Here is a 72089-nt window from a genome sequence, read left to right on the forward strand (position 1 = left end):
TTGTCACTAGTGTCCTACTACTGCCTTATATCTGTGGTGTCTTCTGTTCTGCAAACATAGCCGGATCTCAGACACCCAACATGAAGCCTGGAAGGCCCTCCTGGAGGAAGCTTCAACCTGCAGGTATTATTAAGCTTGGAAATTATTAATAGAGGGCTGCTGAGCTGGTTCCACAAATCCAATATTACCATACGGTCTTGGAGGAACCGATTGATTTGTGACGATTTATAGAACGCCATTATCTCCTGGTGTCCTGTACAAAAATGATACAGAAAAAAAAAAGAATGATAAAACAGAAGCATATAGTAAAAATGATTATTACATTATACAATAGAAAAGTCCTTTGTGTACAAGGCTTGCGTCTAGATCAGCCTTTCTCAAACTTTTTAAAGCAGAGGATTCTTTGAAATGCTTTTCTGGTCTCGGGAACCCCTGATAAAAATTACTATATCTACAGCTCACGCATAATGGTTAGTGGGAAAAATGCTCCTTACTGGTGGTCAGTGGGAAGAATGGTCCTTGCATTGGTGGTCAGTGGGACAATGGTCCTTACATTGGTGGTTGATGGGAAGAATGCCCCTTTCATTGGTGGTTGGTGGTCAGTGGGAAGAATGCCCCTTACACTGGTGGTCAGTGGGACAATGGTCCTTACACTGGTGGTCAGTGAGAAGAATGGTACTTACATTGGTGGTCAGTGGGACAATGGTCTTTACATTGATGGTCGGTGGGAAGAATGCCCCTTTCATTGGTGGTTGGTGGTCAGTGGGAAGAATGGTCCTTGCATTGGTGGTCAGTGGGACAATGGTCCTTACATTGGTGGTTGATGGGAAGAATGCCCCTTTCATTGGTGGTTGGTGGTCAGTGGGAAGAATGCCCCTTACACTGGTGGTCAGTGGGACAATGGTCCTTACACTGGTGGTCAGTGAGAAGAATGGTACTTACATTGGTGGTCAGTGGGACAATGGTCTTTACATTGATGGTCGGTGGGAAGAATGCCCCTTTCATTGGTGGTTGGTGGTCAGTGGGAAGAATGCCCCTTTCGTTGGTGGTCAGTGGGAAGAATGCCCCTTTCGTTGGTGGTCAGTGGGAAGAATGCCCCTTTCGTTGGTGGTCAGTGGGAAGAATGCTCCTTACATTGGTATGCTGTGGGAAGAATGCTCCTTACTGGTGGTCAGTGAGAAGAATGGTACTTACATTGGTGGTCAGTGGGAAGAATTATCCTTACATTGGTGGTCAGTGGGAAGAATGCTCCTTACATTGGTATGCTGTGGGAAGAATGCTCCTTACTGGTGGTCAGTGAGAAGAATGCTCCTTACATTGGTGGTCAGTGGGAGGAATGGTCCTTATATTGGTAGTCATTTGGAAGAATGCCCCTTACTGGTGGTCAGTGAGAAGAATGGTACTTACATTGGTGGTCATTGGGTAGAATCCTCCCTCACAGATAGCCTAAAAGATCAATGTTGTCAGTTGTTATATATCTGAGAGGCAGAAATTGCTCACTGCCTAAGGAACCCATCCTCTTGTAACTTCTGGAGGAATCGTTGGGATCCATGGAACATGGATTGATAAAGACTGCTCTACAGGATAGAACGGTCCCCAAAAAATAAAGAAGGTATTCAATTTCTTTGCATTTTCTTGTTTTAATATATTTTGTACTTTGAACACACATTCTTATCAAAGAACTGAAGCAGCGGAGCAGAAATAGGTATATTTTATTATACACTTGCCTGGTTTTTAAGACCTTGGTGGCAAAATTTGTGTCCCACAGCCAACAAATATGCCAAATTATTTATTTAGTGTGTATTTTTAAGTAGTGTCTGTCATTTTATTGTAATATTATCTCACGAGTGTTGTGAAAAAGTAGGCTTTTTTGTGACCAGTATAAATTTTATTGTAGTATTCATAAACTCATATAGTTTGATATTAGAATAAAATTTGAAAAAAAATTATTTTTATTTTGTCTGTGCAAATTAAATATGTATTTTACTAGCCAATTTACTGTAGTATTTACACACATATATAATTTAATATTAGAATAACAAATAAAAAAAATATATTTTTTAAATTTAGTTTGGGCATTTTAAACATATATTTTACCAGATGTTTTTAGGTAGTCAACAGTTCTGAAAATGTGTTACTATTAATGTTTAGGTAATATTTTAGTATTAAAACTATTATACCGATATTAGGAGGGATAGTAATAATAATAATATAATGATACTACTATTGCTACTATTACTAATAACACTAATATGTTATTAATACTTTAATAATATCTTGATACTACTAATACTATTAGTACTACTACTTATAATAATAATGATAATAATAATAATAATAATAATAATATTAATAATAATAATATCATGATACTACTATTGCTACCATTACTACTAATAATAATAATATAATAATAATACTATAGTAATATCATGACAATACGACTACGAATTATTATTATTATTATTATTATAAATTAGTAATACTATAATAATATTTTGTTACTTCTACTACTGATAACAATAATAATAATATATCACCAGTACTATAATAATAATAATAGTATATAATAATCTAATAAGCTTTAAGAGATGTTTGTAAGACAAACGAGAATTGAATTTGCATTTCATAATAACACTAATAATAATAATAATACTATTAATAATAATAATATCATGATACTACTATTGCTACCATTACTACTACTAATAATATAATAATAGTACTATAGTAATATGATACTACTACTACTATTACTACTACTACTACTAATTATTATAATAAATTGGTAATACTATAAAAATATTTTGTTACTACTACTACTGATAACAATAATAATAATTTATCACCAGTACTATAATAATATATTAATAATAGTATATAATAATCTAATAAGCTTTAAGGCTCGGTTCACATATATGCGATGCGGGAAGGCTGCGAATTCGCAGCCTGTTCCCGCATCGCACACGCACCCCCGGCAGTTCACACTGCCATATGCGATACGCTGGGGGTGTCAATGTAATCTTAACGACACCCCCAGTTTGATCGCATATCGCAGTGCGATCGTGCAGCTCGCACAGGATCGGATCGCACAAGTGTGAACCGCTGTGCGATCCGATCCTGATGCGGCTAGAAAAAAGGGTCCTGTGCGTGTTTGGTGCGGCTGCGGTGCGAATTTAGCCATACAAACTGTATGGCTAAACTCGCACCGCACAGCCGATCGCAGGTAATGTCGGAGCAGTGCGCTCCGATATTACATGCGAACCCCGCACACGCACAAGTGTGAACCGGGGCTAAGAGATGTTTGTTATAAACGAGAATTACATTTGCATTTAGTAATCAGTTCAGCATGGAGAGGAATAAAAATAAATTCCAAAGTTAAAGAGTGGTCAGGCAGCAGTTTGATCATTAGATAAAGTAATACTTTTGATGGAATAGATGTTTTGGATTAGTTAGAATGGAACAATAAGTTCAGCTTGGGTTCCATATTGTGACTTACAACACTGATCTGACTGCAGTTATGATGGATAAATGCGCTGAATGTATGAATGAATAAATGAATGAATAAATGTGTGACAGCTTTAGACGTTAGCAAACATGTATGTTGTGATTGGAAAAAAATAGGTATGTTTATTCTACAGTTCCATCCAAGCTTATCCAGAAGTGACGTCAATTAGCAGAAGAGGACAAAGGTCTTGGCTTATCATGCAGCAATAGCTCTTACTGGGTACTAAAATAGCTTGGGAGGCCACTTTAGCATGCCCTAAGTGTTATCGCAAGTTGATAACTCAGACCAAAAATCTGTATTTTAGAGTTTTATATAAGGAAGAATAATGAAAGAAATAATAGTAAATCTAGGTCTGTTTTTAGACTTTTTTCTGCTGCCATGGAGCTCCATTGTTTTCTTCCTTTTGACATGAAAACATTTGGCTTTTCTCGCCATTTCCTGTGGAGCTCCAAATCTTCAAAGCTTTTAGGCTTTTAAGACCAAAAGCATAACAAGAGAAAAACACTCCACAAACCCCCAGATGCAGGAAAGAGATTAAAAAATCTTTTTTGTTCTCTTTTTTATATACGAGTCCTGAAATCGGACACCAATTATATAGTGTCTTTAGTATGGTGACTATAGCCGTTTTAATATATTCATTCAATAAATCTTTCGATGTGACTAAACTGATCAAATCTACTGGATTGATCTGGCAGAATTTTGTTGATCATTCAAACAAATAAAACATAATAGAGATCAATCACATGACCAGTTTTAATCAATCCTTTACATTTTTGACTGATCGATTGGATTTTTGACCAATAATTTCAGTCAATTCCAAACCTGGAACAATAGCGTACTGTTTAAAATTTTACGACACGATTGAATGTTTGTTTGTGATTGCTTGTAGCTGGACCAATCACAAACCACGGGGGTTTGCCCAAATTAAGATTTGCTTTGTCACCCAAACTCACCACAGTCATCATTATGTAAAGTGAAGTAATATTGCAGTAGGAGCTTAAAGGGAACTTGTATAGACAGAGATATAGGCCCTGCCATTACTAACATTTAAAGCCACAGGCTCCAGGGGGGTGGGGCTTAACAGGCTTAATGAGTGACAGTTGGGGTGCTGCTTTTAAGTGCTACATCATTAAAACTCTAGGGAATGCTCATGCCAAAAAGTGACCTTGAAAGGACACATAGTTCTGATAGTTTTTGTCACATTGACTTGTTTAGCCCTAAAAATGTCAGCCTCCTAGGTGGGGTAGGGTACATCCTAAATATCCTATGTAGCTGTGCAATAACCTGGAAACTTGGTGTCTATTAAGAACAGAATTTTATATGTCTGTGGGCTCACAGAAGATCCAAAATATTCAGGAAAATTGAGTGAGGTTTTCTAAAACAGTGTCTGTTTTCATGTTTATGTGGACTGCAAACCAACCACATATAGGTTCCTTTTACATTAGCGTTCCAGTAGTCTGTTTCTGACCTGTGATCAGTGATCACATGGATCAAAAATCAACTGCAAGTCATTGCTATAGGCAGCCGGATGTAAGCAGATCTGCGTCCACCTATATCCAATCAAATTCAGGTTCATTGGACCAAACAGAACGAGTTTGCTTAGAGGTCCACTTTTACTGACCTAAACCCATGTGGGCAGGTATAGAGGACCCAAGTCCACTTACATCCAGACAGGATAGGTATTGCATGGATTAATTTGTCTTTAAATACAAGATCCATTCAGGTTGGTTTGACTAAATGGAAAGTTTATGTCCAGGTCCATTTTTGCTGACCTGACCCCATGTCTGCAGGTGTAGGAGGAAACAAGTCTGCTTACATTTGGACAGGATAGGGATTGCGTGGGTCTATTCTTCTTCCATGACTAGATCCATTCAGGTTCATTTGACCAAATGGAGAGAGTTTATGTCCAGGTCCATTTTTACTGACCTGACCCCATGTGGGCAGGTGTAGGAGGACACAAGTCCGCTTACATTGGAACGGGATAGGGATTACATTGGTCCATTCTTCTTCCATGGCTAGATCCATTCAGGTTCATTTGACCAAATGGAGAGAGTTTATGTCCAGGTCCATTTTTACTGACCTAACCCCATGTAGGCGCAAGTCCACTTACAATCAGACAGGATGGGGATTGCATGGGTCCGTTCTTCAATACAAAATGGAGGATAAATCAGACATGGAAGTCACAGATGTGAAATCAATCTCCAGTTCTGATCTGACTCAGTAAAGGATTAGTCTTGGATCTCCTGCTGAGACAGAAAGGAAGGCATCTGCGCGAAAGGGGCCATAATATCTTCTTTAAGGCAATATTTCTTAAAGAAGTTATTTTCTTTTTTTTTTGTACATTTAGACTGCGGTCATCTTAAAATTAAGATTTTTCAGTTTTTTAATTGATGGGAAATAACTTCCATATTTAAAAAATGCAGTCAAATGTTTATATAACATTCACCGTCATAGGCACGGTGATACTAGCACAACTGTATGTTGGTCAAACCTTAATAATCTTACAACTATTTTGGCTGAGCTGAAGAATTTCAGGTAGAGACACATCAGACATGAATCTAGGTCAGCAATTAAAATTAGGATAAGTAGGTCAGGAAGCCATCTTGTTGATCAAGTTTCAATGGGTGGTTTATTTATGCAGGCAACTGAGTCATCTCCAATTTTGTTAGGAGGAATCCAAAAGGCTTAGGAGGAACGAAGAGTTAGTAGGTCATCTTGGCTCATCACATCCAACTTTTTTTAAACTATTGCAAAAGAAAGAGCTGCATTTCGCATAACAAACAAAATCCAGACGTTTTCTTTAGAAAATGGAAGGTAACCCTAGTTATTAGGTTATTATGACATAATAAAATTGTAGGTGCTCTATTGCTCTATAGTAGATCACCTTTGGAAAAAAAACACCAGAAAAGGGGTCCCCCCTTTGGAAGACTTTACCATGCATACTAGTCAAACTTTAAATTTTTGGGTATCCCACCACTTTCTCTCCAGTGACTGAAAACAGATTCTGGCCCTTCCACACTCTATCCAAGGCCACAGAGAAGCCCTAGCTGAAGTTCTACTTTGAAATTGCTCTTAAATTAACATCACATTACTAAATTAACCAAAATGATCATTTTTTTGTTTTAGAAATAAGCCCTAATGTGTTTTTATTAACCTCTAGCTTCCATGAAGTAAAATACCTACTTTTTTTCTCTCAACAGAGAAGGAAATTGTGGCCGAAGTGGCCAAGCAGTTGCGCTTGATGGGCGATAAATACAATATGAAGCAGAAAATCCTGAATATTGTAACCAAGATTCTCTCACCAGGAACCTGATGAACGCTTATGATGAATAATAATAATACAAATTATAAAAAAAAAAAAATGAATACGCATCTTCGAGTACCACAATGGTGTGGGGAAGAAAACACCGGGTTACAGCGGCTGTGGTTTCAGTCTCGGAATTATTGTTCCATTGTGGGATACCGACCGTACCTGGAGAGGAAGAACTGTATTTTATTTACAAGCTGAAGATGAGTTGTCAAGGCTCAACAATACTGGAGAGTTTACAGAATGACCGTACAAGTAAGACCAGAAGTCACCTTTGTACATAAACATTACGCAAGGATGCCTAGCAACGTCAAGTCTGTTGACTCTACAGCGAAGTATCGGGCTATTTTTACATGGAAAACCCTTCTGGACTTTAACCTGGAGATCATCGTTTTTATCTTAACTTTTTTTTCAGTTGTAGCACATTTCAATCTTTGAAATGATTGTTTAAAACGTACAGTAAAAGACAAATATAAAAGTGACAAAAACCTTTAGCACTTGTCAGAAAAAAATAAAGTCTAATCACTGTATATCTAATAATATTATAAAACATATTTATATCTAAGATTAATTATTAATTTGCTTTCAATATGGTAAATACCGGTAGATCATTTCTGTGTTATGATCTGGGTGTTTTTGTACTTCATTATTATTTATTTTTTTTATAAATGTTAATATTCAAAATCTTTTCATTTCTTGTGGCATTCTGTTAAGCACTTAAGTCAAAAAAATACAGGAAACGTTAAAAAAATGTAAAAATTGCACATTTTGGTTTTGTGATGGGTTTGGATTATAGCACAAACATCATAAAGATATATTATGTTACCTAGGTTTGGTTACTGTCTTTAGGTTTATAAATTGAAGGAATAATCTATATTATATATTTAATAGTCCTGATTCTTTATGATAAAGTCCTAAAGAACATCCAAGAGTCACAAATCTTTCTAATACATTTTTTATTAAAAATACATGAATCTCGAGTGAAAGTTGTGTGAGTACTAGGTGAAAATATTTTTTAAACATAATAAATAGACCTTAATGTGTAATACAGAGGAGATTTGCCACTTTATGACGGGTATGAAGGGTATGTGCGCCTTCCCTTCCTAAGAAGGCCTTGGGCTTTTTTTTCTTGGAAGGCTACAAAGTGCACCCCCACAATGTAGCGTGCTGTCTCCTTTCTAACCCCTGAGAATACGGGGTAAATGAAGATAGGTTTAGAAGGCAAAGCACTGGTTGCAACGCTATAATTTGCTGGATGTTCAATGGTAAATAACAGCAATCACTGGCTAGGAGTCAAGTATATGAGCTTCCCACCACTTCACTGTGGACATGTGGGAACTTCACTATTCATTAGAGCACATTGACAGCAGGATGTTTGAAATGCTTCCCCCATGATGGCATAGATCTACTACTACTTCGGTTGATTTACTAAAACTGGAGAGTGCAAAATTGGGTGCAGATGTGCATGGTAGCCAATCAGCTTCTGCACTTAGCTTATTCAATTAACAAAAAAGAAAAAACCTGGAAGCTGATTGGTTTCTGTGCAGAGCTGCACCAAATTTTTCACTCTCCAGTTTTAGTAAATCAACTCCATTGTGCCTTAAGGGGTTTAGACATTTTATATAAAAGTGAATGTTCTACAATACGCATACGTATTTTTCTCATTTCATTTTTATATTTCACTGTAATAGCAATAATGCATTTTCATCAAATAAAGCAACAGAAAGCTTTACGTTTTCTTTTATCTGATTTCATTATTACGAAGCATTGCGGTATGCAAAATGTCTGTATATTGTTTAACACTGAGTAATTGGTTAAACATTGGTAAGAATTGGTAATTGGTTAGAAATTGGTTATTTTATTTATCAAGAAGAGCTCTATTAAAGTGCATGTAAACCTAATACAAAAAAAAATCACTTTAATAAATTGTAAACTGCTTTTAAATCTTATGTATGTCTGCTTTTTTGTGCTGCCAAATAACCCCAAATACAAAGTGATCCTGCCAGTCTCTTTTGCACCCGCCAGTATTCTGCTTTATTCTGTCAATGCTGACCATAAGTTCAGACCTGCAGGCAATATTTGAAAGGGAAGAACAACAAGACACCATACAAAAAGCCTAGTGGGGTCACACCAGTCTCATTTGCACTTGCCAACTTTCATTGCAATCTATAGGATCAGACCAACACTCTTTGAACAGACCAGCAGGATGTCATGCAAGAGCACCGCGAGCCTGCATTTCTGTTGTCACACTGTGACATCACATGCTGACACAGTCCAGCTCTCCCCGCAGTGATTGACAGTGGCCCCCATTCAGAGCCATGTTATCTAGTGGTAGACAAGCAGTCTGTATCCCTACCCTTCAGAGCCCATGGATAGTGTACTGAATAACACGCGACTGCTTTACAAATCTCTTAAAAAGGTTTGTAGTAAGTTTTTTTAAATTTATAGTATTGACATGAATGGCATTAAAAAAAAAAAAAAAAAAAAAACGTTATTTAGCCACTTGCGCTACAGAAAATTTTACCTCATTCATGACCAGGCCATTTTTTTTCTATTCGGCACTCTGCTACTTTAACTGGTAATTGCGCAGTCATGCAACGCTGTACCCAAACAATATATATATATATACCGTATTTTCCGGCTTATAAGATGACTGGGCGTATAAGACGACCCCCCATTACATGATCTACCGGTAATACTTATACTTAGGTTACCTTGGAGATATTATACTCGGCGTATAAGACGACCCCCCATTTTTGAGGGATTTTTTTGAGGTTCAAAAGTAGTCTTATACGCCAGAAAATACAGTATATGTTTTACTTTCTACTCTAAAACATATCCAATAAAAAATAAAATCTAGTTTCTTCATAAATTTTGGCCAAAATATATTCTGGTACATGTTTTTGCTAAGAAAAAAAAAAAAAAAAACCCAAAGAGTGCATAGTGATTGGTTTGCGTGAAAGTTATAGCGCCTACAAACTATGTTATATACTGTATACTATATACTGTATACTGGCGGTGATCAGCAACTTATAAAGGGACTGTGATAGTGCAGAGGTCAATCTGATACTGATGCTCGGGGGGAAGGATTAACTGCCACTGACATCACCAGTGACATTATTAGAGTAATCAGTGATAATACTTTACAGTGTCACTGTACTAATGACACTGGCTGAGAAGGGGTTAACATCTAGGGCAATCAAGGGCTTAAAAGTGTGCCTAACAAAGTAAAACTTGTGCTTCTTTTTACTAAGGATCTCTCAGTTTCTCATCCCTGTTATGTAGGGATGAGAAACTAACAGAACGCACCCTCTGTACAGAGCTCTGTGTTGTTTACCAACACAGAGCTCTTAGCTGCAGGGCCGGACTGGCCTAGCGGGAAACCGGGAAGTTTCCCGGTGGGCTGCCGGTCCTGGGGCCGCTTTAAGATGGGGCCGCTTTAAAGATGCGGACGCTTTAAGCATCTACCACGCCGTGGCCGCTTTAAGCATCTGACCGAGCCGCGGCTGTGCTGTGATGGCCGCTGCAGCCCAGGCCCGGCCCCCGCTGCGCTCCAGTGACGGTGACTGATGTTTCCTACGTCAGTCGCTATGAGCGCCATGACGTCACATCCGGCGGGAGCGGCTGTGCAAGTGTGTGGCTGTGGTCGTTCATCTGACTGACTGAAAGTAACTCTGCAAGATGAATGGTCATGGCGCCGATCCCTCCCAGAGCACACAGACGCCAGCAGCAGCATGATCGCAGGAGACTGAGAGTGACTGGAGGAGCGGAGGCGGAGCAGAGCCTGAGACAGCCAGCTGAGCCAGGTAAGAGTAAATGGGCTGGGGGACCTGGACCTCTTGCATTTGGGGGGTGTCAGCATATTTTAGGTCCCCTACTAGTACTACAATGCTACCCCCTCCCCCTAATACAATGCTGACCTACTATGCCATCCCCCCTGGGCCCCCTCCCCCCTAATACAATGTTGATCCCCCCTCCCCCTAATACAATGCTGTTCCCCTCCTCCTAATACAATTCTAACCCCCCTCCCCCTAATAAAATGATGACCTCCCCCTAATACAATGCTGATCCCCCCCCCCCAAATTTAGGAGGAGGGGGGGGAAACAGCATTGTATTAGGGGGAGGTCATCATTTTATTAGGGGGAGGGGGGTTAGCATTGTATTAGGAGGAGGGGAACATAATTGTATTAGGTTGAGGGGGGATCAGCATTGTATTAGGGCCCCTAATAATTCTGACATCTCCTGTACCATGTCCGCACAGCCCTTGACATCTCCTGTACCATGTCCGCACAGCCCCTGACATCTCCTGTACCATGTCCACACAGCCCCTGACATCTCCTGTACTATGTCCTCACAGCCTATGACTTCTCCTGTACTATGTCCGCACAGCCTCTGACATCTCCTGTACCATGTCCACACAGCCTCTGACATCTCCTGTACCATGTCCACACAGCCTATGACTTCTCCTGTACTATGTCCGCACAGCCCCTGACATGTCCTGTACCATGTCCGCACAGCCTCTGACATGTCCTGTACCATGTCCGCACAGCCTCTGACATGTCCTGTACCATGTCTGCACAGCCTCTGACATCTCCTGTACCATGTCCACACAGCCTATGACATCTCCTGTACCATGTCCACACAACCTCTGACATCTCCTGCACCATGTCCGCACAGCCCCTGACATCTCCTGTACCATGTCCGCACAACCTCTGACATCTCCTGTACCATGTCCACATGACATCCCCTGTACTATGTCCACACAACCTCTGACATCTCCTGTACTATGTCCGCACAGCCCCTGACATCTCTTGTACCATGTCCGCACAGCCCCTGACATCTCTTGTACCATGTCCACACAGCCTATGACATCTCCTGTACTATGTCCGCACAGCCTCTGACATCTCCTGTACCATGCCTGCACAGCCCCTGACATCTCCTGTACTATGTCCGCACAGCCCCTGACATGTCCTGTACCATGTCCGCACAGCCCCTGACATGTCCTGTACCATGTCCACACAGCCCCTGACATCTCCTGTACTATGTCCGCACAGCCTCTGACATCTCCTGTACTATGTCCGCACAGCCTATGACATCTACTGTACCATGTCCGCACAACCTCTGACATCTCCTGTACCATGTCTGCACAACCCCTGACATCTCCTGTACCATGTCCGCACAGCCTCTGACATCTCCTGTACCATGTCCACACAACCTCTGACATCTCCTGCACCATGTCCGCACAGCCCCTGACATCTCTTGTACCATGTCCGCACAGCCCCTGACATCTCTTGTACCATGTCCACACAGCCTATGACATCTCCTGTACTATAATAGAATATAGCATTCTGGAAATACAAAGAAATACAAAAAAACTATCAGCGCAAACCTATTATATGTGATAAAATAACTCAACACCAATTCACTGTGCATAAATCAGGTGTGTGAACTTATAAATCAATAGTGGTGTCCGGCAGCATGCACCAATCGTGTTTCACAAATCACAATAAACTATAAATCATACAAAAATGTGATGCGCCAGAAATATAAAATCAAAAAGTGATGACAATAAATCATATCCAGTTCATAAGGCACATAGCAATGTGTGTGCTTCCAATAAAATGATATAAAGAGTGTCCCGTGTTCAGATGAAGAAAATCCAGTGATGAAAACAACTTGTAATCACCAATATAGTGAATCCCTCCACCAGGTGAATCAGCCTCTCACCTTTCTGAAGGACCCAAACGGGCCAGCAATCACATGTATCATTGATCAGACTTCCAGGAAAGAGCCACACTATATTGCACCTCGAGGGATCCCGGGACATATAGAAAACAGATGAAGAAATCTAGTGCTCTCCGCTTACTAATGAGGGTATGCTTTATTAGAGAAAGGCAGATCAACTCACATTTGTCGGGCACTCAGCTGTGCCTGCTGTATAATCGATGTCAGCGATCTGTTACCAGAGAGAGACTCTGCGTCGGCCACGCACGCTCCGCCCCCCTATACGCGTTACGTCGAGCGTAATGCTCCTTTGACTTCCTCGGTAGGGGTGGCTAGTGCGTGCCAAGCCTCACTTTAAATACATCAACTCTCAGGTGGATTGGCCAGCAGATCTCAGTCCCTCCCCCCGCTCATAGCTCAGTACAGGACACTGGAACCTCCGAACCAGGCATGTTTACGGCGGTGTCACTGGCTCATATCGCTATTCTAAGACATTCCAGCAGATCTTTCTGATGCCCCTGTTTGGGTATACATTATTATACCCATTTAGATATATATTTTCTATTCTTTCTCCTTTTTTTTGGAGTACAAATAACCTTTTATTATTACTATGCAACATGATGAACACACGGGCATTCATGATTACAATTATATCTATATACAAACAATTATTGCTATCTTTCTAGATCGATCTGGTCATGAATCTTTCTCCATTACCACCGAATTCTGGGATGTACCGTCCGCTCTCCTTGTGGGACACTTCCATGTCTTCCCTTCATCTCCTCCTCCCCATGTACCGACCTCGGCCCATTTATCCGCCTCAGCCCCGGGTTAGACCTTTGCTGGGTTTAGCTGACCTCCTTGTTGGTTGGAATTATTCTATTTTGGATCTGGCTACCTTAGTAAGTGGCTGTTCTCTTTATTTTACATTGGAGCAATGGATATATTATGCCTAATCATATATGCTATATCTCACTGTTAATTTATATTAACAGACCCAGATTTTCAATACTAGCTCCTGATGAGTGGATATTGCACCACGAAACGCGTAGAGCCTATAAGATATGAAGAAAACCTAACAATTGAAGACTGAGTTACATGGTGTTATTTTATTTATACAGCGTACTGATGGATTATGTAGTTCTTGATGGACTATTATATATGTATTTTATGTATTTAAATATTTCATGTTCAGTTCTCTATGTTTAGCATTTCATTTATTCACAATGTAATTTTATGCATTATGTAATAAATTTATCTTTTCTGAGATTGCATATTACCCTCAATATCTACTAGCAACTGTCCTCATTTAAAGTCCCACAAATCTTGCTCTTTGTTTTATGTATAATAGGGATGGAGGTTCAGTTATTTAGTTAGACCTCAGATCATGTTCCCCCTTTCCCTTTCTATTATTGATTAATTGGGTGGAAGACACCCACTTTGTTCATGATCTATAAGGTTATATTTTAGGCATATACAATACCTTGCTCCCACACTAGAACATGACATGAACAACCTTTGTCTGTTCTGCCAATTTTTCTATTTTTTATTAATCATTTTTTGTCCTTTTTCAACCAACTCCTTGTTCATATTTGGGACAATTGTCATATATTGCTTTATGTTTGGGGGGTTCCTTTTCTCCAGCCTGCCTATCCCCGGGGTTGCGATGTGTCATTCTGCCGCTCCCTCCCCTGCTCCGTCTCTGTCAGCATCGGGGGTATGTGTGGGGCGCGTCATAGCACACATCGGCGCCATGTACGGCTGCTCCACCCCCTTCCCCTTGTGGCATCGGGTTGTTGGGGCAACCGGTTTCTTCCACTCTGACGCCTGATTGGGTGGGCGTGTCCCGTCTCCGGCGCTGAGCGCCGGATATGAGGTCATACCTCCCGACCATAATAAGGCGTCCCCACATGGCGTTGGCGGTTATCTTTGCCGCTGTCGGAGGGGGTCTTAGCTGAGGAGCAGGGATGAGCCAGGACGTTTTTCTGTTTTGTTCTATATGGGCTTTAACTTCTAGGCTGTGTTTATTTACACTATACTTCACTTTTCACTACCGCACCAAGATCGAGGTAATATGTTTGATGACACCTCTCACGTTTGTCTTTGGCTTTTTCACTGATTGACTACCGATGTTTGGTGCACTATATATCTCAATTTCTCTTTTCTTCTCCACTTTTCATAGGGTGCATATGTCTTTGCACCCTCCATTCATCAGTCACATTATGGGTTTCTTGGGTTTCACTCCCCTAATTTTTACTAATATTCCATTTTGGTATTCTGGTTTCACCTTATCTCCACCTTTACACACTGTGGTATCTTTGACATTCCAGCAGATCTTTCTGATGCCCCTGTTTGGGTATACATTATTATACCCATTTAGATATATATTTTCTATTCTTTCTCCTTTTTTTGGAGTACAAATAACCTTTTATTATTACTATGCAACATGATGAACACACCGGCATTCATGATTACAATTATATCTATATACAAACAATTATTGCTATCTTTCTAGATCGATCTGGTCATGAATCTTTCTCCATTACCACCGAATTCTGGGATGTACCGTCCGCTCTCCTTGTGGGACACTTCCATGTCTTCCCTTCATCTCCTCCTCCCCATGTACCGACCTCGGCCCATTTATCCGCCTCAGCCCCGGGTTAGACCTTTGCTGGGTTTAGCTGACCTCCTTGTTGGTTGGAATTATTCTATTTTGGATCTGGCTACCTTAGTAAGTGGCTGTTCTCTTTATTTTACATTGGAGCAATGGATATATTATGCCTAATCATATATGCTATATCTCACTGTTAATTTATATTAACAGACCCAGATTTTCAATACTAGCTCCTGATGAGTGGATATTGCACCACGAAACGCGTAGAGCCTATAAGATATGAAGAAAACCTAACAATTGAAGACTGAGTTACATGGTGTTATTTTATTTATACAGCGTACTGATGTATTATGTAGTTCTTGATGGACTATTATATATGTATTTTATGTATTTAAATATTTCATGTTCAGTTCTCTATGTTTAGCATTTCATTTATTCACAATGTAATTTTATGCATTATGTAATAAATTTATCTTTTCTGAGATTGCATATTACCCTCAATATCTACTAGCAACTGTCCTCATTTAAAGTCCCACAAATCTTGCTCTTTGTTTTATCTCCTGTACTATGTCCGCACAGCCTCTGACATCTCCTGTACCATGCCCGCACAGCCCCTGACATCTCCTGTACTATGTCCGCACAGCCCCTGACATGTCCTGTACCATGTCCGCACAGCCCCTGACATGTCCTGTACCATGTCCACACAGTCCCTGACATCTCCTGTACTATGTCCGCACAGCCTCTGACATCTCCTGTACTATGTCCACACAGCCTATGACATCTACTGTACCATGTCCGCACAACCTCTGACATCTCCTGTACCATGTCTGCACAACCCCTGACATCTCCTGTACCATGTCCGCACAGCCTCTGACATCACCTGTACCATGTCCGCACAACCTCTGACATCTCCTGTACCATGTCTGCACAACCCCTGACATCTCCTGTACCATGTCCGCACAGCCTCTGACATCTCCTGTACCATGTCCGCACAGTCTCTGACATCTCCTGTACCATGTCCGCACAGCCTCTGACATCTCCTGTACCATGTCCCCAGCCTCTGACATGTCCTGTACTATGTCCGCACAACCTCTGACATCTCTTGTACCATGTCCGCACAGCCCCTGACATCTCTTGTACCATGTCCACACAGCCCCTGATGTCCTGTACCATGTCCTCACAGCCCCTGATGTCCTGTACCATGTCCTCACAGCCCCTGACATTTCCTTTACCATGTCCGCACTTTTACCACTTTTAACTAGAATTTGCTCTTTTTATATATAAAGCCCTATATGCTTTCATATCTATCTTATCTGTATATAATACACTCTTCAAATTTGCTTTAAAATGCATGGTTTTCCTTTATGAACAAGAAAATAATGGCGTTATTCTGTTGGGCCGGTATAATAATGCTATGGGGCTGGTATGAAATTTTTTCCAGGGCTGAATTTTATTCCCAGTCCGGCCCTGCTTAGCTGTGATTGCACACAGCTGATCAGCAGGTTCCAGGCATGAATCATTAGCTGGGATTGGCTGACCGGCACTTGATTGTGAATGTGATTGTACACAGTGGGAGCTGGGCAGGGAGCGCATGTGCATGCACCTTAAACCCGGAATTATTGTAGGCAGCGACATAAGGTGCTTTGACTACAGCCGCTGCAATGTACTGCAGGTCAGTGATTAAAGGGTAAGTAAAGGCAAAATAAAACAAAAATATATTTAGCACATCTCTGGAAAACATGCACATTGCCCCATGTTTTATCCCTTCAAACACACTGCAAATACAGAAAAATAGGTGTTGATTTGCCAGAAATAGGGGGGGGGGGGGAATTTACTAAAAATGGAACACTCAGAATCTGGTGCAGCTGTGCATGATAGCCAATCAGCTTCTAACTTAAAAAGGAAGTAAAGTAAAAAAAAAAAACCGAGAAAAAAAAAGCCCTGTAAAGAGAAAGGCATAATGAGCTAGTATGCATCGCATACTAGCTCATTATGTAGTACTTACCTTAAAACCAAGCCCCCGCCGTGCCGCCACCTCAGCGACAGGACGGCGACATGTCCTGCCGTCCCGCTTCCGGGTTCGCGTCCTCCGGCCATCTGATTGGCCGGAGGCGCGATTACATCACTCCCGCGCATGCGCGCGGGAGCCGCCGTTCACGGCACTGAGCTCTGAAGGAACGGCACGGGTGGGCGTTCCCTCAGAGCGCCTGCGCCGATGACGTCATCGGCAGTTTGCGCTGTAAATATCTCCTAAACGGTGCAAGTTTGGGAGATATTTATAGCACCTATAGGTAAGCCTTAATATAGGCTTACCTATAGGTAAAAGTTATACAAGAGGGTTTACAACCTCTTTAAGCTTGTTCATTTGAACTTTGACAATAAAACCTGGAACCGGATTGGTTTTCTATGCACAGCTGCATCAGATTTTGCATTCTCCAGTTTTAGTAAATCCCCCACATAGTGTGCTCTAGGGATGGACTCAGGCGTGCTCGGATCGTACCCGCTACAAAGCCGTCACGCACCCTGCCAATCATAGGCAGTAAGGCATTTCCCAGCCCACAGCTGCACATACACAAGCTGCCTATGATTGGTGGTGTGCAGTGACGGATTCCTGGCGGGTATGATCTGAACACGCTTGAGCCCATCATTAGTGTGCTCCTACCTTCCTTTTTGACAGCTCTGATTTCCTAAGCACATGGTGTCAGCCCTGCCTCCTAATTTCTGATGGATTCCAAACAACACAGACCTATCCTCATCTATTGCCCTTTTCATTTCCATAACCCCTTCTCCCCTTCCTCATCTTAAAGCTGAACTAAACTGTGTCTGAGCACCACAAACTTAAAACGCTATGTCATTTATTTGTAATATTTAAAGCAAAACATACCCATCCATCTACAGTATCTCACAAAAGTGAGTACACCCCTCACATTTTTGTAAATATTTTATTCTATCTTTTCATGTGACAACACTGAAGAAATGACACTTTGCTACAATGTAAAGTAGTGAGTGTACAGCTTGTATAACAGTGTACATTTGCTGTCCCCTAAAAATAACTCAACACACAGCCATTAATGTCTAAACCGCTGGCAACAAAAGTGAGTACACCCCTAAGTGAAAATGTCCAAATTGGGCCCAATTAGCCATTTTCCCTCCCCGGTGTCATGTGACTCGTTAGTGTTACAAAGTTTCAGGTGTGAATGGGGAGCAGGTGTGTTAAATTTGGTGTTATCGCTCTCACTCTCTCATACTGGTCACTGGAAGTTCAACATGGCACCTCTAGGCAAAGACCTCTCTGAGGATCTGAAAAAAAGAATTGTTGCTCTCCATAAAGATGACCTAGGCTATGAGAAGATTGCCTGGACCCTGAAACTGAGCTGCAGCACGGTGGCCAACACCATACAGTGGTTTAACAGGACAGATTCCACTCAGAACAGGCCTCGCCATGGTCGACCAAAGAAGTTGAGTGCACGTGCTCAGCCTCATATTCCAAAGGTTGTCTTTGGGAAATAGACGTATGAGTGCTGCCAGCATTGCTGCAGAGGTTGAAGGGGTGGGGGGTCAGCCTGTCAGTGCTCAGACCATACGCCGCACACTGCATCAAATTGGTCTGCATGGCTGTCGTCCCAGAAGGAAGCCTCTTCTACAGATGATGCACAAGAATGACATTTTAAAACCAGGAACCAACTGAAAAAATGTAGGAAAAAAATAAAAAAGTTTAAAACAAGTAAATTTAATAAACCTTCTTGTATTTACTAATGCTAGCAGAATAAGAATTAAAAACAGTTGCTGTTGATTGAGTTTAGCTTCACTTTAATACAAGAGTACTTTAAGGCTGCATTCATATCTGAGCGATGTGGGAGTGGCAATTTTTGGTGCGGGTGTTTGGTGGAACATGTAGGGCAGCCCATTCACTTGAATGGGCTGCCCTACCCTCCAAAAATGTGCCAAGGTAGCTCATGTACCCTTTTTTGGAGCCAACTTTGGCGTGCTTTTTATGTGACAAACCACCACTTTCTTTAGCACATCTGGGGTTCTGATATTCTCAGATGTGAACAGTCTTAAACATTTGTATTGTTTAGTACAAATAGTCACACGGATGTGTTTATATATTGGCTAGGTTCATACAATGTTTTTAGACCGATTTACAACTCTCTGATTGTATCCAAAAGGACGCTTGGAATCTCTGCATGCAGGTTTACAGCCATCTGCAATTTTCTGTTTTTTTCCTATGGGTTGTACAAAGTTTGTAACTTTCTTTTTCCAAAATCCAAATATTCAAAATGAATCTGCACAAAACGTATCAGAGGTTTGATGGTTCCTGCTAAGGTACCTGGATTTACAAATCCATTATTCAGATGTTCATGTCTGAGCTGCAAACTGGTTGAAGTTGCACTTACCTAGCTCATTGGCATTGTAGGAGATGGAGTAGCTCCAGATGGGATGTCTATTGGATACGCCTTGAAGAGTAAAACAAAAAGGTGAAAGGTGAAAAAATGAGGAAGGATACATTATTCTGTAGTCATGTTTGGGAGCCTGATGTCATGCGGTCAGTTGCTCTTTATGTGCCCTTGGTAGATGCTTTGGGTACAGGGCCATGGTTAAAGGGGTACCATTGGTCCTCCTATGGTGAGCCCAGGCAGCAGGGGGAATTGAATGTGGGCAGGGAGGGTGATTGGCACGGTGTGGGGGCAATTACTAGAACCAATCTCCTGTATGGCTCTCTCTGCAGCAGCTGAAAGCTGGCTTCTTCTCCTCTCCCTCCCATTGACTTCCAGCTGCTGCAAAGAGCAAAGAGCAATATAGGGGATCGGTTCAGTAATTGACCACTTGCCTGACAATGGGGCCCTGCGTGGCTCCGAAACATTGCCGTATGTACCGTGTGACCATGTGCATAAAGCTTTGGACCCTTCTGAGGAATCCTTGGTGTGGTGATGATATTTTTTCATTCAGGCTATCTGTATGGGGCACTGTGGTTTCCACAAGGGTTCTTCAAAAAGTTTCTGCACTTTTTTTTAACTCTATTAAATTTTTAACCTTATTTTTATTATTTATTTTTTTGCGTTTTTAGATTTTTAGGCTATATTGTTAGTGTTATCTGCACCGGGGGTCTAAGAGTAACGTAATTTCGATTCTCTGTATGTATGTATTGTACATGGGGAAGAATTGACAATAAAGTATATTTGACTTGACTTTGACTTGACTTTGACTATAAAAAAGTGTGGAAACTTTTTGACGACACCTCGTAACAGCAGCCCTGGTTGGGAAGTGTAGCTCAGATGTTATCACCTGTTGTTAGATCCTTAGGACTCTTGAGACCGTCCTTCTGCTGGGATTCACCATAGGGAAAGTAACTGACTATGTGCATATTTCAGCATGGGGGATTTTGTAATGACTCATGACTTCATCGTCACTTCCACTGTGCAATAAATGGTTCCTTTGTTTACAGTGTGGAGATCTATAAATACCCACTACATATATTTTATTACACTAAGCTTGGGTCTTCAGAAACTGCAGCTGTCATGCTGATTTATACCAAAAAGATTTTTTTCTAAAATGACTCACAGAACCAATAGATTGTTCGTTGGTCTTGGTAGAAAACCCCAAACTTTACAAACATCTCAGCAGGTTTAGACATGTCCCTGCTCTTCTTGTACAGCACTAATACACTATATTACCAAAAGTATTGGGACGCCTGCCTTTACATGCACATGAACTTTAATGGCATCCCAGTCTTAGTCTGTAGGGTTCAATATTGAGTTGGCCCACCCTTTGCAGCTATAAGAGCTTCAACTCTTTTGGGAAGGCTTTCCACAAGGTTTAAGAGTGTGTCATGGGAATGTTTGACCATTCCTCCAGAAACGCATCTGTGAGGTCAGGAACTGATGTGGACGAGAAGGCCTGGCTCGCAGTCTCTGCTCTAATTCATCCCAAAGGTGTTCTATTAGATTGAGGTCAGGACTCTGTGCAGGCCAATCAAGTTCCCCCACCCCAAACTCTCTCACCCATGTCTTATGGACCTTGCTTTGTGCACTGGTACGCAGTCATGTTGGAACAGGAAGGGGCCATCCCCAAACTGTTCCCACAAAGTTATTGTCCAAAATGTCTTGGTATGTTGACGCCTTAAGATTTGTTTTCACTGGAACTAAGGGGCCAAGGCCAACCCCTGAAAAACAACCCCACACCATAATCCCCCCCTCCACCAAATGATTTGGACCAGTGCACAAAGCAAGATCCATAAAGACATGGATGATCGAGTTTGGAAAGGGTGGGCCAACGCAATACTGAACCCTACAGACTAAGACTGGGATGCCATAAAAGTTTATGTGCATGTAAAGGCAGGCGTCCCAATACTTTTGGTAATATAATGTACAGTATATGAATTTAGATATAAACTACATTATACAATTTAATTTCATTATACACTATAGTTGTTGCTATAACTATCGATACTTACCATATTCAATATATACCCTCCTCTTCCAGATTGCTTCTACAGCGGCCTTGTATTTAAGTGACACCAGGGGCGTAACTACAGGGGTTTCAGGGGTTGCAATCGCTACCGGACCCCATGCTCCAGGGGGCCCAGTAGCAAACCAGTGGGTGAACTTCTAGGATCTCAAAGGTCACACTTGCGACCGGGCCCTGGCATTTCACCACTGTGGGGAGGCCCCAAGATTGCAGGAAGGGGGCCCACTGCAGAACTTGTGAAAGGATCCTGATGCGGGACCATAATAAAAGGCCATGCAATTAGATTAAAGAGCCCCAGGATTAGTGGGAAGAGCCCGGGGCTTGAAGGGAAGGGCCCCGGCCAGGGGTCTGGGGGGCCCTTCATGGTTTCTTGCATCGGGGCCCTGAAGGTTCTAGTTACGCCTCTGAGTGACACTAACTGATATCCTGATCCTGATTCTCCAAAAACACTCCACACATATCCACTATTTAAAGTGGTTGAAAATACTGAAGGTTGCTGTCAATCACAGCCAGTGAGCCAATGAGGAGAGAGCAGGGGGCAGGGCCAAGCCGCAGCTCTATGTGTCTTATGGGCGCAGAGAGCAGGGCTCGGGAGCGAGCACGCACTAGTCCCCCCATAGCAAGAGGCTTGCTATTGGGGCCACTGGTCAAGGGGGATGGGGCCTGGAGCACCAGTGGGGGACCGGCGAAGAGGAGGATCGGGGCTGCTCTGTGCAAAACCATTGCACAGAGCAGGTAAGTATAACATGTTTGTTATTTTTTTTTAAAACAGCCTAACCTTTAGTACCATTTTATTGGCCATGTAAAGGAAGATTTAGAGATTTGGAGGAGGCTGAGAGCTCTGGAGTTTAGAGTCCAAGGCTGCTGTTAGAAATCACGGGGCCCCATACAGCCTACCTGACAGGGCCCCCTTTCTCCGGCTGAAAGGGACTGAGGACATAGATTTATCAGTCCATTTCTCTGTAGCCTCAGCTGCACAGATGAATGAATAGGAAGCGCTCTGAAACTTCCTGCTCATTCACAAACAGAATCATAGTAAGCACAATATACTATGCTTCAGAAACAGACACAGTAGTGATTGGCACTGATCGCTTACTTTGTTCATTCAGGAAAGGAAGGGGCCAGTAAATTACATATTTACTGACCCCTTCCCCCGCTCTCCATCCGGAAACATCCCCCTGTTTATCTGCAGCAACTGCTAGTGGGAGAGGAGAGGGGGGAAGCCGTCAGCACTGCGGGGGGGAAAGGGGCACATAGGGAGTCCCGGACACCAAGTGGAAGGGGTACATGTGCTAGAACTAATGTGCAAGGAGCCGGCAACGCTGCAGGGGGAGGCAGAAGAGGATTGGTGTCTGCAATAAGACACTACAGTCGGTACCTCCTGCTCAGCAGGTGCCTGGGCCCCCCTTTTGAACTGATGGTGCTTGGGCCCAGTAGAGGAGGGCTGGCTGCACTGCCTTCTCAGCAGCCCTGTTAGAGTCCCTTTATTCCAGCTACAATGCAAACCTAACTATATTATACAGTTTATTATCACTGTGTGGATTGTTACTATAACTATATATATGATATACTTTCTCTCTTCACAATTACTTTCTCAGGAATAGTATGCTTCAGCCCTCGTTCATACTGAATGCGGCTATGAAATCGTGCAACCTCACTTGAAATCGCAAAATTTCAAAGCTGCATGTCAGTGCGACTTCAGGTGCGACTGGACTGACATCTGTGCGACTTCTTGCGCAGATGTCTTCGCAAGTCGCACCTGAAATGACCAAAAGTTGTGCAGGAACTACTTTTTTACATTGGTGTGGCACTACAAAGTCGGCGTCGCACTGATTTAAGCAGTTCTATGGCTGATAATAGGGTGCGACTTGACCTGTCAAATCACGTGACAAGTCACGCCGGTGTGAACGGGGGCTTAACCACTTAAGCCCCGGAAGATTTTACCCCCTTCCTGACCAGGGCCTATTTTGCGATTTGGCACTGCGTGACTTTAACGGACAATTGCACGGTCGTGCGACACTGTACCTAAAGGAATTTGGCGTCCTTTTTTTCCCACAAACAGAGCTTTCTTTTGGTGGTATTTGATCACCTGTGCGATTTTTTGATCATGCACTATAAACAAAAAAAGAGCGACAATTTTGCAAAAATAACAATATTTTTCACATTTTTTATATGAAATTCCCCCAAAAAAAATGTAAATCAAAATTTTTTAACATTTTAGGCCAATTTTTTTTTTACCATATGTTTGGTAAAAAAAATCGTAAAAAGCGTATTTTGATTGGTTTACTGATTGGTTTTGATTGGTAAGTTATTGCGTTTACTAACAAAGGGAAAGATTTTTGTCATTTTTGTTGTTTTTTTTTTACGCGTAATGGCGGCGATCTGCGATTTTTTTTGCGGGACTGCGACATTGGGGCGGACAGATCGGACCCTTGACTGACATTTTTGACACTTTTGGGGTTACCAGTGACATTACTACAGTAATCAGTGCTATACATATGCACTGTTACTGTAAAAATGACACTGGCAGTGAAGGAGTTAACTGTATTGGAGAGGAAAGGGTTAAGTGTGTCCTAGGGGCGTGTTTCTAACTGTGATTGGCTGTGGCTTGATGTGTAAGAACAATGATCAATGGTCCTACATAGCAGAACCGTATGTTCACTATTCTTACACAGGGGAGAATTACTTTGTTTACACTAGCCGCCTGCCTTTCTCCCGCTGTCACGGACGATCGCGAGTGCCCGGTGGACATCGGGTCCGCCGGGCACACGCGCGGGGGGGTCCGTGACCGAGCGGGAGCATGTATCCGGCGGCGCGCGGTCACTCCCAAAACCCTTACAGGCTAGCGACGTAGCCCTACGTCGCTCTGCCTGTGAGGGGCTGACTCCCGACGTAAATAGTCATGCGGCAGTCGGCAAGTCGTTAAAGTGGCTAAACACAGGGGGCAATACAGTGGCTAAGTGGTCAACCCTTCCACCTAGCAGCATTAAGCCTTGAACATTCTACTACGGCAGGTTGAATGAAAAAAAAAAAAACTGACAGCAGAACAGCTGTACTAATAATCCAATGTTAGACCTTTTTTTCAGTCATGCCCCTTCAAGATGCAGCCAGTTTTGTCGAGAAAGGTTATCGCGTGGATGATCTTAATAAAGCCCTGATACGTACGGACCAGAGAAGTAGGGAGGATCTGCTAAAACCTAAAAATAGAGAACCGGATGTTTTTTTTTAAGTTTGAGTTTTTTTCCTCATTTTCTTCTCAGCACTTTTCAGTAAAACACATTTTACAGAAACATTGGCATATCTTAAGAAATGAAGCAGTGTTGGGTCCGATAGTGCCGCCCAATCCCCAAGTCATTTTCAGGAGACTACCCCTCCTTAGGTTGTATGTTGCTCCCAACGCTGTTGATCCCCCTAGGAATGTTTCCTTTTTCCATGACAGAGGGGGCTTTTACCAATGTAAGAAGTGCACCATTTGTAGAATCAATATGGATAAGAGGAGGAAAATAGACTCCTTTGAGTTTAATTCCACACATCAACATTTTGACATCAAGCCTTTTATCACGTGCACTACTAAGCATGTTGTATATCTCCTAAGGTGCCCGTGCGGGCTGGAATATATAGGCCGCACTATACGCATGCTTCATGTCAGCTTGAAGGAACATGTCGCCAATATCCTGAAAGGATATCCGAAGCATAGCGTCTCTCGACATTATGATCAGTGTCACAATAGGGATCCAGCAGGTACCATCTTTATGGGTATTGACAGATATACCAGTAGCTGGAGGGGTAGTAACCGTACGAGAGGAGTATCCAGATTAGAAACACAATGGATTTCCAAGGTCAAAACATATACTCCGTTTGGAATGAATATCGACTGGGATATTAATTCTTTTATAAATAATGCTTAATTGATTGTTTATTTCATTTTTATATTTTTTATTTTTGTTGTGTATTATTTTCATTTATTTTTCTTGTGGCATTATTAGGTCATTTTATTGTTTCTCTTCTTATTTATTATAATGTAATGAGTGACCTTTTATTGTTTTTATTACATCTATTTTTGTAATTTTAAGGTTCCTGAGAGGTGTTCCCAGTGAGCGATGTACGTGTTGGGGTTAAGTCCCACCCAGCCATCTTTTATGTCGTTAATCCTTATATAATAATTTGGTTATAATATCATATTATGTGCTTAATTTACTGTTTTTTGTGGATGCCCCAGTATAACATCATTATTATATTGGGTATTTTCGGTATATTCACCATTTCCTTGGTGAATATCACAATTGGGCTTCCGATATGGGGATTATTATCTATTTTGGTTGTCAGTCCTTTATATTGGGTTTTTTTGGACACCTTGGTGCCTTTTTGATTGTCCTTTCTGGCGCAAGTTTAATGCTTAACCGCTTGCCGCGCGCCCGCCGTCATATGATGGCGGAGCGGAGCGACCATTATCCTGGGCCGCCGTCATATGACGGCGGCACTTTAAGCAGGGCAGGCGCGCGATCGGGGGCGCGCCGCCCTGCACTGCCGGTGTCGGCGTGTCCCAGGGACACCCCCCGTCACCGGCAGGGGGGAAACAGCCAATAGGCACGGCTGTTTCCCACGTGATCGGCTGTGTTCCATTGACACAGCCGATCACAATAGAGGGCGGCAGAAAATGACCGCGCATGCGCGATCGGGAGCGTGCAGCGCGGTCATGTCGGTGGCTATGTGTTCCCTAGGAACACAGCTAGTCACCGACAGTGTAAAACAGCCAATGACAGTGGCTGATTACGATGTGATGGGCTGTGAAGCCATTCACAGCCCTCACACAAATGTAAACAAAGAGCAGTAACTCACTGTTACTAGCTCATCTTCCCTCACACACCGTTTCCAGTGTGAGGAGAGGAGAGCCAGAAACAGTGAGTTACTGATCTGTGTACCTGTCCTGTGAAAATCAGAAAAAAAAGTGTCATCAGCCCCCCCCAATTGCACCTGTCACCCAACAGTCACCTGTCACTATCACTGCACCAAAAATCACTACCTATAAAGTGCACCTGTCACCAGAGACTGCCATAAGTATCGCCAGCGGTGCACCTGTCACCCATCGGTGACCAGCGCCCGTCACCTGTCACCCTATTAATCACCGTCACCTGTCACCCCATCAGTGATCGTCACCTGTCACCCCATCAGTGATTGTCATCTGTCACCCCATCAATCAGCGTCACCTGTCACCCCATCAGTGATCGTCACCTCATCAGTGATCGTCACCTGTCACCCCATCAATCAGCGTCACCTGTCACCCCATCAGTGATCGTCACCTGTCACCCCATCAGTGATCGTCATCTGTCACCCCATCAGTGACCGTCACCTGCCACCTATCCGTCACCTGCCACCCATCAGCCAGAATGTCAAAAAGGATGTTCAGCAGCGAGGAGGCGTTTGAGATCATCTCTATGGATGATGAGGGCACCGGGGAGCTCTCATCAGTATCCGGGTCCAATTCCGAATCCGATTCGGAATTTGAAGTCGCCAATAGTAGCGGATCGGAGATGGACTCGGAGGAAGAATGGGTCCCTCCCAAAAGGGCACGGCGCTCTGGAAACCGGGCAGCCACAAGGGATACACCCCAGGATCCTATGCCCAGCACCAGCACTGCCACCACCAGTACACCCCAGGATCCTATGCCCAGGCCCAGTACCCGCTCTGCCCCCAGCGAAACACCCCAGGAGCGAATGCCCAGGCCCAGCACCAGCGCTGCGGCATCACTCCCAATTTCGAATCCCCCTTCTACCAGCACTGGAGTGTCACATCCCCCAAGAGCCAGGGCCACTATCCACCTCCCAGATGCTCTTGCCAATCCAAGATGGCTGCCCTCCAACTCAGGATCAGCAAATATTCCCCCTTTTACCGCACAGCCAGGTGTGCAGGCCAATACAGAAAATTTTTCTTTTATTGATTTTCTCCATTTATTTCTGCCCAACGAGTTTCTGCAATACATCGTGGACCAAACAAATCTGTATGCCCAGCAGTTTATTGCTAACAACCCGCAATCTTCCTATTCCCGTCCGTTTGAGTGGAGAGAGTTAACCTTGGAGGAGTTCAAAATGTTTTTGGGCCTCACCATAAACATGGGGGTTACAAAGAAAAATGAAGGACATGCCTATTGGTCCACCCAACCAGTATGCCCATATATTCTGCCCAAATGCCCAGGTCCCGGTATGAAATTATCATGCGCTTCCTTCATTTTAGTGACAACAGCCAGTGCCCCCCCCAAAATCATCCAAATTTTGACAAGCTGTATAAAATTCGCCCCCTCATAAATTTTCTTTCCCAAAGTTTTGCAGAACTTTACGTCCCTAATCAAAACATTTGTGTAGATGAGTCCCTGCTACACTTCACAGGCCGGCTTGGAATAAAGCAGTATATTCCAAGCAAAAGGTCCAAATATGGGGTCAAATTCTATAAACTGTGCGACAGAGCTACGGGATATCTGTATGCGTTCCGCATATACGAAGGAAGAGATTCCCAGCTCAATCCCCCTGACTGCCCGGCCTACATGGGCACAAATGGAAAGATTGTATGGGACTTGGCGTACCCACTGCTGAGGAAAGGCTACCACCTTTACCTGGATAATTTTTATACCAGCGTGCCCCTCTTAAAACATCTGTACCTTGAAGGAACCTTGGCCTGCGGAACCACCAGGAAGAACAGGAAGGGCTTCCCACAGTCCTTAGTAAATAAAAGAATGAGGAAGGGGGAAATAGCAGCCCTGAGAAACAACGAGCTGCTGGCCTTGCGATGGAAGGATAACCGAAATGTGTACATGATGTCCACCATTCATGACGACACCACAGTGGAGATTCGGAGAAGAAGAGGTCCCATCCAAAAGCCATCATGTGTGCAGGATTACAATCTTTACATGGGGGGGGGTGGATTTTAACGACCAGATGATTCAACCCTACTTGGCCACAAGGAAGTCCCGATTCTGGTATAAGAAGGTTGCAATTTATTTATTTCAATTGGACTTTTATAACTCTTATGTCATTTAGACCAAATCCACTGAAAGCCCCATCTCCTTCCTAAAATTTATTGAAGAAATTATCACAACCCTCATCTACCCACAAGGACTCCCCCAAGAAAACCTTCGCTCTGAGGCTGTTAGCCGACTTAGTGAGCGCCACTTTCCAGACTACGTTCCACCGTCTGAATCAGGCCGAAGACGGCAAAAAAGATGCCGTGTATGCAGCAGAAGGGGGTTTCGTAAGGATACCAGCTTCTATTGTCGGTACTGTCCCTCCCAACCTGGCCTGTGCGTTGGAGAATGCTTCACGCGTTCCCATACATTAGTAAATTACTAGCCCATTTCCCCGTTTTCATCTGTGCTGACCAATTTTCCTCATATCACCATGCCACTGCCTTCCACATAAACTGACCCTGGCCTGTTTTTCCACTATGTCTCTGCCTACTGTTTGGACTGCTTTCACGTGAACTGACCCTGGCTTGTTTTACCGATTACGCTACTTCCTACTGTTTGGATTGCTTCCCTGTGAACTGACCCTGGCCTGTTTTTCAACTACTCTTCTGCCTGCCGATTGGATTGCTTGCACGTGAACTGACCCTGGCTTGTTTTACCGACTATTCTTCTGCCTACCGCTTGAACTGATCTGTCGCCCCCTGCTACTGTAGTACACAGGGGTCTCACATATGTGAGGGGCTCCAGAGTTGTTTTTCCGGATGGAGAAAACCAATTTTTTGGTTGTCTCTGGGTTTTGTAAATTCCGGATCAGGGTCTGGAGTCCGGAGGCTTCAAAGAGATTTGGGTGGGAGAAGCCTCTACCCCTGTACCAAGGTCTCACCTGACCAAGGCCCTCAGCTTACTACCATCATGCCTCTGCCTGCTGCATGATATTAGCTGGAGAGTGGTACAATCATTGTCTGCAGTGTACCGGGACCAATATTATGGCTGTGCTGACCATGTCTCTGCCTGGAAAATTCATTTGGACAAATGCTGCGGCTGTGCTGACAATATCCCAGACTATAGACTATATTCCTGCCTGCTGCCTGGAAAATTGCTATTGTAGTCGCTAAGCATATCCCTGTCTGCTGCCTGGACTAATGCTCTCCTCTGTGGACAACTGCACTACTACAACCACAGGTAATATTTTTTTTTACACTTTCCTTTATAGAATGTATTTTGTAATGTATTTCTTGGTATGTACATGCTATGTGTAAAGAAATATGAGGGGCCTTCAAAAATGATAGGTTGTCATTTATACATTGGCAATTAGAGCTAAATACTGGGGTTATGGCAGCAGATAATTGCCATAACCCTGGTATTTTTTTAAACGAGGGGCGGTCGGCTTTCAGATAAGGGTGGTCTCAGTGGCGGAGTCACCGCAGAATCCGCCGCAACGGTGCAGGGGAAGAGGTGCCCCCCTCCCGCCGCGTCCTAGACGTTTTCCTAGCTTACCGGACCCGCCGGCAGCGGGGAAAATTATCCGGTCCCGGATCCTCAGAGACAGGAAGTCAAGTGAGGGCAAGATGCCCCTCACTCGACTCTATGGTCTTGGAGGACCGGAGCTACGTCAAAAGTCGTTGCCTAGCAACCGGTTTAAAGGGCCATTTTTTTTTCCTTTTTGTTTTTTTTTTTCAAAATTTTTTTTTTTTTTTCTTTTTTAGTGTAGTTGTGTGGTGTGAGGTCTTTTTGACCCCAGATCTCACAATAAAGAGGACCTGTCATGCCTATTTCTATTACAAGGGATGTTTACATTTCTTGTAATAGGAATAAAAATGATCAAAACATTTTTTTTCAAAAAACCATGTAAAAATAAAAAAATTATTAAATAAAATAAATAGGAAAAAAAAAAATTAAAGCGCCCTGTCCCCGTTAGCTCGCGCGCAGAAGCGAACGCATACGCAAGTCCCGCCCACATATGTAAACGGTGTTCAAACCACACATGTGAGGTATCGCCGCGATCGTTAGAGCGAGAGCAATAATTTGAGCCCTAGACCTCCTCTGTAACTCTAAGCTGGTAACCTGTAGACATTTTTAAATTGTTGCCTATGGGGATTTTTAAGTACCAATGTTTGGCGCCATTCCGCGAACGTGCCCAATTTTGAAGCATGACATGTTGGGTATCTAATTACTCGGCGTAACATTATCTTTCACATTATGGAAAAAAATTGGGCTGAATTTACTGTTTTCTTTTTTTTTTAATTAAAAAAAGTGAATTTTTGTTAAAAAAATTGCATTTGGAAGACTGCTGCGCAAATATGGTGTGATAAAAAATATTGTAACAATCTCCATTTTATTCTCTAGGGTCTCTGCTAAAAAAAATATATAATGTTTGGGGGTTCTAAGTAGTTTTCTAGCATAAAAATGATTTTAGCTTGTAAACACCAAGTGTCAAAAATAGGCCCAGTCAAAGTGGATAAATGGACAACTTTGTGTAAAGCGCTACTTGGATGTTAGGCCTATGTATGTGGCCAGGCTGTGTAAAAGTATTACACATGTGGTATCGCCATACTCAGGAGGAATAGCAGAATGTATTTTGGGGTGAATTTTTTGCTATGTACATGCTATGTGTTAGAAATATTGCATAAATGGACAACTTTGTGTAAAAAAAAATGCATTTTCATTTTCTTTCCACATTTTCCAAAAACTTGTGGAAAAAAATGACATGTTCAAAAGACTCATTATGCCTCAAAAATTATACGTTGAGGTGTTTGCTTTCCAAAATGGGGTCATTTTATGAGAGTTTCCATTGTCCTGGTGCTCCAGGGCCTTCAAAAGTGCGATAGGTTGTCAGGAAATTATATGTGTAATTTCTGCTTCTAGAATGCCGGACGGGGCTACTTGAATGTTGGGCCTCTGTATGTGGCCAGGCTGTGAAAAAGTCTCACACATGTGGTATCAGCATACTCAGAAGGAGTAGCAGAATGTATTTTGGGGTGCAATTTTTGCTATGTACATGCTATGTGTTAGAAATATTGCATAAATTGACAACTTTGTGTAAAAAAAAATGCATTTTCATTTTCTTTCCACAGTTTCCAAAAGCTTGTGGAAAAAAATGACAGTTTCAAAAGACTCATTATGCCTCACAAATTATACGTTGGGGTGTTTGCTTTCCAAAATGGGGTCATTTTATGGGAGTTTCCATTGTCCTGGTGCTCCAGGGCCTTCAAAAGTGCGATAGGTTGTCAGGAAATTATATGTGTAATTTCTGCTTCTAGAATGCCGGACAGGGCTACTTGAATGTTGGGCCTCTGTATGTGGCCAGGCTGTGAAAAAGTCTCACACATGTGGTATCAGCATACTCAGGAGGAGTAGCAGAATGTATTTTGGGGTGCAATTTTTGCTATCTACATGCTATGTGTTAGAAATATCTGATAAATTGACAACTTTGTGTAAAAAAAAATGCATTTTCATTTTCTTTCCACATTTTCCAAAAACTTGTGGAAAAAAATGACATGTTCAAAAGACTCATTATGCCTCAAAGATTATACGTTGGGGTGTTTGCTTTCCAAAATGGGGTCATTTTATGGGGGTTTCCATTGTCCTGGTGCTCCAGGGCCTTCAAAAGTGCGATAGGTTGTCAGGAAATTATATGTGTAATTTCTGCTTCTAGAATGCCGGACGGGGCTACTTGAATGTTGGGCCTATGTATGTGGCCAGGATGTGAAAAAGTCTCACACATGTGGTATCAGCATACTCAGGAGAAGTGGCAGAATGTATTTTGGGGTGCAATTTTTGCTATGTACATGCTATGTGTTAGAAATATTGCATAAATTGACAACTTTGTGTAAAAAAAAAAGCATTTTCATTTTCTTTCCACATTTTCCAAAAACTTGTGGAAAAAAATGACATGTTCAAAAGACTCATTATGCCTCAAAGATTATACGTTGGGGTGTTTGCTTTCCAAAATGGGGTCATTTTATGGGGGTTTCCATTGTCCTGGTGCTCCAGGGCCTTCAAAAGTGCAATAGGTTGTCAGGAAATGATATGTGTAATTTATGCTCCTAGAATGCCGGACGCTGCTACTTGGATGTTAGGCCTGTGTATGTGGCCAGGCTGTGAAAAAGTCTCACACATGTGGTATCGCCATACTCAGGAGGAGTAGTAGAATGTGTTTTGGGGTGTAGTTGCAAGTATACATGTGCTGTGTGAGAGAAATAACCTGTTAATACGGCAATTTGTAAAAAAAAAAAAATCTTCATTTTGCAAAGCATTGTGGGAAAAAATTACAACTTCAAAAAACTCACCATGCCCCTTATTAAATACATTGGAATGTCTACTTTCCAAAAAGGGGTCATTTGGGGGGTATTTGTACTTTCCTGACTTTTTAGTGTCTCAAGAAATGAGATAGGCCTTCAGTACATCAGGTGTGATCTAGTGTGATCAATTTTCAATGATTCGCACCATAGCTTGTGGACTCTATAACTTTCACAAAGACCAAATAATATACACTTATTTGGGTTATTTTTACCAAAGATAAGTAGCAGTATAAATTTGCCAAAATTTGTGAAGAAAAATGACTAATTTGCAAAATTTTATGACAGAAACAAAGAAAAATGCGTTTTTTCACGATATTTTCAGTCTTTTTTTATTTATAGCACAAAAAATAAAAAACCCAGTTTTGGACAAATACCATCAAAAGAAAGCTCTATTTGTGTGAAAAAAGGACACAATTTTTGTATGGGTACAGTGTTGCATGACTGAGTAATTCTCAGTCAAAGTGTGAGAGCGCTGAAAGCTGAAAATCAGTCTGGGCAGGAAGGGGGTGAAAGTGCACTGTAGGCAAGTGGTTAATAGTGCCGTATTAAGGAATTTGTTATATCTTGGGATTTGTTGTTCAATCAAATAATAATCCCCATTTGTGATTTAATTTATTTTGAGGAAGTTTATTTGTGAGCCATCAATGTCTCCGGCTTCCTTTGTGGACGCTAAACACTTCCCATTTCTAGTTATGTATGTGGATAGATCTATTGAGGGAAGGAGGAGTCGGCTGGAATGCATGTCGTTCCTCCTTCCTGTCTCACAGGCCAAATAAAAGAGAGTATATTCCAGGTAGATAGCCACGCCCCCAGAAGACGTCACTCTCTGACGAAACCGGTAGGGGAACCGGCATCTTGTGAGTCTCCCTGGTTTGTTTAGGCTGAGGTCGGACTGCTGGCTATCCACATCTTGTTCATCGTTTTAAAGGGACACCTCTGCAGGACGCATGCCGTGCCATTATTGCTGCACTTTACATGTGAGTGGAATTAACTGTTTTAATAAACATACAGCATTTGCATACTTCACCATGAGAGGTTTCCTTTCTTCTGGTTTCTGATACCACCTTTGGCTAAGCGGTACCTGCCCTAGTGTGACAGCTTATGAGGGTCTGTACTGGTACACTTCGGTGGAAACTTAGGAGGATCCTGTGACTGCCACTCCTGGACAATAGGCTGGTCTGATGAGAAGGGACACCACCCACACTGTTGATTACTACGCCCGGGGCTTATTATCATTGGAGCTGGTGTGGATCTCTGTTATGGGGATCTACACATTCTGGTAAGCGACCAAATGTTTGGGTGTTCGGTGGAGTCTTCTGTGTGATTTAACCAGCATACATCTATGGGACTCCTTTCCTGAGGGATTCGCTGCTTTATGATCTCCTATCATTCACATTTAGAGGAATTTATCTCAGAATGGGATTTTATGCATATGTGATTCAAAAGTGATTTTTTTGGAGGATAACAGACTTTCCCTGTACATTTGGTTTTGTATATTGAACGCTGCACACTTTTTCAGGCTTTCTATTGAATAGGCTGATGCCGCCCGACATTTGGCTCATGTGTACTTAACTTAAAGTGATTGTAAAGTCTTGTGTTTTTTTTTTGTTTTTAAATAACAAACATGTTATACTTACCTCCTCTGTGCAGTTGGTTTTGCACAGAGCAGTCTGGATCCTCCTCTTCGCGGGTCCCTTTTTGCTGTTCCGTGCCCCTCCCTCCAGTTGTTTGCCCCCACAGCAAGCAGCTTGTTATGGGGGCACCCGAGCCCAGCTGCAGCTCCGTGTGTCCATTCAGACATGGAGCTGCCATTCGGCCCTGCCCCCTCTCTCTCCTGATTGGCTAACTGGCTTTGATTGACAGCCATGGGAGCCAATGGCACCCAGCTGTGTCTCAGCCAATTAGAAGGGAGACTCCTGAACGGCTGAGGGGCTCATGGACATCGCTGGGGAGAGATGGGGCTCAGGTAAGTATTAGGGGGTGCTGGGGGTCCTGCTACACCCAGAAGACTTTTTATCTTAATGCATAGAATGCATTAAAATAAAAAAAAAATACCTTCTGACTTTACAACTCCTTTAAGAGTCGTTAGGTTGAAACCCAACCACAACACTACCTGCCTGGAGTTTGTAGGGCTGCTGTTAGAAATCATGGGGCCCCGTACTGCCCACCTGACAGGGCCCCGCCCCCACCCCCAGAAAATATCAAATTATATTTTTGCTAAACATACACTAAAATCCTCATTAAATTACATATTTACCACCCCCTTCCCCCACTCTCCATCCTGAAACATCCCCCTGTGTGCCCACTGAAGCTGCTAGTGGGAGAGGAGCAGCAGGGCGATTACACACAGTGGAAGCCAACCGGTGTGAGTACAATACCCGATGTCCTACCTGCACCCGCTGATAGTAAGGCAGAGAAACAGAACTGCAATCTGCCTATGTAAACAAGGCAGATCACCGTTCTGACAGGAGGGAAGGGATAGAATTTGGGTTTCTGCAAAGCAGGGAATAAATTCCACCTCTTTCCCTAGTAAAAGCACATTCCATAGTATAGTAAAACACTGGCTAGGCACACAGTTAACCCTTTGATCCCCCCTGATGTTAACCCCTTCCCAGCCAGTGTCATTACTACAGTGAGTGTGCATATTTTTTAGCTCTGATCACGGTATTAGTATCTCTGATTCCCAAAAAGTGTCAAAAGTGTCAGTTTGTGTCAGAATGTTTGCCGCAATCTTGCAGCTGAACGCCACCATTACCAGTAAAAATAAAAAAAAATATCCCATGGTTTGTAGACGCTAGAAATTTTGCACAAACCAATCAATATACGCTTATTGGGATTTTTTTTTACCAAAAATATGTAGTAGAATACATATTGGCCTAAATTTGTGAAGAAATGTGGTTTTTTTTCAATTTTTTTTATTGGATATGTTTTATAGCAAAAAGTAAAAAATATTGTTTTTTTTTTAATCAAAATTGTCAGTTTTGTTTGTTTATAACACAAAAAAACAAACAAACTGCAGAGGTGATCAAATACCACCAAATGAAAGCTGTATTTGTGGGGAAAAAAATAAAAAATAAAACTTTTTTTTTTGGGTACAGCGTTGCATGACCGCATAATTGTCAGTTACGCAGTGCCGTATTGCAAAAAATGGCCTGGTCATGAAGGTAGGATAAATCGGTAAATCTTCTGGAGGTCAAGTGGTTAATTAAACCCCCTAAATGCAGCCCACCTGGTAAAATTCATTCTTCCCTACTCTTTACTGAGTTTCCCCTTTCCAGCACCACACTGGAACTATGTAAGGAAATATATTGGCCAGGTCCTCTATACTCCTTTGAGTTGGATATGTCTTCTCTGTGTAGACCACATATGTCAAACACAAGGCTCATGGGCCGAATCTGGCCCTTCAGGCCATCTCATGTGGCCCTCGCACCTCTCCTGCAGCTGTAGCCTTTTTTTGTTCCTCCTCCAGACCCTGCACTTTCTGCTTCCCAGCAATGCCCCCAGATTTTATAGGCAGCAGCACAAGGCAAGGGGGACAGTGGTGTATGTTGGTTTTGTGCTGCCCTAGGCAAGACTAAAATTGGGCGCCCCCCTCCTCCTCCTATGTAAATTTGCCCCACTCCCTCCAAAATTGAACTACTGCAGGTCCCAGCATGAACCCCTGAGATATCACGAGAGGGGGGTGAAAGGGGATGAGAGAGAGAGAGGGGGGTGAGGGAGGGGGGGTGAGAGAGAGGGGGGGATGAGAGAGAGGGGGAATGTGTGTGTGTGTGTGTGTAAAAGAGAGAGAGCAAGGATGAGAGAGAACGAGGGGGGATGAGAGAGAGAGAGGTGATGAGAGAGAGCGAGGGGGGGTGAGAGAGAGAGGGGGGATGAGAGAGAGGGGGGTGAGGGAGAGAGGGGGGAATGAGAGAGAGAGAGGTGATGAGAGAGAGCGAGGGGGGATGAGAGAGAGAGAGGTGATGAGAGAGAGCGAGGGGGGGTGAGAGAGAGCGAGGGGGGGTGAGAGAGAGAGGGGGGGATGAGAGAGAGGGGGGGATGAGAGAGAGGGGGGGATGAGGGAGAAAGGGGGGAATGAGAGAGAGAGAGAGGTGATGAGAGAGAGCGAGGGGGGGTGAGAGAGAGAGGGGGGGATGAGAGAGAGGGGGGGGTGAGGGAGAGAGAGAGAGGGGGGATGAGGGAGAGAGGGGGGAATGAGAGAGAGAGAGGGGGAATGAGAGAGAGAGAGAGGAGAGGTGAGAGAAAGGGGGGTAAGAGAGAGGCAGCTTTAGCAAACAGTGGCCAAAAAAGTCTCAGGTGGAGGGGGGGGCGGCTTTTATGCTGCCCCCCTGCAAAAGTGCCGCCCTAGGCCTGGGCCTTGTTGGCCTAGGCCAAAATACAGCACTGAAGGGGGAGCGCTGCGATGCAAGGGAAGGTGGAGGACTCTTGACTGCTGATGGTGGGGGGGCGCTCTTGACATCTGGTGTATGGAGGGGAGGGGTACTCTGGACATCTAGTCTTTCAGATACAACCGGCCCTTTGAGGGCAATCATAATACTGCTGTGGCCTGCAATGAAATTGATTTTTACACCCCTGGTGTAGACCAATGTGTTAATCAACCCTCCATAGAAATCACTCTTCATAATCCCGGCTTGTTTATCAGCACATTGAACAGTAAAAAACATTCGGCCTAGTCAATGCATTGAGTGAGTAATGTGTGACGTTTTCTGAGACAGAAATAGAACAATGAGGTAACCGGTCTTGTCAGTTGTTATCAGCTTTGCAGATAAACAGACAGTGGCAGAAAAAAGTTGGAAGCCCAGATTACAGACAAGGCTTAGGGCCTACACTCGGACATCACCGGTTTTATGTTTACAACAGTTGGAGATCACAGGAAGGAAGCAAAGGCAGCAACGACAATGGGTGTTGGGTGAAGGCTAGCTATGCCTTAGAGCTACTGTCTAAAATGTCTGGAGTATGTTTGTTCAAGGCAACCACACCTTACCCAACTGCTTATGGGTTATTGTACTCACAAATTAAAGTCAAGCCGAAAACTTGTTTTTTAATTTTGAACAGAGCTTGGCAAGGAAAGAACCTCTATCAGCTTTATGATGCTGTCTGTGTCTATAAAAGGGAGAATCACTCTCTCTATTTGTCCTGACAGCCATTATTATCATGTGGGTAGATGCAGCCTGGTGTGGCGGGCAGAAAACACACGGAGTCCAAGTGCAGTAACACAAATTTATTGTAACAGAAGTCCAGCAATACACAACAGACCTGGTGGGGAGGCAACCCAACCAGGATCACTCACAAGAAGTAACAGCGATAGGACAGTAGATTGATGTTTCAGAGGTGCCGACAGAGTCTGTCTCAAGGAGCGGAATGTGGCGTGGTCTGGCCAGTCTGCACCCAAATGGGAGGCTTCCAGGAAGAATGGGGTGTCCCTGCACTTTCCCTACTGCTCCGGAAACCTTTCCCTGACGCTAGGCACTATCCCTGACAGACGGGTATCTTGTCCGCACACTGCAACTCACAACCCTGGGAGCCAGGGTCTTAACCACTTAAGCCCCGGAAGATTTTACCCCCTTTCCTGACCAGGGGGTATTTTGGGATTCGGCACTGCGTGATTTTAACGGACAATTGCGCTGTTGTGCGACGCTGTACCCAAACGAATTTGACGTCCTTTTTTTCCCACAAACAGAGCTTTCTTTTGGTGGTATTTGATCACCTGTGCAATTTTTTGATCATGCGCTATAAACAAAAAAATAGCAATATTTTTCAAATTTTTTTATATGAAATTCCACAAAAAAAAATGTAAAAATCAAAATTTTTTAACATTTTCAGCCAATTTGTTTTATGCTACATAGGTTTGGTAAAAAAAAAAAATCGCAAAAAGCGTATTTTGATTGGTTTGCGCAAAAGTTATTGCGTTTACTAACAAAGGGAAAGATTTTTGTCATTTTTGTTGGTTTTTTTTTAACGCGTAATGGCGGCGATCTGCGTTTTTTTTTGCTGTACTGCGACATTGCGGCGGACAGATCGGACCCTTGACTGACATTTTTGACACTTTTGGGGTTACCAGTGACATTTCTACAGTAATCAGTGCTATACATATGCACTGTTACTGTAAAATTACACTGGCAGTGAAGGGGTTAACTTTTTTGAGAGGGAGGGTCTATGTGTGTCCCTAGGGGCGTGATTCTAACTGTGATTGGCTGTGGCTTGAGATGTATGAACAGTGATCAACGGTTCTACATAGTAGAACCGTATGATCATCATTCATACACCGGGGAGAATGACAGGCAGCTTGTTTACATTAGCCGCCTGCCTTTCTCCCTCTCCCCCGACGATCGGCGAGTGACCGGCGGACATCGGGTCCGACGGTCACACGCGCGGGGGGGGGTCCGTGACCACTCGGGAGCGGGAGCGCGCCTCCGGCGGCGCAAGCACACTCCCTAGACCCTCACAGGCTAGCGACTTAGACCTACGTCACTCTGCCTGTGAGGGGCTGACCGCCGCAGTAAATAGTCGTGCGGCGGTCGGCAAGTGGTTAAATAGACTCTGCCTGACCAAATATGGCTGCCAAAGTCACATGGGGTGTCAGCATCCAATCAGATAGCTGCCCCCCAGTGACCTAGGGTACCATAGAGCAGTGATGGTGAACCTTGGCACCCCAGGTGTTTTGGAACTACATTTTCCATGATGCTCAACTACACTACAGAGTGCATGAGCCTCATGGGAAATGTACTTCCAAAACATCTGGGGTGCCAAGCTTCGCCATCACTGCCATAGAGGAACTAGGTTCCCCTCGATTACCTCCCCCATCTGCATTGCCCCTGTGGACGAGCACTATCTGCAGTGAAGAAAATAGACTGCACCTGTTTACAATCAGGATTAAAGTAAGGGAAAGTCAAAAACTTTGAGTTGTCACCAGAACAACAGAAGAGGAGGAAATATTCCTATTGGGACATGTATCTCAGAGACAACTGTTTAATAAGAGAATTCCTTTTCTTTCCTGCTGTGTCTTTAGGACAGGAAGTGAAGAGAACTCTCCATAATGGGGCACAGACGGTAGGGGAAAAAATGTACATGAAAAACCCAACAAACTAGCTGTAAGGTGAGGGTCATTGCAGTTCCCAACAATGGTGGGTACAGCCATGTGAAGACGTTTCTTCCATATTGAAAGAAGCCCAGTCACACTATGAGCTAGCTTTCATTTATGATGGCATTTATTAGTAGTGTTTGCAGTTGTTCTGTCCCACTTACATGAATTTTTTGCTTTTTTGTATTGAATGGCACCAGGTTATTATTCTTCAGTAGGATGCTAACATCTAGTGGAGGTTTTTGGGCCACTACAACATGTTTATGTGATTTTGGTTTCTCCCTCTGTCCCCCACTTCTATTTAGTGCTAGTTAGTTCAGTCCTACTAGACCCTCCTTGCTTCCTTCATGTTCCTGCAATCAGTGTTAGTGCTTTGCAGAGACGGGGCTTAGCGAAGTCATTGGAGTTGATTTACTAAAACTAGAGAGTGAAACATTTGGTGTAGCCCTGCATAGAAACCAGTCAGCTTCCATTTTTTTTTTTTTGTCAAAGCTTAATTGAACAAGCTGAAGTTAGAAGCTGATTGGCTACCAATGCCATGCACAGCTGCTCCAAATTTTGCACTCTCCAACTTTAGTAAATCAATCCCATAGCCTTCCTGGGTCCTTTCACATGGGCTTTCTGCCCGGCGGACTCCGTTCTGCTCAGCGGGGATTGATCCAAAGATCCCCGCTGAGCAGGCGGATGACAGGTCCGTCTCCGCTCTGTGTGCAGACACAGACCTGTCAGAGCCCCACTCTCCTCTATGGGAGATCAGATGATAACGCACCGCCTGTCCGTTTTCACCCAATCCTATCTGATCCCATCCTCCAGACGGATGGAAAGTAGGGTTTCAATTCGTCTGGATTTCACGGACAGGATCGGATCGGATAGCAGCAGGTGTCAGCGGACATGTCACCGCTGACATCCGCTGCCCCATAGAGGTGCATGGAGCATCCGATCAGGTCCGCCTGAAGAACTGACAAGCGGACCGGATCCGAAAGCCCATGTGAAAGGGGCCTGAGAAATTAAGACTGGAAAATATTTTCTGTAAAATTGTGTTGCATTTAACTTCTGTCTTATTGAAGAGTTACACTACCCGTGGATGGGGCCAAGTCAGCAAGTGACTATACTGTCTGCACAGAATGGGTTTCATGAGGTATGTCAATGCATAAAGTAGCATTTGAAACAAAACAACAGTGCTTGCTATTAATAAAAGCAGAGGGTTTGGTATTTCCACTTATTGGTTAATTAGTTATCTTTTAAAAAAACCTTTATGACCCTTTCACATGGCTGATACCCGTTCAATCCCAGAAGGGGGTTCTAGGTTGATCCCCTGCCAGGAACTGACTGGTAACTTTCAGCCCAGGGGCAAGTGCAAACCAGAGACCCATGGTACAGCAACTCGGCCCCCCCCTCCCACTCTCCCTCTTCCTGGCCTCCTCCTGACCCCCATTCCAGGCTGAAGCTCCGCTCCAGGTACTCTCTACTCCAGACCTGGCCAGCGGGGAGAAGTTGGGGGGTAGATAGGACAGCTCACCGGGGGCTTCCTGGAGGAGGAGAGTCTCCAGTGGGGAATGGAACCAGCTTCTGCTCAGACACAGTTTACACCATCCATGCTGGGGGTGGGGGCCTGTCCCTGTCTTCATCCCACACTCAGTAGGTCAGCAGTGCGGACTTTTTAGTTCTTTTCACCAGGAATCCTTTAGGCATGTCTGTGGCAGAAGTGGTGCAGCCTTTTTACAGGGCATCAGAGCGGCCAAGGGGGCGGTTGCCCCCCTGCCCCCTGGCCCAGTCCTCCCCTGTCCACTGCTGAGCCAGATCAACATTGAGACAGATGTAACATGTAATGATGTAACATAAGTGATATTCATGCCTTTTCCAACTTTTCCTCTATCTTGGGATGGGTTTAAAATGGTTGTTAAGCCACTTTATACTATCCTGTCTGGTCTGTTTAATAATCCTGTGTGCCCGTGTCCCTGTCTGTGTATGCTTTTTAAAAAAATAAGCCTTTTTTACCAGTTTTCAGAGCACTGATCACCGATCACGTGACCCGCCAGCTCTCTCCCCTCCCTGCCTGACAGCTGTCTGCAGCGGGCGGGGCAGAGGATTCCCCACTGATGTCAGAGGCCGAGAGGAGGAGAGAGGCAGTGGGTCACGTGAGTGGCTATCAGCACTCTGAAAACTGGTAAAGAGCGGCTTATATTTCCCCTTTAAAAATAAATACTCGCGAGTCGCAGCTTGCACGGTGACTGACACCAGCAGCCGCGTGGACCACTGTCCTCAGCCCAAGGCCCCAGTGCTATCATTCCAGGAGAGGGGGAGCCCGGGGCAAGGAAATTGAGGAGATTTGAAGCCCCATGCACTGAGGCATGGCATGTGATGTCACAGCACGTACTGACGTCACGTGCATGCATGCGCCGCCTGCGTGGACCCAAAACAGAGAGGGTCAGCTTTGCTTTTGCATCAGGTTTCTCAAACCTTTAAATGCCTGCGCTTTATGTGATAATGGAAAAAGTTCTGCGGACGCCCGTGTGCCCACCCACAGATGCTGAGGCCAGTAAAAAATAGTGGACCTGAATGTAAACTTTTTATGTCCACTCCAATGAACTTCACTAAGCTTGGATACTGGCAAACGCGCGTCCATTTACATCCGGCCACCTAAAGGGATGCATTGCAGTCCATTTCTGATCCATGTAGTCGCAGGTCAGAAAAAGACTCCCGGAATGTCCATGTGAAAGAATCCTAATTATCACACACATACTTTGATTCAAAAGCCTGCATTGTTGTTCTTGAGCTGGCAATAAATGGTGTCACTTCCCAATCCAGGAAAAAACAGTTTTTGTTTTGCTTTGGATAAAATGTCTTCCCACTTAATCATGAATTAGGAATGGTTAGTATTTTATATCCCCCAGCTCATATCTTTGCTCAGAGCTTTGCGGAAGTTGAGTTGTCACCCGTTGTGTAGAGATGTTGGAAGGGGAGGTGCTGTCATTGATACCTATTCAGTTCTTTTGATCTTCTAGCAACCAGTCTGTCTCATAGGTAATTCTAGATAAGGTTTCAGACTTCACACAGCCTCGACTTTCCTATGAAAGTGTTGTAAATCAATGCAATTTCCTGTTTGTGACTAATGGAAAGGGTTTTAGGTCTTATGTGAATCTGCAATGACTGCAAGGGCTCTGTTCAGATCTCTTCTCTGTAAGGCATGGAACATGGTTACATAGGAAGCTTCTACCCATTTCCATTACATACAGTAGATGTAAAGAAAAAAAAAAAAGCAAGAAATATACACTTACCGCCACTTTATTAGGTATACCTGTTCAAATGCTTGGTAACACAAATTGCTAATCAGCCAATCACATGGCAGCAACTCAATGCATTTAGGCATCTAGCCATGGTAAAGAGGACTTGCTGATTACTGTTACTGTTCAAACCGAATATCAGAATGGGGAAGGAAAGGGATTTAGGCGACTTTGAAAGTGGCATGGATGTTGGTGCCAGACGGGCTGGTCTGAGCAGGGACGGACTGAGAATCCTCAGGGCCCCCGGGCAAAATAAATCAAGGGCCCCCTCCCAGGCCCCACCCATGTTCCGCCTCCAGCCACCCATTATCCCTCCTCCAGCCACACCCACATCCCGCCTCCAGCCACACCCTGCACAATCTTTAGACACAAGTAACAAAAGTGCAACAATTTATAAAAAAAAAGTGCAAAATAAATAACGAATGCAAAATCAAAACTGTGCAAAATAAATAAATGCACAAACCAAGACAAGTGCATTACCAATAATAAACAGACAAACCAGGAAAACTACATTACCAATGATAAATGGACAAACCAAGACAAGTGCATTACCAATGATAAACAGACAAACCAAGACAAGTGCATGACCAATGATAAACAGACAAACCAAGACAAGTGCATTACCAATGATAAACAGACAAAACCAGAGTATTACAAATCACACTTCCCGGCCGGGCCCTTGGACCATGTCTGAAGTGCCCAACCGCTCAGTCCGCCCCTGCATGGGTCACCATAAATCACGCCTCTCTACTACTCTGTGTATGGATGTCTTCACATGATACATCATACATGTATTCCTCTACAGCAAGGTACATGTCTCTTCTGTACACACAGCCTTATGTATCAAGGCAAATGGAGCAATCTACTCATAACACTTCTCATATTATGTATGATTGTACCCATAGGATACACTGTAATTCCAAAAGATTGTACACAGCCCATAGGATTGTACACCTGTCTGCCCATAGGATTGTACACTGTCTGCCCATAGGATTGTACACCGGGAGTGACAGTGTACAATCCTATGGGCAGTCAGTGTACAGTCCTATGGACAGTGTACAATCCTAAGGACAGTGTCCAATCCTATGGGCAGTCAGTGTACAATCCTAAGGACAGTGTCCAATCCTATGGGCAGTCAGTGTACAATCCTAAGGACAGTGTCCAATCCTATGGGCAGTCAGTGTACAATCCTATGGACAGTGTACAATCATGTGGGCACTGTACAATCCTATGGACAGTGTACAATCCTATGGGCAGCCAGTGAACAATCCTATGGGCTGTGTACAATCCCTTGGACAGTGTACAATCCTATGGGCAGGCAGTGTACAATCCTATGGGCACTGTAAAATCCTATGAGCAGGCAGTGTACAATCCTATGGGCAGTGTACAATCCTATGGGCACTGTAAAATCCTATGGGCAGGCAGTGTACAATCCTATGGGCAGTGTACAATCCTATGGGCACTGTAAAATCCTATGGGCATGCAGTGTACAATCCTTTGGACAGTGTACAATAACACTGCCTATAGGATTGTACACTGCCCATACTTGTACACTGCCCATAGGACTGGCTTTTCTTCCATAGGAGGATTGTACTCTAGCTGTAACATAACATCTCATTAGACCACCAGTTCAACTTCATTACTTACCTTACCTGTGGCGATGGCGCATGTCGACGTCACATCGACACGCCCCCGCTCACAGACACCATAGAAACCCAGTGCAGGGCCCCTCCTCCCACCACGTAGCGCCGGCCGCCGGGCTCCTCCCCTCCTCCCACCTATGTAGCGCCGGCCGCTGGTTCCTCCCCTCCTCCCACCTATGTAGCGCCGGCCGCCGGTTTCTCCCCTCCTCCCACCTACGTAGCGCCGAGCCCTGATAGCCCGATGTTGTCTCTGAGTCTGAGACAACATCGGGTGAATTATTTATGTACTGGGCAGGAGGGTGGCGGTCCCCCCTTCTTGGCTGGGCCCTCGGACCAGGTCCGAAGTGCCCGACAGCTCAGTCCGCCCCTGGGTCTGAGTATTTCAAAAACTGCTGATCTACAGGGATTTTCACCCACAACCATCTCTCCGGTTTACAGAGAATGGTCCATAAAAAAAGAAAATATCCAGTGAGCGGAAGTTGTGTGGACAAAAATATCTTGCTGATGTCAGAGGTCAGAAGAGAATGGGCAGACTTGTTTGAGATGATAGAAAGGGAACAGTAACTCAAAAAAAACACTCATTTCAACCAAGGTATGCAGAATATCATCTCTGAATGCACAACACATCGAACCTCGAAGCAGATGGGCTACAGCAGCAGAAGACCCCCACCGGGTGCCACTCCTATCAGCTAAGAACAGGAAACTGAAAGCATGAAACCATCCTGCCTTGTATTAATGGTTCAGGCTGGTGGTGGTGGTGTAATGGTGTGGGGGATATTTTCTTGGCACACTTTGGGCCCCTGAGTACCAATTGAGCATCGTTCAAACACCACGGTCTACCTGAATATTGTTGCTGACCATATCCATCCCTTTATGACTACAGTGTACCCATCTTCTGATGGCTCCTTTAGGCAGGATAATGCACCATGTCACAAAGCTCAAATCATCTCACCACTGGTTTCTTGAACATGACAATGAGGTCACTGTACTCTGATGGCCTCCACACTCACCAGATCTCATCCAATAGAGCACATTTGGGATGTGGTGGAACGGGAGATTTGCATTAGAATGTGCAGCCGACAAATCTGCAGCTATCATGGCAATATGGACCAAAATCTCTTGAGGAATGTTTCCAGCATCTTGTTGAATCTATGCCATGAAGAATTAAAGCAGTTCTGAAGGAAAAAGGGGGTCCAACCGGGTAATAGCAAGGTGTACCTAATAAAGTGTCCGGTGATTGTAATCTCCCATACACATGTTCCAAGTAGGGATGATCGAACGGTTCGGGTCGACCATCGGTTCGACCCGAACATTGGCTGTTCGAGGTTCGGCCGAATTTAGAACTTTTTGCTGAAAAAGTTCGGAATTCGGCAACCAGAACCGACCAAAATGCAATGGTTCAGGAAATGGGCTTTAAAAGCCCGTGATTTGACCAGAACCATCAGTAAAAGCCAATTGAGGGGACAGGAGAATTCTAGGAATGTGATTGGAGTGACTAGGGGGTCCATAGGCCAATCATTAGTGAATACGCCCCCCAGTATATAAGACAGCCCCCGCCAAATTCCTAGCATTGTTATACAGGGACATGGAAGAGAGTTGAAGCAGTTCTGTGACTTCTGTTACAAAGTGTCATTTAGCAATTTTTAGTGTGAGGAAAGGGATATCTAGTGTAGTTAGGGTGCTATTTTCCACTATAGTTAGCTTTAATTATTCAGTTTCTGTAGGGAAAGTGTTAAGTGTAAGGGGGCCGTAGTGTAGTGTAGGGTTAACTGACTGTGACTGCTATGGAAGGGTGACAAAACCCTTCCATAGCAGGGTGACCGATATAGAGAAAAGATCGTTTCTCTTGTGTCACTTTCAGAGCACTAATATGGCTTCGCTCCTGTCAGCATTCTTTTTGCTGCAGGCGTTGATAGTGCTTTTTTGAGGACATGTTTGGAGTCAGGCATGACATCTGAACATGTGTATAGGGGTATATATACACACACATGTATGTATATATACACCTGCACATATATAGGTGTGAAAGGAGCAGAACACTATACTTTCGCTAATGAAATAATTTGCACTAATATGGCTCCGCTCCTAACACACCTAAATATGTGTAAGTGTAAAATACATATAAGTGTGTGTGTATATATATATACCCCTATACAGAAGTTCAGATGTTTTGCCTGCCTCCAAAGAACCCAAAAAAATGCCCAAAAAAAAATGCCTGCAAGAACAAACCTGGGCATTTTTTTTTTGGCGCTGGCATTTTTTTGGGTTCTTTGGAGGCAGGAAAAACATCTGAACTTCTGTATAGGGGTATATATACACACACACACACTGATATGTATTTTACACTTACACAGGTGTGTTAGGAGCGGAGCCATATTAGTGCTAATTATTTCATTAGCAAAGTATAGTGTTCTGCTACTTTCACACCTATATATGTGTAGGTGTGTATATATACCCCTATACAGAAGTTCAGATGTCATGCCTGCCTCCATAGGACCCAAAAAAATGCCCAAAAAAATGCCTGCAAGAACAAACCTGGGCATTTTTTTTTTTGGCGCTGGCATTTTTTTGGGGTTCTTTGGAGGCAGGCAAAACATCTGAACTTCTGTATAGGGGTATATATATACACACACACTTATATGTATATATACCCATACATATATAGGTGTGAAAGTAGCAGAACACTATACTTGCGCTAATTAAATAATTAACACCAATATGGCTCCGCTCCTATCACACCTATATATGTGTAAGTGTAAAATACATATCAGCGTGTGTGTATATATATATACCCCTATACAGAAGTTCAGATGTTTTGCCTTGTTGTTTCAGATGGTCCCTGGTCATCTCTATGACTCTCGGAGGCCGGAAGCGATGTCTTGACGCCACTTCCGGCGCCGGCATATGTAAACACTGCTGTTTATTTTTATTATTATTATTCTAACACTGCCTCCCACGCTTGCGTGGCCCATACGTGATGCCATTTCACCGCGCGCTGCACAAGCTCTCTGCCTTATGACTGCCTCCCATGCCTCGTGTACAGTCAGCTGCAGTCCGGTTCGGTCACAGTGCCAGCCATCCATCCATCCACCCACAGGCCCTGGCCTCAGCCACCCACCACAGGGTGCCAGCTGCCAGCCATCCGACCTACAACACCAAGCCAGCCACCCACACAACAGGGTGACCCCAAGCCAGCCACCCACCACAGTGTTCCTGCAAGCCAGCCACCCAGAACAGGGTGACACCAAGCCAGCCAGCCACCAGTGTTCCTTCAAGCCAGCCACCCATAACAGGGTGACATCAAGCTAGCCAGCCACCACAGTGTTCCTGCAAGCCAGCCACCCATAATAGGGTGACACCAAGCCAGCCAGCCACCACAGTGTTCCTGCAAGCCAGCCACCCATAACAGGGTGACACCAAGCCAGCCACCCACCACAGTGTTCCTGCAAGCCAGCCAGCCACCACAGTGTTCTTGCAAGCCAGCCACCCATAACAGGGTGACACCAAGCCAGCCAGCCAGCCAGCCACCACAGTGTTCCTGCAAGCCAGCCACCCATAACAGGGTGACACCAAGCCAACCAGCCAGCCACCACAGTGTTCCTGCAAGCCAGCCACCCATAACAGGGTGACACCAAGCCAGCCAGCCAGCCACCACAGTGTTCCTGCAAGCCAGCCACCCATAACAGGGTGACACCAAGTCAGCCACCCACCACAGTGTTCCTGAAAGCCAGCCCGCCACCACAGTGTTCCTGCAAGTCAGCCACCCATAACAGGGTGACACCAAGCCAGCCAGCCAGCCACCACAGTGTTCCTGCAAGCCAGCCACCCATTACAGGGCGACAGCCAGCCACCAGTGTTCCAGCAAGCAAGCCACCCACAACAGGGTGACACCAAGCCACCCACACTGTCAGGCATCAGCCACCAACCAACAACAGGGTGCCAGCAAGCAACCCACACTGCCAGGCGTCAGCCACCAACCCACAACAGGGTGCCAGCAAGCAACCACCCACACTGCCAGGCATTAGCCACCAACCCACAACAGGGTGCCAGCAAACAACCCCCCACACTGCCAGGCATCAGCCACCAACTCACAACAGGGTGCCAGCAAGCAATTACCCACACTGCCAGGCGTCAACCACCAGCCCACAACAGGGTTCCAGCAAGCCACCCACACTGCCAGGCGTCAGCCACCAACCCACAACAGGGTGCCAGCAAGCAACCACCCACACTGCCAGGCGTCTGCCACCAACCCACAACAGGGTGCCAGCAAGCAACCACCCACACTGTCAGGCATCAGCCACCAACCCACAACAGGGTGCCAACAAGCAACCCCCCACACTGCCATGCGTCAGCCACCAACTCACAACAGGGTGCCAGAAAGCCATCCACACTGCTAGGCGTCAGCTACCAACCCACAACAGGGTGCCAGCAAGCAACCACCCACACTGCCAGGCGTCGGCTACCAACCCACAACAGGGTGCCAGCAAGAAACCACCCACACTGCCAGGCATCAGCCACCAACCCACAACAGGGTGCCAGCAAGCAATTACCCACACTGCCAGGCGTCAGCCACCAACCCACAACAGGGTGCCAGCAAGCCACCCACACTGCCAGACGTCAACCACCACCCCACAACAGGGTGCCAGCAAGCCATCCACACTGCTAGGCGTCAGCTACCAACCCACAACAGGGTGCCAACAAGCAACCCCCCACACTGCCAGGCGTCAGCCACCAACCCACAACAGGGTGCCAGCAAGCAACCCCCCACACTGCCAGGCATCAGCCACCAACCCACAAAAGGGTGCCAGCAAGCAACCACCCACACTGCCAGGCGTCAGCCACCAACCCACAACAGGGTGCCAGCAGGCAATCACCCACACTGCCAGGCGTCAACCACCACCCCACAACAGGGTGCCAGCAAGCAACCACCCACACTGCCAGGCATTAGCCACCACCCCACAACAGGGTGCCAGCAAGAAACCCCCCACACTGCCAGGCATCAGCCACCAACCCACAAAAGGGTGCCAGCAAGCAATTACCCACACTGCCAGGCGTCAGCCACCAACCCACAACAGGGTGCCAGCAAGCCACCCACACTGCCAGACGTCAGCTACCAACCCACAACAGGGTGCCAGCAAGCAACCACCCACACTGCCAGGCATCAGCCACCAACCCACAACAGGGTGCCAGCAAGCAAACACCCACACTGCCAGGCATTAGCCACCAACCCACAACAGGGTGCCAGCAAGCAACCACCCACACTGTCAGGCATCAGCCACCAACCCACAACAGGGTGCCAGCAAGCAACCCCCCACACTGCCAGGCGTCAGCCAACAACCCACAACAGGGTGCCAGCAAGCAACCACCCACACTGCCAGGCATTAGCCACCAACCCACAACAGGGTGCCAGCAAGCAACCCCCCACACTGCCAGGCATCAGCCACCAACCCACAACAGGGTGCCAGCAAGCAATTACCCGCACTGCCAGGCGTCAACCACCAACCCACAACAGGGTGCCAGCAAGCCACCCACACTGCCAAGCATCAGCCACCAACCCACAACAGGGTGCCAGCAAGCAATCACCCACACTGCCAGGCGTCAGCCACCAACCCACAACAGGGTGCCAGCAAGCAACCACCCACACTGCCAGGCATTAGCCACCAACCCACAACAGGGTGCCAGCAAGCAACTCCCCACACTGCCAGGCATCAGCCACCAACCCACAACAGGGTGCCAGGAAGCAATTACCCACATTGCCAGGCATCAACCACCAACCCACAACAGGGTGCCAGCAAGCCACCCACACTGTCAGGCGTCAGCCACCAACCCACAACAGGGTGCCAGAAAGCAACCACCCACACTGCCAGGCGTCAGCCACCAACCTACAACACGGTGCCAGCAAGCAACCACCCACACTGCCAGGCGTCAGCCACCAACCCACAACAGGGTGCCAGCAACTTCAGCAAGCCATTTTTTAATCTTTCAAATTGAAATGGAGATGGATGAGGAGAGAAAAAGTAAAAGTGTGGTCTGGGACTGTTTCTCGTCTCAACCTTCTCCAAGAAAAGCAGCAGTGTGCAACACATGTACAAACAACATAAGCATGGGATCAGTAACTGCAAAAAACAAAAATATGTAAAATCTTTGGGCCCATCTAAAAGTTCATCATATTGAATTGTATCATGCAGCACAGAAAAAAACAAAATGAATATCAATGTGATTTTGATTCAATACCTCCTCCACTATCCCAGGCAACTTTAACAGATATGTTTGTGAAAAAAAAACACATGTCACTGTCTAGACTCAGATGGAAGATCCCAACTGCTGGACAGAGTAATCTCAAAGATGATTGTCACTGATAACCAGCCATTTACAATGGTGTCTGACTTAGGATTTAAGCGGTTGATGTCCATACTTGAGCCAAGCTACACACTGAAGAGTGAGCAGTATTATCCAACCGAAATGCTGGCAAAGCTTCACCAAAAGGTTGTTGACAAAGTAAAGGCTATGCTGCAACCAGAGAATGCTGGCAACTCACTCTCATTCACGACGGACTGCTGGTCACAAACGGAGTTAGTGTCACTAATGATTCTTACATGCCACTTCATTGACAGCGGATGGACAAAAAGGCAATTGGTGTTGAATACAAAAGTGATGCAAGGATCCCACACTGAGTACAGTAGAGAAATGTTTCTAGGCATGCTTGAAGAATGGGGAATCAACAAAGACCGAGTGATGCTTGTGCTACTTCGAGACAGTGGAGCAAACATGCGGAAAGGAATGGTGCTTGCTGATATGTCATAACTCAGTGTCATGGCGCACAACACCTTCCAACTTTCAAATGATGGCCTGTCAAGCCAAAGAGCTTTGATCAATATATGTTTTGAGAAGCATGAAGAGATTAAAAATGTTGTGCTTGCAAGTCTTTTTAATCCTCGATACAAGAACCATGCTTTCTCTTCTGATGATGTATTGGCTAAGGCGAAATAATGTCTGACAAAAGATATTCAACAGGAGCTGCAGGAGGTTCCTGCCAAAAAGACAAGTCCAGAACACTATTTTTATGAAGAGCAGCATGCTGCAAAAACAGGAAAATGTCCAAAAATACATCAACGAACAGAAGAGAATCTTCTTCATCGTCATCGAATATATCAGGACATTTTCAGTGTTTTATTGGGGCCTCATGCAGAGGATTCAATTTCTTCTGAATCTGCAACTATGAGCCTGGATGATGAACTTCATCTCTATTTGAAAGCAGCAGTAATTGACAGAAGAAGTCATCCTCTTCAGTGGTGGAGAGAAAATGAGGCACGCTACAAAAAGACTTGCTTCCCATGCTAGAAGATACCCCTCTCTCTCTGCTCCTCTGTCCTCCACTTCTCCTGAGCATGTTTATGAAGTGGCAGCATTGTATGAACAAAACAGAAGACCTTTAGCAGGTGACCATGATGGACATGCTGAAATGTTATGCTTTCTGCAGTATAATATTGTTCTACTTTACTGGAAGTATTGAAAAGAGTAGTGTCCACTCCAATCCACTGTCTAGCTTTTTTTCTAGCAGTTTTGCACTGACTGCTGTAGTTGCAGTGAGTGCCCTACTGCAAAGAGTCAAATCCAATCCAATCCAATGTCTAGATGCTGCCTAGCTTTTTTTTTCTAGCAGTTGCAGCCTGTTGCATTTTACATGTGATTATTGCTAGCAGCTATTATAGCTGCTAACAGTAATCACAATGGCTCCACAGGAGGGAATCCCCCATCAACACTGACTGCGTCCATGGGGGAATTTCTTTTTTGCAACTCAAACCGTGGAAAGAAAATTGCTACGTCGTTTGTATTGTGTACATACTGTATACTGTGGGTTTATTAAGAACAAAATAACTTTGATAGCTCAGACAGCTCAACATGGCTGGCAAGGCTTGGTAGGCAGCACTGGGGGGATAATGTTGGCTCAATAAATAACATATGACTCCTCTAAAATGCTGCACCCTTAGCGGGGTAACTACAGACCTCAGACATGAGTAAAATGCTTTACATGAGATAGGTTCCTTCTACACAATATTTCTGCACAATGTTTCCTTGTTGTTGCGGATCTTGCAACATAAACCCAAAGTTCACTCACGTAAAGCTGACTTCTACAAGTGTGAGAAATGTGGAAGTGATGGGGCTTCATAGAACAAGGAAGTCGCAGAGGAATTAGGAAAATAAACTGTCATTTGTTGTTGAAACAAACTATACACGTGTTTACTTTACACAACAGGAATACTGTGGAAATATTTATAGCCCTAACTGACAAATGGTGACCATACACACTTTGATTTTATTCTGATCAAATCAGAAACTAAACAAATTGCCGCAACTTCCCTCTCGATCGATTTAGACATGGTTTAGATTGGATTAGGTCGCACTTGGTCGATTGGTCAGAGCGAGAAATTATTGATCATTTTGCATCGGCAGCACTGAGATGATTTGATCATAATTTGGGTGGATTCACAAAATTATGAGGTTGCCTGGTAGAAACAGAGATGTGATGTATAACATAGCCACTTGCCTACAGGACACCCTTACCGCCTTCCTGCCCAGGCCAATTTTCAGCTTCCGGCACTGTCACACTTTGAATGACAATTGCGCCGTCATGCAACACTGTACCCATATGACATTTTTATCATTTTTTTCACACAAATAGAGCTTTTTTTTTGCGGTATTTAATTACCACTGGGTTTTTATTGTTTGTTAAACAAAAAAGGACCGAAAATTTTGAAAAAATTTTTTTTATCGTTTGTTATAACATTTTGCAAACAGGTAATTCTTCTCCTTCATTGATGGGCGCTGATGAGGCTGCACTGATGGGTACTGATAGGTGGCATTGATGGGCACTGACATGTGACACTGACGAGGCTGCACTGATAGGCAGCACTGATGGGCACTGATAGGCACTGGTAGGTGGCACTGCTAGGCAGCACTGATAGGTGGCACTGGCTAGCAGTACTGATGGGTACTGGTAGGTGGCACTAGTTAGTAGCGCTTGTGTTTACTCTTATAGCGTGAGGAACAAAAAAAAGCTGATTACCGGCTTTGATTTACACCATGTGATCATTGGCTGACAACTAATCACGTGGTAAAGGGCCAGGAGCAGCCCTTTACTCCGATCTGTGATCAGCCATATCCCAAGCCCGCATACCCCCTGCGGTGCATTGGAGTGGGCAGCGCGAGCACAGGACGACGTCCATGTACGCCCTCCCGGCGATCTAAGCCCGTGCTGTGGCTGTCTTTCGGCTATAGCACGGACATGAAGTGGTTAAAGTGGAACTTTATTTAGAGAATGATGTCCTGCTAGATGACTTCAGGCTGGCCCCTTTTGCAGGTATACCTATGTAAAGCATTAAAAGAAGTCCCCATACTGTTTGAAATCCAATAATACACTGTCTCACCCTGCTCTGCACATACTCAGTTGCTCTCAATTTTTGGCATTTTTAGGCACTGCTGAGTTTGTAGGGGCCGATCTGCTGACAGCCTTAATGGTGGAATTAAGCCCTCCTATCCTTTATAGCCATGAAAGCGTCTTCTGTTTTAACTGCAACTGCCACGGTGCTGCACATGTGATCAGTTATGACACCAGCCATTTAATGGTTTGACAGTTTGGTTGAGAACACAATCAAATCAAACTTTTCTTTTGAAGCTGGCAATATAGTTCACTTTATGATTTACAGCTGGGGCTCTGGACTTCAGCAAAATGGCAGCCTCCAGCAAGTAGAAACAAGAGCAATGCTGGAGGCAATGTATAACACACACTAATTTTGGTAGCATAATTATAATAATAGAATGGATGTTTCTTGCTAAAGAACATTATTTTTTATCAAGTTGTTATGGGTAAAGTTCCACTTTAAATTCATATTTTCCAACTATCATTCGAATTCTACTTCCCGGTGCGCTGCATATTGATCAACTATGTTGGCGACTATTGATTGATTATTCCTATCGAGAGGTATCAATCAGAAATAAATCAATTGTTAATCCAAGAGTGAATGCCACCATAAGAGCTTGGATGTAAGGTCTTTGTACACTACCTATGACCTACTTACTAAAACTTTTAGGCTGGCTGAACCCCCACTTTGAGTTGTGGTAATGTGCGTTTTAACCACTTAAGCCCCGGAAGATTTTACCCCCTTCCTGACCAGGGCCTATTTTGCGATTCGGCACTGCGTGACTTATCGGACAACGCTGTACCTAAACGAATTTGACGTCCTTTTTTTCCCACAAACAGAGCTGCTTTCTTTTATTTGATCACCTGTGCGATTTTTACTTTTTGCGCTATTAACAAAAAAACAGCGTCAATTTTGCAAAAATAACAATATTTTTCACATTTTTTTATATGAAATTCCCCCAAAAAAAAGTAAAAATCAAAATGTTTTAACATTTTGGGCCAATTTTTTTTTTTACCATATGTTTGGTAAAAAAAAAATCGCAAAAAGCGTATTTTGATTGGTTTGCGCAAAAGTTATTGCGTTTACTAACAAAGGGAAAGATTTCTGTCATTTTTGTTGTTTTTTTTTAACGCGTAATGGCGGCAATCTGCGATTTTTTTTGAGGGACTGCGACATTGCGGCGGACAGATCGGACCCTTGACTGACATTTTTGACACTTTTGGGGTTACCAGTGACATTTCTACAGTAATCAGTGCTATACATATGCACTGTTACTGTAAAATTACACTGGCAGTGAAGGGGTTAACTTTTTTTTTGAGAGGGAGGGGTTATGTGTGTTCCTATGGGCGTGATTCTAACTGTGATTGGCTGTGGCTTGAGGTGTAGGAACAGTGATCAACGGTCCTACATAGTAGAACCGTATGATCACTATTCCTACACAGGGGAGAATGACAGGCGGCTTGTTTACATCAGCCGCCTGCCTTTCTCCCTCTCCACCGACGATCGCGAGTGACTGGCGGACGATCGGGTCCGCCGGTCACACGCGCGCGGGGGGGGGGTCCGTGACCACGCGGGAGCGCGCCTCCGGCGGTGCGCGCTCGCTCCCTAGACCCTCACAGGCTAGCAACGTAGCCCTACGTCACTCTGCCTGTGAGGGGCTGACCGCCGACGTAAATACTAGTCGTGCGGCGGTCGGCAAGTGGTTAATGTGCATTACCGAAATATGTTAATGCATATGTGCATGTATGTTTTGGTGCATTGGTATTCATTCAGTACAGCACACCAACACACATATATTGTAAAGAAAAGTGCAACTGGGTTATACAGTACATCACACCGCACAGATGTGTGTAGGGGTGCAGTTGTGTCTTTTGTGTGTTGAATATTTTTGTATTATGTAAAAACGTTAAGGACTGATCGCACAACTTATTTTAGCACTTTTTGCTGTAAGCGATCAAAGGGTTAAATGTGAGCCTAGGGGGTGTTTTCTAACTGTGAGGGGGATAGGCTTATTGGATCAACACAGGGATCTGTGTTCCTAAATAGGAGGAACACAGGAGCCCTGTGATGATTACTGACAGAACAACGGTCTGCTGTGTTTACAATGGCAGACCACCTTTCTGTCTTCCCGGGAAGTGATCGCGACTGCCCGGCAGCAATCGCGGGTGCTGGTCCCGCAGATCGCCGTGCGCGCACACCCCCCATGCTCGCAGTATATCTGCGGCGGGCGATCGGCAAGTGGTTAATACCTTTTACAGCAGCACTCAGATTTGGGGAAGGGAGGAGCACTTTACCTGTGCTATCTTGCAGAGGGTTCTGGATTGGAGATCCGAACAGAATTACTGATGCTTTTACATTCCTAAGAAGAAATGCCTACAGACATGAGATGATTGATTGTTTCCTTATCCCGCCAAAATGATCAGGTCAAGAGTCACACATGTTTTATCTATGGGCTAATTCAGGCACTCCCAGCCAGCAGATCACAAGGGTAAAAGTGATTGAACAGGTTAGATTCCTGATTCCTTCATGATAAGCCAGGGCCATGAGTGTCTGCCAAGATTTACACCTCCCTTCTCTGGGACTTCACTCTCCCAATCAACATTGATTATTTTTAACCACTTCCCATCTGGCCAATTCTGACACTTCGCACCTACATGTAAAAACCTACTTTGCTAGAAAATGACTTTAAACCCCAAAACATAATATAATTTTTTCTTTTTTTGCAGAGGCCCTATAGAATAAAATGATTGGTGTTGCATTTGTTTCTTTTACACAGTATTTCAAACGCAATTTGTTTTGGGAAAAAAAAAAAAACACTTTCATGAATTAAAAAAAAAAAAAAAAACAGTAAAGTTAGCCCAATTTTTTTGTATAACGTGAAACATAATGTTACGCCGAGTAATTAGATACCTAACATGTCACGCTTTAAAATTGTGTCTGCCCGTGTAATGGTGGCACAAACTACGGTGCTTAAAATTCTCCATAGGCAACACTTTATATGCCTTTACAGGTTACCAGTTTTAGAGTTGCACAGGAGGTCTGGTGCTAGAATTATTACTCTCGCTCTGACGTTCGAAACAATACCTGACATGCGTTGTACGATCACCATTTGCATATGCACGCGGGAGTAAATATTTGCAAATGCGTCCGGGAAGTGTGCGTTCGCATATGCGCGTAAGCACGGTGGGGCTTTAATTTTTTTTTATTTTTTATTATTATTATTTATTTTTTACACTTTTTTTACACTCAAAGCCAAGCTCTGAGGAAGAGGCAGGTCCTCGAAACGCGTCAGCTAGTCCCTGCAAAGGACTTCATCAGTGTAATGCGACAACCCAGATGCTGCAACAACATTATTGTTGATGTGCCTCATTGTTATCTCCGTTTGTGAGTAAGCATCTTAAATTACTTTTAATAAAGCCGTTTTATCTGAGGGAATGCGCTAGGCCGGTGCGCCCTCTGTTCTTTTCTTGTTCTCCTGTATGCATGCCTGAGCTAAAGGCAGATGGATTCCAGGAAGTAAATGCTACAGGAGTCATTTGCCCTTACTCAAGATGACCACGGCCAGAAATGTTGTTTTTCAAAGTGATTTCTCAACAAAATAAAGCATAGAGACAAGGATGGATGGGGGAGTTTGCTTTAAATATTGAAAGTTAATTAAATAGTGTTTTTGGTTTGTGCTGCTCAGATGATCCAAACTCCAGGCAGATAAAAAAAAAAAAAAAAAGACATAAATGAATGCAATATTCAAATTATTATTGATATTCTGGTGATGATTATGTTGATTATATTATTATTATTATTATTATTAATAATAATAATAGTTATGATTATTATTATTTTATCTGTAATTATTATTAGCAGTAGTAGTAATAACAAAATAATATTTTGTTAATTATTATTAGTAGTAGTAATAAAAATAATAATAATAATATATTTATTATTAATATTTTATCTGTTAATTATTATTATTAGTAGTAGTAATATTGATAATTATAATCCCTTGTACAGCAGAGTTTAGACTAGGAGAAGGAGAGGTAGCAGGAGGAGTGATTCTGCTGTGTTGCAGTGCTCACAAGGTTCATGCTTGATAGGAGGGGAGAGCAGAATGACAGAGAGATGAGCTTATTCCTGGAGTTTTTCTCCTCTGCCCAACGGGACTGTGCTGCTTGGCAGAGCAGTGTAAATTTCAAAACTGGATGGACAGAAATTCAGATTCTTGGCAGGTCCAGAAGTTTCTCTATATGTATTATATCTGTGAATTCTGCTGGTAGCCTTGAGTTGAGCTTTAGTCCCGGTTCACACATATGCGATGTCAGACATTGCATGTGATTCGGAGCACACTGCTCTGCAAATCACATGCGATGTCTGTGCGTTGTGAATTCAGCCATACAGATTGTATGGCTGAATTTGCATCGCATTCGTACCAAAGTCGCACAGGACCCTTTTTTTGGTCCGCACCAGAATTGGATCGCATGGATGTTCACACCTATGTGATCCGATTCCTGTCTGGATTGACAGTTCGCACTGCGATATGCAAATTGATCTGGGGGTGTCGTTAACTTTGTATTGACACCCCCAGCAATTCGCATATGGCAGCGTAAACCGCCTGCGTGTCAAGTCCGATGCGGGAACCCGGAGTGGATTCGTAGGATTCCCGCATCGCATATATGTGAACCGGCACTTAACCACTTGCAGACCGACCCACGCAGATTTACTGGCTGCCCATAACCTCGGCAGCTCGATCGCCGCCGGCCTCCTGCAATCATCAGGGAAACTGACAGGAGAGCCGCCTGCCTATGTAAACAAAGCAGGCGACTCTCCTGTCAGACAGGCACAATGAGATTGTGTGTCTCAGCTAAGCTGAAACACCGATCTCTGTGTGCCTTTCACAGAGCCCTCCCCCCACACAGTTAGTAAGCACAATTTAGGAGCACACTTAACCCCTTGATCACCCCCAGTATTAACCCCTTCCCTGCCAGTGTCATTTATACAGTAACAGTGCTTATTATTTAGCACTGATCACTGTATTGGTGTCACTGGTCCCCAAAAAGTGTCAGTTAGTGTCAGATTTGTCCGCTGCAATGTCACAGTCCCTCTAAAAATCGCTGATCGCCGCCATTACTAATAAAAACCACCGAAAAAATAAAGTTCAAAAATCGATCCCATAGTTTGTAAACGCTATAACTTTTGCGCAAACCAATATATGCTTTTTGGGATTTTTTTTTACAAAAAAAAAATACAAATTGGCCTAAACTGATAAAGAAAAATGTGATTTTTTTAAAATTTTTATTGGGAATGTTTTATAGCAGAAAGTAAAAAATATTGTTTTTTTTTTTTCAAAATTTCAAAAAAGAAATCTCTATTTGTGGGGAAAAAGGGATATCAATTGTACTTGGGTGCAGCGTCGCATGACTGCACAATTGTTAAAGCAATGCAGTGCCGAATCGCTTTTCTCCAGGTTCCAAAGCAGTGGTCTTCAAACTGCAGTCCATGGGCAGGATGTGGCCCTTTGCTTGCCTTTATCTGGCCCTTGGGGCACTTTTACTCACATTGATAAGAAGCGCTATTCCTCCCCCTGACACTAACAAAGTGGCACTATTCCTCCCACTGACACCCAACAATGCGGCACAATTCCTTCCAGAAACACCATCAATGGGGCACCATTCCTCCTATTGACACTAACGAAGTGGCATTATTCCTCCCACTGACACCAAGGATGGGGCACCATTCCTCCCACTGACACCAACAATGGGGAGATATACTGAATAGGTTTTTGTTTTATTTTGCTTAGATAATTATTTTAAATCCAACTCAAGCATTCCTGTTTTTAGCTAAACCTGAACCAAAGAACATGGTCAGATGATCAGATCATGTCTCTGCTGTGACTAGCAGTCCCCAATGTCTGTAGTTCTAAGATAGCTATTCTCCAGGTTCCAGAGCAGTTGTCTTCAAACTGCAGTCCATGGGCAGGATGTGGCCCTTTGCTTGCCTTTATCTGGCCCTTGGGGCACTTTTAATCACATTGATAAGAATCACTGTTTCTCCCACTAACACTAACAATGGGGCACTATTCCTTCCACTGACACCAAGGACGGGGCACCATTCTTCCCAATGACACCAGCAATGGGGCACTGGTTGAAGCAAATAATCACAGAAGACACAACGTTTCAGAAGCTCTTCTGCTTGATCTTATTTGGGCTTGAGCTTTCTTCTTCAAATTTTTACCAATTGTTGATCATTTGTTACATTGTTACATTTCTGGTGTAGATTTTTTTTCTGCAAGGCCACTTTCACATGGGCAGTCTGATCAGGGTGGGCTGTCAGTTTTTCAGACGGACCTGATGGAAGCTTCATGGAAGTCTATGGACAGGTGGATGTAAACCAATGTTTGCCATTTAGATCCGCTCACCTGCAGAGTCTGTGCAGGTCAGGGGAAAAAAAAATTGGAAAAAGTCTGCATCCTCTCCTGTTTTTTGGACTTTAACCACTTTACCACCGGAGGATTTTGCTGTCTTCCGTCCAGGCCACTTTTTGCGATTCGGCGCTGTGCAACTTCAACTGACAATTGCGTGGTCGTGCAACGCCGTACCCAAACCAAATTTACGTCCTTTTTTTCCCACAAACAGAGCTTTCTTTTGGTGGTATTTGATCACCTGTGCGATTTTTACTTTTTGCGCTATAAACAAAAAAAGAGCGTTTATTTTGAAAAAATAACAATATTTTTAACATTTTTTTATATGAAATTCCCCCCAAAAAAGATGTAAAAACCAATTTTTTTAAACATTTTTGGCCAATTTGTTTTCTGCTACCTATGTTTGGTAAAAAAAATCGCAATAAGCGTATTTTGATTGGTTTGCGCAAAAGTTATTGCGTTTACTAACAAAGGGAAAGATTTCTGTCATTTTTGGTGTTTTTAACGCGTAATGGCGGCGATCTGCGATTTTTTTGCGGGACTTCGACATTGCGGCGGACAGATCGGACCCTTGACTGACATTTTTGACACTTTTGGGGGTACCAGTGACATTACTGCAGTAATCAGTGCTATATATATGCACTGTTACTGTAAAAATGACACTGGCAGGGAAGGGGTTAATTTTATTGGAGAGGGAGGGGTTAATGTATGCCTGGTGCTTACTGACGTGTAGGGGGGGAGGTGACTGAGTGAGTCAGGGACAGATCGGATGTCCAGCTATGCTGAACAGTCCGATCTGTCACTCCCTGTCACTATGGAGATCCGCCCGCTGTGTTTACACACAGCGGGCGGATCTCCAGACTCGATCCCCGACGATCGGGTAAGAGCAGCGGCGATCGCCGCTGCTCCTCCCCTGGCCCGACTCCCGCTGTGAATGAAAACAGCGGGAGCGAGCCTCCGGCGGCGCGCAAGCGCCGCCCAGAAGGGGGAGTGTCTGACGACGTAGTACTACGTCATCAGACGATAACGAGCCACTCTGCCGCAGTAATATTACTGTGAGCAGTCGTAAAGTGGTTAACATGATGGATTAGAGCCGGTTCACACTAGGTCGCTCCGACTTAGGGGGCGACCGGTGAAGTCGCGTGCAGCCCGACTTGCACGGACTTCATAAAATGAATGTCTATGCAAGTCGCCTCCAGGTCGCCCCAAAGTAGTACAGGACCCTTTTTCTAAGTCGGAGCGACTTGTGTCGCTCCTATTAGAACGGGTCCTGTACTACACAATGGGAGCGTGACGGACCGCAACTTGTCAGGCTGACAAGTCGCGGTCCAAGTCGGATCAATGTGAATGCGGTCTTAGAGGGAGCCTAATGTAAACAGTAACTTTCGTTTACATTCAGTACCCGGTTTGATTCTGTATAGTGGGTTGTTTTGTTTTGTTTTTTTTTTATTTTGGATAGAGTGGAGAGAGATTAGCACACCTTTCAGGTTTGTAATACTGTTTGTGTCCCCATTAGGCCTGGTTCACATCTATGCAGGTGTTTTTCAATACACGTTTTTGATCCATTGAAGTCTATGGAACCAAAAACCAGAAAAAAGTCCCTGGTCCTTTCCATAAAACGCACAGATGTGAACGTGACCCATAGGAAACCATGTTAAATGGACTGTAATGTGTTTCTACAAAACTGAAAATGCCATAAAAAATGCATACATTTTAATTCAGAAAGGCATAAATTTAAAATTAAATGCATAAATTCACACAAACCAGGCCTTAGGGAGATTCGCCCAATTTGTCCAGTTCGCTTTTATTGCCGAGAGTGAAAGAGAAAGAAAAACAAAAATTTTGAGTTGCCACCAGAACAGGAATAGAAGGGAAGTCTTTCAATGGGGACACTAGTTCTGGTGACAACCAGGGATTCTCTCACTTCCTCTCCAACAGGACACCGATGACAAAAAACACTAACAAGGGTTTTAACCCTCCCTTACTTCATAATGATATAGAATAAAAAAATAGGTTTGCCTTTACTTTTACTTTAGGCCTTGATGAGGCGGAAAAGTGTGAGCCCCCGAGACGTGTTGAGACTGTTGACTCTTTTATATTATCGATCATTCAACCAAATATCCTTCTGCATTATGTGACCATTGGTGTGAGTCCCTTGCTTTCTACATATCTAAAACATTATTCAGATATACTGTATTTCAGTTTAGTTGCTCGCAGTCTTTTAAAAGGTACAGACAAAAAAAGAAAACATTTTTTAGAAAACATCCTTTCGAATTGACTTTCTGTGGGTAGTTGGCCGGCATCACTGGTTTTAATAAAGTTTGTGAAATGCTAGGGAGACGCAGAGAGGCTGGAGAATGGGAGATGGCCCCGTCATGTCTATGACCACCCTTAGGGCCTTTCTACAAAGCGCTGCACGTGTCCCGGCCACGGGATCAACACATTACTCATTGTGGTTAGATAAACAGGAAAGAGGAATTGAGAAAAATGAGCAACAGAGAGAGAAGGAGAATGAGGTGTGTCTGTTATTATGTGTGAGATACAGAGATGACTTCTCCTATACTAAATACTCCTTTCATCCTACGTTAAAGGGACACTAATGACGTCTCCCTGAAGTAAATCTGAACTCAACCACCAAAGCCTTGTATACATCTTAGGTCTTGTTTACACCGGATGCAGCCAAACATGAACACATATGCAGGAAAAATGAATGCAGTTCAGTTTACACCACTGCAGTGCTATTATGTGTGTTTAACCACTTGCCGCCCACCCACTGACAATTGACAGGGGAGCGGTGTGGCTCTCGTTCTGGGATGGCGTCATATGACAGCGCCCAGATTAGCCGCGGCGATCCTGGGACACGGTGCGCCCACGATCTCGACAAGGAAGTGCCATTTATTGGCTTTTCCTCTCTCGCACTTACAGAGTATGAGGTGAGGAGAGCTGATAAGTAGCATCTCCTCACAGGGAATATGTGTAAAGGTAATCAGTGCCCTGATCACAATGCAGGGGCCTATCAATGACACCGGTCTGTGCCCATCAGTGAGGACAATATGTGCCCATCAGTGAGGACAATCAGTGCTGCCTTTCAGTGACCATCAGTGCCGCCTCAGTTCCCATCAGTGACACCTGTCATTGCCCATAAATGCCGCCTATCAGTGTCCATCAGCACCATCTCCCATCTGTGACACCTATCAGTGCCCCTCAAGTTCCACCTATCAGTGCCCCTCAAGTTCCACCTATCAGTGCTCATCAGTAATGCATATTCGTGCCTCATAATCAGTGCCGTTCAGTGCAGCCTCATCAGTGCTGCCTCACAGGTGCCCATCAGTGCAGCTTCATCAGTGCTGCCTCACAGGTGCCCAGCAGTGCAGCCTCATCAGTGCACATCAGTGAAGGAGAAAAATTACTTATTTACAACATTTTCTGACAGAAACTAAGAAAAACTTTTTTGTTTTCTTTTAGCAAAAAATAAAAAACCCAGCAGTGATTTAATACCACCAAAAGAAAGCTCTATTTGTGGGAAGAAAAGGATAAAAAATGTCATTTGGGTACAGCGTTGTATGACCGCGCAATTGTCATTCAAATTGCGACAGCGCTGAAAGCTGAAAACTGGCCTGGGCAGGAAAGGGGGTAAAAAAACCCTGCATTAAAGTAGTCAAAGTGATATTAAAAGCAATGTTTTTTTTTTTTTTCTCCTAACCACTTGAGCCCCGGAAGATTTTACCCCCTTCATGACCAGGCCATTTTTTGCTATTCGGCACTGTGCTACTTTAACTGCCGATTTGCGCGATCATGCAACACTGTGCCCAAACAAAATCTATATAATTTGTTTCACATAAATTGAGCTTTCTTTTGGTGATATTTGATCACCACTGGGGTTTTTTTTTTTCTTTGCAATATATACGATAAAAGACTGAAAATGTTAAAATATATATATATTTTACTTTCTGCTATAAAACATATACAATATTTTTTTTTCTTTAAATCAAATTTCTTTACACATTTTGGCCAAAATATATTTTGTTACATATTTTTGATTTAAAAAAAAAATGCAGTAACTGTATATTGCTTGGTTTGCATAAAAGTTATAGCTCCTACAAACTATGGCATTTATGCTTTTATTTTAATTTTTTTTATACTGCTAATGGTGTTTATTAGCAACTTATAACGGGACTGTGATATTGCGGCGGGAAATCTGACACTGATACTATGAATTTATTAACCACAGCGTAAGCACAATATCAATATCAAAACCTTTCTGTCATTAATTGTGCAACCAACGTCCCAGTACTAGTGAATAACAAAATATGCTTAAGTGCAACAAATAATAAACTTATATCCACAAAAGGCTTTAGAACAATTTCAGCTAGTCCAGAGACCGGCGTGGTGTCCGCACTCCGCATGCGTTCCAACCTGCGTTCCACAGCCAGCCAGACGTGACGTCACTGAGGAACCGGAATCTGCGTCGATGCGTTTCACCCCTCCCACAGGGCGTTCTCAAAAACAAAGATTCACGGTTACTCAGTGGATCTAAATATTCATGGACAGATGAATATTCGCTCACTTAACTCCATGTTTACTTCCTGTTGGGTGTATGCGGCTTCAAAGCCACCTCCCCTGATTACTTCCTGTGTTCACACGCCCTTATCTTACATCTTGAAGCCGCCGATATATGCTAGCTTCGTATTACCTATAAATAAGAATAAAAATAAAAATGAAAACAAAAATGAAAATTAATTTAGTAGAATATGTGTTTATTCCATACTATTAATCAAAACTGGGCAATGATAAACCATGCTTTAAGGATATTGCACCTAGAATTAGGGCCTAGAGCTAGGGCAAAAAACAAGGTGACAATCTAACCTGATAATCTACATTTGATGTTAAATTAAAACCCTACTAATTTGACAAAGAACAATTGAGGTCTAGTTCAATATTCAGCCCCTTCGGACTCATTGTATTAACCACTTAAGCCCCGGAGGATTTGGCTGCTCAAAGACCAGGGCCTATTTTGCGATTCGGCACTGTGTGACTTTAACGGACAATTGCGCGGTTGTACGACGCTGTATCCAAATGAAATTGGCGTCCTTTTTTTCCCACAAACAGAGCTTTCTTTTGGTGGTATTTGATCACTTGTGCGATTTTTACTTTTTGCACTATAAACAAAAAAATAGCTACAATTTTGAAAAAATAACAATATTTTTCACATTTTTCTATATGAAATTCTCAAAAAAAAATGTAAAAATCAATTTTTTAACATTTTAGGCCAATTTGTTTTGGCCAAATTGCAATAACCGTATTTTGATTGGTTTGCGCAAAAGTTATTGCGTTTACAGTAAAGATTTATGTAATTTTTATTGTTTTTTTTTTTTTTAACTAGTAATGGCGGCGATCTGCGATTTTTTTGCGGGACTGCGACATTGCGGCGGACAGATCGGACCCCTGACTGACATTTTTTACATTTTTGGGGGACCAGTGACATTACTACAGTAATCAGTGCTATAAATATGCACTGTTACTGTAAAAATGACACTGGCAGGGAAGGGGTTAACTTAATTAGTGATCAAGGGGTTAAGTGTGTCCCTAGGGGCGTGATTCTAACTGTCAAGGGGCGTAGCTTGTGATGTAACCACAAAGACATACGATCCTACATAGCAGGATCGTATAGTCTCTGCAGTTACATCAGGGAGAATGACAGGCTGCTTTGTTTACATTAGCCGTCTGCCTTTCTCCCTCTCCAGCGGGAGTTCGTGAGTTGCCAGGGGACATCGGGGATGTCAGGGAACGAGCGGGGGTGGAAGCGCGCCTCCAGCGGTGCCCGCTCGCCCCCTAGAGGCTCGTGGGCGAGCGACGTAGCGATACGTCGCTTTGCCCAGGAGGGGCTGACCGTCGCAGTACATAGTCGTGCGGCGGTCGGCAAGTGGTTAAGTAAACATATCTATGTAGTTTCATTCTGAGATATGTCCTTTTTCATGTCTACTCCCCTCCAATTGGGTCTATTGTCTATTCCCCAAAATTTAAGCAGGGTGGGATCCCGATTATGGACCAATCTAAAATAATTAGATAGGCTATGATGCTTGAAAAACCCTCCTTAATGTCATTAATATGCTCACGTAATGTAATCCCCAACTTTCTAGTGGTCGCCCTACATATTGAAGCTTGCATAGACATTTAATCAGATAGGTGACATGAGTTCTTTCACAGGATGTACAGTGCCTTGCGAAAGTATTCGGCCCCTTTGAACTTTGCGACCTTTTGCCACATTTCAGGCTTCAAACATAAATATATAAAACTGTAATTTTTTGTGAAGAATCAGCAACAAGTGGGACACAATTATGAAGTGGAATGAAATTTATTGGATATTTCAAACTTTTTAAACAAATAAAAAACTGAAAAATTGGGCGTGCAAAATTATTCAGCCCCCTTAAGTTAATACTTTGTAGCGCCACCTTTTGCTGCGATTACAGCTGTAAGTCGCTTGGGGTATGTCTCTAGCAGTTTTGCACATCGAGAGACTGAAATTTTTGCCCATTCCTCCTTGCAAAACATCTCGAGCTCAGTGAGGTTGGATGGAGAGCGTTTGTGAACAGCAGTTTTCAGTTCTTTCCACAGATTTTCGATTGGATTCAGGTCTGGACTTTGACTTGGCCATCTAACACCTGGATATGTTTATTTGTGAACCATTCCATTGTAGATTTTGCTTTATGTTTTGGATCATTGTCTTGTTGGAAGACAAATCTCCGTCCCAGTCTCAGGTCTTTTGCAGACTCCATCAGGTTTTCTTCCAGAATGGTCCTGTATTTGGCTCCATCCATCTTCCCTGTCCCTGCTGAAGAAAAGCAGACCCAAACCATGATGCTGCCACCACCATGTTTGACAGTGGGGATGGTGTGTTCAGGGTGATGAGCTGTGTTGCTTTTACGCCAAACATAACAGTTCGCATTGTTGCCAAAAAGTTTGATTTTGGTTTCATCTGACCAGAGCACCTTCTTCCACATGTTTGGTGTGTCTCCCAGGTGGCTTGTGGCAAACTTTAAAGGACACTTTTTATGGATATCTTTAAGAAATGGCTTTCTTCTCGCCACTCTTCCATAAAGGCCAGATTTGTGCAGTATACGACTGATTGTTGTCCTATGGACAGAGTCTCCCACCTCAGCTGTAGATCTCTGCAGTTCATCCAGAGTGATCATGGGCCTCTTGGCTGCATCTCTGATCAGTTTTCTCCTTGTATGAGCTGAAAGTTTAGAGGGACGCCCAGGTCTTCGTAGATTTGCAGTGGTCTGATACTCCTTCCATTTCAATTTCATCTCTTGCACAGTGCTCCTTGGGATGTTTAAAGCTTGGGAAATCTTTTTGTATCCAAATCTGGCTTTAAACTTCTCCACAACAGTATCTCAGACCTGCCTGGTGTGTTCCTTGTTCTTCATGATGCTCTCTGTGCTTTAAACGGACCTCTGAGACTATCACAGTGCAGGTGCATTTATACGGAGACTTGATTACACACAGGTGGATTCTATTTATCATCATTAGTCATTTAGGTCAACATTGGATCATTCAGAGATCCTCTCTGAACTTCTGGAGAGAGTTTGCTGCACTGAAAGTAAAGGGGCTGAATAATTTTGCACGCCCAATTTTTCAGTTTTTTATTTGTTAACAAAGCTTGAAATATCCAATACATTAATTTAGTTCTACTTCATGATTGTGTCCCACTTGTTGTTGATTCTTCACAAAAAAATTACAGTTTTATATCTTTATGCCTGAAATGTGGAAAAAGGTCGCAAAGTTCAAGGGGGCCGAAAACTTTCGCAAGGCACTGTACATTTGGCGTTCTCAAACTTGATCCCTTTTGCCTGTGATTCGAAGTGGGGGGTTTTCCTTTTCATATTCTGAACAGTTTTACATGCTACACATCTCCCACACATAAAAAACCCACCTGATCTAAAAAGGTAGATGTCTTTTGGGGGGGGGGGGGGGCGTCTATAACATTTTTGGCCAGCTTGTCTCTTAAAGTAGGGGGCTTTTTATAGATAAATTGTGGTTTTTCTTTTTTAGGTAAAATCAGCTCCAGCGTCTGATCTTTTAGAACAGAGGTGTCCAAGCTTTTTTCAAAAAGGGACAGATTTGATGAAGTGAATATGCGTGAGGCCAGACCATTTTGCCCGACATTCTTTGGCCAATTAAAATTTTATGCAGCGTTTATTGCAAACGGCATACTTTTAATTTCGTCACCGGGATGACAAATCTAAACAGGTGTTGGATCACTCCACCTTTCTGAAGGCCAGATGAAAAAAAAAATCCAGGAAGCTGAAATATATGTCAGGAACATTGTAAAGTACATTACATATTATTGGTAATAAAGGTTGTCTGTCAACTTTTAAGCTCAAAATATATGAATAGGATCAAAACGCCAAGTATACATGTTGTGTCCTAATATATTTAGAATTGATTTAGACCAACTGACATTAACTGAGATTTTACAATGTATTCATCTCAATTCTGAGCATGGGTGCTCCCTAATCAGTCACACAAGGGATAACCACATAAGCGCTATATGAACCCACCGATGATGATGGCAGTAATAATAGTCATGAATGATGCCAATGTATTTTTCCAAGTTACCTGTGGGACTGTATTAAAAGCGGTCGGTCGATACAGACTATGCCGTAATTTAATTTTTTACACTCCAAAAGGGTGTCTATTGAATAGCGGAATAGGAAAAATTTTATAATACGGTGTATCTCACACGTACAAACACAGACTAGGCCCCGCCGATTACAATTTTTTGTACCCTAAAGGCAGGATGAGGAAGAGGAGTAGGAGGAGCAGGCAGGAGGCAGACTGAAGCACCCTCAAAACCTCGGCAGTATGAGATGCGCCCCAAAAATTGGAAAGGTGTATCTCACACGTACCGACACAGACTATCACGCAATTTAATTGTTTATACCCAAAGGTTTTAATTAAATAGCGGAATAGAAAATATGATTAAAAAAAAAAGTGTATGTATCTCACACGTACACAACCACACTAGGCCCCAATTACTATTGTTTGTACCCCTAAAAGGATGGATGAGGAGTAGGAGGAGTATGGAACAGGCAGCACCCTCAAATCTTCAGAAGTATGAGATTGTGTTCACTGTACCCCACAAAGATTGTGTTCACTGCACCCCAAAAGGATTTTGTTCACTGCACCCCAAAAAGATTGTGTTCACTGTACCCCACAAAGATTGTGTTCACTGCACCCTAAAAGGATTTTGTTCACTGCACCCCAAAAAGATTGTGTTCACTGCACCCCACAAAGATTGTGTTCACTGCACCCCAAAAGGATTTTGTTCACTGTACCCCACAAAGATTGTGTTCACTGTACCCCACAAAGATTGTGTTCAATGCACCCCAAAAGGATTTTGTTCACTGCACCCCACAAAGATTGTGTTCACTGCACCCCAAAGGGATTTTGTTCACTGCACCCCACAAAGATTGTGTTCACTGCACCCCACAAAGATTGTGTTCACTGCACCCCAAAAGGATTTTGTTCACTGCACCCCAAAAAGATTGTGTTCACTGCACCCCACAAAGATTGTGTTCACTGCACCCCAAAAGGATTTCATTCACTGCACAACAAAAAGATTGTGTTCACTGCACCCCAAAAAGATTGTGTTCACTGCAGCCCACACACAGCAAAATGGATGTGGATCACTGACACCTGCCTATCTCCTATCCCACACCACACAGCAATATCGATTGTAGTTTGTAGAACACAGTTTCCCTAAAATTCAGCAGACTCTATCCCTAACAGGATTGATACAAGAGATCGTAGATCGGGACTAAGTGCAGACCCCACCCCACACAGCAATATTGATTGTAGTTTGTAGAACACCCTTTCCCTAAAATTCAGCAGACTCTCTCCCTAACAGGATTGATAAGAGATCGTAGATCAGGTGACTGCAAACCCCACCCCACACAGCAATGTCGATTGTAGTTTGTAGAACACACTTTCCCTAAAATTCAGCAGACTCTATCCCTAAAATGCCTACAACTCGCCCTGCCTAAAACACTCCGACCTGTCCCTCAATTCTATCCGGACACAAATGGTTTTTTCCTGCCTGTCTTTCCCTAATCAGCAGCCAGCACGTTGATGTGTGCTCTGTCCCTGATCTAAGCAGCAGAATGACGCCGTAGCGGCGCTGCCTCGAACTTATAAAGACTTGGTCACATGCTTCAGATGGCCAATCACAGCTACTGATACATTTGCAGGCATGGCTGGGATGGCTTAAGGCACACCAGTTAAACGCTTGTTGATTGGCTGTTGAAAGCCCACCATGAAAAGAGCGCCAAAGCATGCAAAACCCGGAAATAAAACGACCGAACACGGATTTTTACCCGAATATACAGTAAAGTGACCGTGTCCGTGTTCGGGTAAAAAAAATCCAATTATTCGGTACGAACACGAATAATACAGTCCGTGTTCGCTCAACACTAGTCAGGATGTTTGCATTGTATTTTTTTTTTGTTGTTCTCCACCAGGTGAGTTTTTTTGGTGGGGGGTGCATCAGTTTTCATGCACCTTAAAATGTGTATATACATGTACAGCAGATTGTAAAGATATATTTTTTCACGCTAATTTATTCTGTAAATTCGTTTTTCCCTTTTCCCCCTTTCCAGGTTTGTGGGATACTCCTGATTTTTTGGCAGAGTTTTTGATAGGAGGCGGCTGCCTCAGAGTCAGAGGGAGCTGACTCATTTTGGTGTGGGGTGGGTGTAGCACCCTACAGATAGATGCTAGGTAAAACTATAGTGGGCCTTGTCTGCCTAACAGCAGGGCTGTGATTTATCTAGTCAGGGTGTCAGGGCTTCCAGATGTGCCTGCTGAGGGGAGAAGTATCCCCACTGGCTCCTGTGAGAGGCTTCTCATAGGGCAGTGTGGGAAGACCTATCAGGGGACACATCCCAGCTTGTAACTACCCCAGAAGGCAGATTAGGCTGCAAGGGATTCTGGGAGTGGGTATAAGTATGGAGGGAAGTGCGTGGCACGGTGTCTTTGGCAGGAGCAGTGTCCCAGGAAGGAGAGTGCGGCGGTCTTTCCTCCTGTCTGAGGAAGGCGGATGTCTCGGGGTGTCGCCTGAGTTTCCAGAGAGTGCTGAGTTGAGCTGAGGGGATCCGGTGTGCCAAGAGCCTGCGGAGAGAGAGAGAGGGGTCCAGTCCCAGGAAAGCCTACACAGGTCGCGAGTACTGTAGATTGCCCCTGGGGGTCGGCCTAGAGTCAGAGGGGACCACTCCGGAAGAGGTTCTGGGATCCAGTATCAGCTAGCTGTAAAGGGGGTACCTAGAATGAGGACCCTGAAGTTGTAAAGGGGGTACATAGTCAGTGGAC

The sequence above is a fragment of the Pelophylax lessonae genome (genome assembly GCF_965119305.1).
Source record: "Pelophylax lessonae genome assembly, chromosome: 1".
In the NCBI taxonomy this organism is placed as follows: domain Eukaryota; kingdom Metazoa; phylum Chordata; class Amphibia; order Anura; family Ranidae; genus Pelophylax; species Pelophylax lessonae.